This window comes from Ochotona princeps, chromosome 12 (assembly GCF_030435755.1).
Source record: "Ochotona princeps isolate mOchPri1 chromosome 12, mOchPri1.hap1, whole genome shotgun sequence".
Lineage (NCBI taxonomy): Eukaryota > Metazoa > Chordata > Mammalia > Lagomorpha > Ochotonidae > Ochotona > Ochotona princeps.
The window spans coordinates 80,549-150,626 of NC_080843.1; the positions used below are offsets into that span (position 1 = coordinate 80,549).

The following is a 70,078-nucleotide window of genomic DNA, read 5'->3' on the forward strand; positions in this document are numbered from 1 at the left end:
AAAAAAATACGGACAGAGTTAAATTTGAAAGAATAAAACTGTACTCAGGTTTTGTAATTTGGTGGAATGTTTTTATCACAAATAAATGTTTGCTTTATTTAACAAAAAAAAAAAAAAAAAAAAAAAAAAACTGTACTCTCTATTCAATTCCTTTCTAGCATATCAAGATCAAACACAGCAGAATTTAGCAAGACCTTGAAAAGCCGGCATAACAGGCCAAAACTCACAAAAAGGGGGTTCATCAAACATTCAGAATCCAGTTTAGATTCCATTTGTGGGAGTAATGCTGACATCTCCGGAGTCCCCCGTGTTCCATTTCCAATCCAGCATCACCTGGGAAAGTGGTGGCCACAGCTCAAGCATGAGGACCCCCCGATACCCATGTGGGAGATTCCGATGGGGTGCAAACCCTGGTGCAGCCTGGCCCAGCCCCAGCCAATTTGAAGAACCAGCAGATAGAAAATTTCTGTCTCTCCATCTGTCATTCTGCCTTTCAAATAAATAAAATAAATCTTGGAAAGAGGTTTCATTTGGAATGTCCACATTCCATTTCATTGTGCCTGGGTCCATGTCGCACTCTACTTCTGCCCCAGCTTCCCCCTGATGCCCATCCTGGAAGGCTTGAGCAGCTGGGTCCCCACCACCACCAGGAAACCCCAACTCCCAGTTCCTACTGCAGCCCAGCCCCCTCTGCCTGCTGTGGGCATTAGGGTAATGAACAAATGAATGGGAGACCTTTTTGTTGCTCCACTTTTCATTTTTATAACTTTTAAAATGTAGATGTGGAATAATGTCAGTATCTTGAGTTACTTTAAATCTTTCATTATGGTTGTTTCTTAATTTCTATCTTTTTATAGTTTTTAGCAAGTTCAATATAGTTTGTAAGTACAGTTCCGGGAATCTAATGATTTTCCCTTTCTCCCACTTCACCTTTCAAATAAATGAAAACGTATTAAAAAAATATAACAAAGGTGGCAGGCAATCTTTAAAAACATTTAACTGCAAAGGGGGAAGAATTACAGTGATTACCTATACTCCACTACAAGTGACAAGCAGAAACCAGACAGACAGACTAGCCTATCACGAACTAGCCTGGCTGCCTGTCAGCCCACAGCCAGCAGCAGTGACCACAGAAACCCCCTAACAGACAGACCCGGGTTCCAGCTGAGATCTTGGTTCTAGCCTGAGCTGCCCCACACCTGGCTCCTGGTCCCTGAAGTTGGCAGGTTGCAATGAGTGCATCTTCTGCCCTAACCCGATCCCCACCCTGTCCAGGATGATAAAGCTGTCCCCTTCTGCTCTATCCCCCAGGAGGACATGGGGTGCAGCCTGTCCATCGCACAGCACTCTCCACGCAAGCTCCTCTGGTGCCAGCCTGTCATTTCCCATCGGATATCTTTTTTTTTTTAAAGATTTATTTATTTTTATTGTAAAAGTAGATTTACAGAGAGAAGGATCTTGCATTCACTGGTTCACTCCTCAAGTGGCTGGCAATGGCCGGAGCGGAGTCGATCTGAAGCCAGGAGCCTCCTCTGGGTCTCCCGTGGGTCTCCCGTGTGGGTGCAGGGTCCCAAGGCTTTGGGCTGTCCTCTGCTGCCCTCCCAGGCCACAAGCAGGGAGCTGGATGTGAAGTGGAGCAGCTGGGACGCGAACAGGCGTCCATATGGAATCCTGGCACTAGCAAGGTGAGGACTTTAGCCACTAAGCTACCGCGCTGGGGCCCTCGAGTTCATCTTGTAAAGGGTATTTTCACATTCAAGTTTTTCAATCAAAATTCAACATGTACCACAGAGAGTTTTGTCTAAGCACATACTAACACTCTGCTTCACCCCAGCTTCTAAGAAACACTTGTTTCCCAAGCCGTTCTGCCTGAAGGCAATTTTACAGAAAAGAATGAAATCGAGGAGTCCCGTCCCCACACTGCCTCCGTCTCCCAGTGTCCAAGCCTGGAGGCGGCCATGAGCCGCGGGCTCCCCGGGCGACACAAGGCCAGCTGCCCACGCTCTCGGCCGCCCCCCGACCCCGGAGCCACGGAAGCCCCCGACCCCACCTCAGCCGCCCCCGACCCCAGAGCCCAACGACCCCACCTCGGCCGCCCCCGACCACGGAGCCACGGGAGCCCGCCGACCCCACCTCGGCCGCCCCCGACCCCGGAGCCCGCCTCGGCCGTCCGCCCCGCCGGCCACGGGAACTACCTCGTCCGCCGGGGTCGCGCTGTCTGGCCGCCGCTCCTCCTGAGTGCCGGGCCAGGTCCCACGCGGACACAGGAGGGCCACGGCTCAAGCGCCTCGCACAACGGCGCCTCCCGCCGCCCGCCCTCACGCTCCCGCGGCGTCCGGGGGCGAGGCCGGGGAGGCCGGCTAGGGGCCTGCGGGCGCGGCTCCCAATGGCGCCGGACGCGGGGCGGGGCGTGCGCGTGCCCGCGGCGTGCGCGAAAACGCGGGCGGCTCAGCCAATCGGGTCGCCGGCCACGAGGCGGGCCCCCGGAAGTACCTGCCGCGCCGGCGCGGATGAGGCCCGAGCCCAGGCAGGCTCGGTGCTCGTCCAGTTCCTTTGTCTCTTGCAAACCTCCGACAGCATCCCTCCTGTCCTTGGCTGCTGCTGGGAGCACCTTTTATCACCTTTAAAAACAGTTCTGTGTGTATGGTTTTTAAAAAATTGTTAAGATGCATCTTCCATCTGCTGGTTCACATTAGCTAGGCCTGCACCAAGCAGCCAAGTGCCTGGAACGTCAACTAGGCCATCTAGGGCTCCTTGCACCTTCACCGGCCTCCCTTGAGCGTCAGCTGGGACGAGACCCAACACCAGCATGGGCCACGGGCATTCCAAGTGAAGTGTTAGGGTTGAATCCTGTGATTCTCTACATTTTTAGTGAAGGTTTCCTTCCCATGTCTTTTTTTTTCTTAAAGATTTATTCATTTTATTACAAAGTCAGATATACAGAGAGGAGAAGAGACAGAGAGGAAGATCTTCCATCTGATGCTTCACTCCCCAAGTGAGCGCAACAGCCGGTGCGCGCCGATCCGAAGCCGGGAACCTGGAACCTCTTCCAGGTCTCCCATGCTGGTGCAGGGTCCCAATGCATTGGGCCGTCCTCCACTGCTTTCCCAGGCCACAAGCAGGGAGCTGGATGGGAAGTGGAGCTGCCGGGATTAGAACGGGCGCCCATATGGGATCCCGGGGCGTTCAAGGCGAGGACTTTAGCTGCTAGGCCAAGCCGCTGGGCCCCCCATGTCCTTTTTTTTTTTTAAGATTTATTCATTTTATTACAGTCAGATATACAGAGAGGAGGAGAGACAGAGAGGAAGATCTTCCGTCCGATGATTCACTCCCCAACTGAGCCGCAACGGGCCGGTGCGCGCCGATCCGAAGCCGGGAACCTGGAACCTCTTCCAGGTCTCCCATGCGGGTGCAGGGTGCCGTCCTACACTGCTTTCCCAGGCCACAAGCAGGGAGCTGCATGGGAAGTGGAGCTGCCGGGACTAGAACCGGCGCCCATGTGGGATCCCGGGGCGTTCAAGGTGAGGACTTTAGCCGATAGGCCATGCCGCCGGGCCCCCCATGTCCTTTTATACAGGTACTTACGTAGATGTAGTTTGTCTCTTTCTCTTCTTGGTTAACTTTGGGAATTACATTTAACACCCTAAAGCTGTAATACTCTCTCTTGCATTTGTAACAGCTTAGCTTTAACCTATAAGCGGACATAGGAACTGGCTTGAGTCTTAGCGATCCTTTTCTGATCCAGCTTCCTGCTAACAGCCTAGGCAAAGCGGCAGGAGTGCGTCTGCTGTGCCCGGAAGCAGCTCCTGGCTCTGGCCTGGCTCACCCTGGTCATGGCAGCTATAACGGTGTGAACAACCGATGGAACAGCTCTCTTTTTCCGCCTTTCCCTGTAGCTCTTTCAAACAAGTAACTTTCAAATAATTTACATGAACACTCTGTTCATTTAAGGTTCACTGTACCCTTTCTGATTTCCTAAAATGACATCTATTGAATGCCCTAAAGCATAAACTATCAATTCTTCCAAAAAAAAAATATTAGCCTCCTAAGTTATGCGAAAACACACAAAATTACAAAGTTGAAATAATACCAGATTTCAGACTAAAAACTTTTTTTAAAAAAGCTTTGTTTATTTGGGGCCGGTGGCGTGGCCTAGCAGCTAAAGTCCTCACCTTGCTCGCGCCAGGATCCCATATGGGCGCCGGTTCTAATACCGGCAGCTCCACTTCCCATCCAGCTCCCTGCTTGTGGCCTGGGAAAGCAGTCGAGGACGGCCCAAAGCCTTGGGACTCTGCACCAGTGTGGCAAACCTGGAACAAGTTCCTGGCTCCTGGCTTTGGATTAGCATAGCATCGGCCATTGTACTCACATGGGGAATGAATCATAGGACAGAAGATCTTTCCCTCTGTCTCTCCTCCTCTCTGTATATCTGACTTTCCAATAAAAACAAATAAATCTTTAAAAAAAAAAAAAAGCTTTGTTTATTTGAAAGACACAGACTCTGAGCCATCTTCTGCTGTTTCTCCAGGCAGATCAGCAGGCAGCTAATTGGAGGTAAAGCAGCTGGGACTCAAATCTGCACCCATATGGCAGCTTCACTTGCTATGCCACAGAAATGCCCCCAAGATAACAATTACTTTGTTTTAAATTTATTTGAAAGGAACAGTTAGAGAGAGAAACCTTCCATCTGCTGCCTCATTCCCTAGATGGCCACAAAAGCCAAAGCCAGGAGCCAGGAGCTTCTTCCAGGTCTCCTATGTGGACGCAGATGTGCAAGCACTCACCTGTACTGCTTTTTCCTGGCCATTAGCACAGAACTGGATGGAAGTGGAGCAGTTGCGAGTCAAACCAGTGCCCATACGCGATGGCCTTATCAAAGGTGGCCACTACACCAATTTCTTACATAGTATAGAAATAAAATGTAGATCCATTAACCAGTTACAAAAATCCCATTTTTTTTAAGGTTTATTTATTTTTATTACAAAGTCAGATATACAGAGAAGAGAAACAGAGGAATTTCTTCCGTCCGATGATTCACTCCCCAACTGAGCGCAACAGCTGGTGCTGCGCTGATCCGAAACCGGGAACCAGGAGCCAGGAACCTCTTCCAGGTCTCCCACGCGGTGCAGGTCCCAAGGCTTTGGCCGTCCTATACTGCTTTCCCAGGCCACAAGCAGGGAGCTGGATGGGAAGTGGAGCTGCCAGGATTAGAACCGGCGCCCACATGGGATCCCGGCACATTCAAGGTGAGGACTTTAGCTGCTAGGCCACGCCACCGGGCCCAAAAATCCCATTTTTATAATTGCCTGTTCCAATGTCCCTTCATTCCTCCACGCAGGCTCCCTTGAGCATTCCCAAGGAGAATGAACTCCTCAGCTCCTGTTTGCTCAGGAATGTTCCCTCACTTTTGAGGAAAGCTGAATACTGAACACTTCACTTAATGCAATTTTCCATTCTAGTACTTATTCTTGTTTCTTTTCCAGGTTTTTCTATCTTTAAGAATGTTGCTGTTTTGTTTCTTGACACAATAACCTCCACCGGAGTATCTTCAAGATGGTGATTTCAGTCTGTCTAATCTCCATCGGGTCTTTTTCTAGGACGATTTCTGGAGTAATACACAATTGCTTACTTAAAAGTCAGTTACAAGGAGAGAGGAAGAGAGAGAAGGAGAGAGAGAGAGGAGAAAGTGGAGTGTCTTCCATTAGCTGGCTTACTTCCCAACAGGGCACAAGGGCCATGGCTGGGCTGGGCTGAAGCCACAAATCTGGAGCTTCTTCTGGTCTCTGACATGGACGTGGGATGTAAGCGCTTAGATCATCTTCAGCTGCTTTCCCAAGTGCATTAGAAGGGAGACAGAGTGGAAGTGGAGCAACCGGAACTCAAACCAGTGCCCAGCCCAGCTTCATCACTGGTGGACTTTACTGGCTACGCTACCTTAGGATCTTTAAAATCTGTGTTGTCTGAACTTGAACTGTGGTTATGCAACAAGGTGGAGGAATCCACCATGGTGGGAGGGTTTGGGGAGGGGTGGGGAGAATCCAAGTACCTATGAAACTGTGTCACATAATACAATGTGATTATGAATCAAAAATAATAAATAAATAATTTTTAAAAATCTGTGTTGTCTACTGTTGAACACGAACGATGTGGTAAATTTAGAATTAAACTCTTTCCCCTTCCTCCAGGCAGGACTGTTGTTTCTGGATTGATAACAGCTATTTCTGTACCAGGGATAATCCTGAAGTACAAACCCATGCTTTTCCCTGTGCCTGCACCCTTGCTTTCTAATTTTTGTCATATTTCCCACGTTCAAAACATCCCAGTCTCCAATGTCTGGCCCTCAAGAGAGGAGAGAAATGAGGCACCATCTCTCTCTCTCTCTTTTTTAATATTTATTTTTATTGGAAAGTCAGATCTTCCGTCCACTGATTCACTTCCCAAGTGGCCGCAACAACCGAAGCTGAGCTGATCCGAAGCCAGGAGCCAGGATTCACTTCTGGATGTCCCACATGGGCACATGTTCCCAAGGCTTTGGGCTGTCCTCAACTGCTTTCCCAGACCACAGGCAGGGAGATGGATGGGAAGCGGAGCCGCCGGGATTAGAACCAGCGCCCATAGGGGATCCTGGCATGTTAAGACTTCAGCTGCTGGGCCACCGCACAAGGCCTGAGACACCATCTCTTTAGGTCACTTCAGCTAGGCAGAGAGGACATACACAGGAACCAGTGTAGCCAGCACACAGCTCTGAGAGGCTGGGAAGGCAGTGCCCTGGCTGCCTACCCTGGCTGTTCCAGGGACACACAGGCTTAGGGCAGGACACTTACTGTGACTCAGCTAAGAGCAGAAATGCACCATCCACGCCTCCTCTGAAACCTGTGAGTCTTACAGAGTCTAGCCCCCAAACCACTGTATCAGGTGCTAGGTGCTTCTGCTTGCCGGAACCCTTCCTCTCTGGTGGGCTGCTTTCCAGTGAGGGCCCTGTGCCTCCCGCACTGCTGCTCGAGCGGATAGCACAGGTCTATCCTCTGTGCCCCAAGAAATGAGATCCTCCGTAGCACTCCTGCTCCAGGCATCCCAGCACGCTCACGGCTGGGCAGGACATCGCTTGGCTGGCCCTGGAACAGGTGCCTCCAGCCCACTTCCTTCCTTTCATGCCAAGTTCAGGGTCTTAACTTCTCTGATTTCTGGAAAAATGCTGATTTCTGAGACACAGATATTAACTGGGAAGCATTTTAGGGTGTTTTCTCACCTGCTTTTGCAATGGATATTGATTCTTTAAATTTAATAGTTTTCTTTTTAAAAACTATTCATCTAATTACCTCTGAAAGTACAAACGCAAACATTTTTGTAAGTTCTGTGAATTTGGAAATTAAACGTGGAAATGGGAAGATCTTTTGTTTTGTAAGGAAGTTTCCAGATTATGACCTTTAATAAGGAACAAAGTTCACTTTGGCTGACCATTAGAGGACCTCAAAAAGCTTGTGTGGAACTTATAAAAACACACACCGTATTTGACCCATTTCTAAGTGATGGTGCTGCTGTCTGGCCCAGCCCTAAATGGCTGGTGGTCCCGGGGATGGCATTTTTACATGAACGGAAGCAGCAGTGCCATATCAAAACAGAAACATAAAGTCAGAAGGAAGCCAGCCTTGGTGTTGTAATTTTTAACAATAAAAAGGGATGCCAAGACCAAAACATCAGCATTTTCTAAAGAACTGCAGGCACCAGGCAATAAGAAAGAGCCAAGATGTCTCCGACATGAGAGGCACCAGTCCTAGAGTCTTCAGATCAGACAACGTGCCATGAGGCAGCACCTTTGGTCCATGCTCTGGCTTATACACAATGTTTTACTGGCACACAGCCATTCACTCACATACTACAGAAATGGCAGAGCCAAGTGGCTATGGCACACACATGGCCTGCAAGGCCTGCTACATGCCAAAGCCCAGCCCTTCTTGGCCGGGGCCTTGCTCTCCTCTCCCCCCAGGTTCTCATGCCCTAGAAGCACAGACAAGAGCCCACTGCGCAGGACAGACCCCACGTCCAGCAGTCACAGGTCTTCAGTTGACAGAGGGATTCTCAGTGTTTTGATGCAGAAATGTTTCATAATTAATCACTAATAAGAAATGGGTAAAATCAGCAAATGATACAGATGATTGAAGCCACATCTTAAAAAGCAGTATTTCATATAAAATTCCATATAGAAAAAGTACCATAACCTCAGGACTTAAAATCCATAGCCCTGAACACTTTAATAAACAGTTCAAAGCACAGAGTAAAAAACATAAATTTTTTAAAAAACGAAAAAACACTGTACAATACCAATTTTACAAAGTTTCATTAAGCTATGAAAGTGTAAGTGCTGAAGACCCAGAAAACAGGCTGCAGTAGCTAACGCAGGCTCTCCCTCCCTGATGCAACATTTCCACTTCTCCACAGACCTAAGCACCCTGATGCTTACAGTCAGGTGCACGCCCGGGACAAGGCTGGGAAGCCGTAAGGGTTAGTTAGGTGCACGCCCGGGACAAGGCTGGGAAGCCATCTTATCAGGTCACACCAGACCCAACAGACAGATTACAAAGGAACAGGAGCTGTTCTTTCTTCAGCACTATAGCTGACATGGCTGACAAGAAGCACCAGGCACGTATTTTGACAGCTCACATGTTTAACAATTCATGAGACCTAAAGTGGACACTATATTCTTATAACCCTAAGTGCTTCAGAATTAATACCACCACGGTAGTTATTTTCTTCCCTCTTTTATTATTATCTTTTCTACTTTATAGTAAGTCATTTCCTGTTCTGGCTTAGTAGTACATATTAGTTCATACTAGAAGTATTAAAAATCTTTAAATGTATGTCCAATTTTTAAATGTGCACTCCTTTAGGAATGGCTTCCAGATGTTTCCATGCCCCCTCTTTGTCTGCGGCATGCAACTTCCTTCCTAAAGTCAGGTTACCTTCGGGGTAGTCAGAGACCCAGGACGCTCTTCTCCTCCAAGGAGGCTGAGGCCATCACAAATAGGTATCATGAAGCACACAAGACTCACTCTGCCTCTTCATTCTTCTCGGGAGCAGCCCCTGCTGAGTCTTCTGCCTCCCTGCTAATCCCACCACAGCCCTCCTTGGAGGGTCTTCGGCCACACTCATGGACTCGCAGGCGAGTTCCTGGCTGATGCAGCTGCACAGCTGGCTGGTCCTGCTACGGCAGAAGGACAAGGTCACTCCCAAAGGCCAACACCACACAGGGCCAACTCCATTTTCAGGCCCAGAAGCCAGACGGGATGCCAAGAAAGAATGGGGAAACAACTATGAAGAGTAAGACAGTTAATACTGAAACTGACTCTGAAGTGAAAGCAGGCATTTATATCTGGGAGAAAGTTGTTCAAAACCAAAATGCTCTGCAGGGAAACATCATTTGGGGCATCCGGCCTGTGAGATGCAAACAAGCAAGTTTGCGCCTCTGTCCCTCAGGGCATACAAGGGCTAGCCACCAGACAGTGAACTACAACTGTCAATGAGAAGTTACACGGTAACAAGCCATTTCCACGTGTATCACAGTCAGCTTCCCTACCCACAGAGATTCAACTACCACCAATCCCATGTCTGACTATTCATGAACAACCAGAATATCTTAATAACATAAAAGAAACCCACATGAACTGTCATTAGTATTTTTCCTTACTTACAGGTAAACTGTATTATTTATTTACTTCAAAAAGAGAGACAGACAGACAGAACTACTATCTGCAGGTTTGCTCCCCAAATGCCCACAACAGCCAGGGCTGGGCCAACCCAAGCCAGGAGCATGAATTTACTCCACGTGCATGGCAGAACTTGCATCCTGAGCCATCACTTGCTGCCTCCCAGGGTGTGTATTAGCAGCAAGTTCAATACAGGAATCAAGCTGGGATTCACACCCAGGCATTCCAGTGTGGAACGGCTTCACAACCATACTCTTCCTAACCCTAATCCTCAAACAATGTCACAAATGTGCCAGCTTCACAGCAGACACAACTCTATTTTTTCCCAGTGAAAAGTGACTGGATTCTCTGAGAACACGATGGCTGATTGCTTTCCTGTTCTGACTTCCAGGGCGTGCTGTGCATCAGGTGAACCGTAACAGCTGCCCCAGGCTGTGAATGCTGCAAGACACCCTAACATGAATCCCAAACCCAACACACCCAGCCACATTTTTTCCTTACTGGCTCAATGAGTCTTTGCTTGGAAAGAGCAGCTGTGACTGTGACATACCACATGTCCTCACAACACAGAGCTGGGCGAAGACCCCAAATGAGTTAGGAACCACATTCCTGGCCTCTTAAAGCCTTCACAGGGACATTCCAGTCCGGGCTCTCTTCTCAGCTCATCTCTGTTCCTTCTGGAAGGCTGCCCACACTCACAGTGAGCCCTGGGATTCTTGCTATCATCTGTGGGCCATCTTTGTATTTCAACTTCTTTTTCTTTTTTTTTTAAAGATTTATTCATTTTATTACAATCAGATATACAGAGAGGAGGAGAGACAGAGAGGAAGATCTTCCATCCGATGATTCACTCCCCAAGTGAGCCGCAACGGGCCGGTGCGCGCCGATCCGAAACCGGGAACCTGGAACCTCTTCCAGGTCTCCCACGCGGGTGCAGTGTCCCAATGCATTGGGCCGTCCTCCACTGCTTTCCTAGGCCACAAGCAGGGAGCTGGATGGGAAGTGGAGCTGCCAGGATTAGAACCGGCGCCCATATGGGATCCTGGCACGTTCAAGGCGAGGACTTTAGCCACTAGGCTACGCCGCCGGGCCCTCAACTTATTTTTCTCAAGACCTCTTTTCCCTGGTCAGGCTGTGACTTGCAACTCAACACAAAGGGTCAATAGCCGTGATACCTGCCAGCTTGTCTACACTGTGCTGCTACTAACATCAACAGATGGAACCACAGCATCTGTCCTTGTATCTGAGTAAGACACACTGCAAGCATATTATAGCACCTCACCTTTTCCAATGTTCATTAACCCTCCAAAGTAAACACAGCCCTCCTGTTCCCTATAGAGTCAATGAGACCTGAGTGGCTTCACGGGGAGCCAGGAGCACTCAGCCTGATGCAGCCTTGGGACTTGCAGGTGATATCAGTCATGCAAGAACTTACATTATGCATCTACTAAGACCCTAACCAACAGTAAATGGACACGTGCTCATTCTTGTGATTCTGGGAAACTGGTGGTCTGCCTCCAGCCTTATCACTCACCCTCTCAGCTGAAATGTACTCTCACCAACTGCAGAACAGCCTTGGGGACCAGGTATCCAAATGTCACAACTGACAGGAGTCCTGGGTCAGGGGACATTAGTCACATAAGGCCTCAAGGCCAGGGGTGAGTCAGGGGCACATTTCTGGTCCATTGGTTACTAAGTGCTGTGTTCTTGGGGGCGATGTAATGATGTAACAGGCCAATCCCCCACCTGTGGTACCAGCACCCCATATGGGTGTCATCTCAAGTCCTGGCTGTTCCATTTCTGACCCAGCTTCCTGCAAATGCATCTGGGAAAGCAGAGGAGGGTGGCTCAAATACTTGGGCCCCTAGCTTCAGACTGGCTCACCTTTAATTGTTTCAGCCATTTGGGGAATGAACCAGAGGATGGAAGACCTAACTCTGCCTTTAAAGTAAATAAATCTTACCCCCCTCAAAGGACTATGTCCAGAGAAGCTCCCTTCAGAGCTGCACAAAAAGCATTCTTGTCCCAGCACCAGGACTCCTGCCACTCACTGCATGTGGACACCCTAGGAGGCAGACAGAGGCAAGACCTTCAAAAGGCAGGAACAAACCCATAGCTGCCAAGGAAGACAACTGACATAACCCTTCTATGGATCTACTTCTGGACAAATAGACTGTCTGTAGGGATCATGAGGCACTGCACCTCACGGCAAACTGACAAAACTCGTGAGACCCAAAGACCCAAAACACAGGGTCCCCATTCCAGGAGGAGAGAGCAGGGAAGACAGAGGAGTACCCAAGACACAGCCATGAGTTACAGCAGACTGCAGCTGGGCACCCAGGGATCTCCCCGGTTCCTCACACAACAGGCGTGTTCTTGTCCTGCAACACTGCGCATGTGGATGGACACAGGAGCACACCGCGACAGGAGCTGAGGGGCAGTAACAAGGAAAGCTTGCTCACTTCTCCCTGAGCTCCTCCAGTGAGCTCTCCAATGGCCTGGCCTTCACGACCTCTGGCTTTCCATCTCCAACACCAGTTTCCTCGCCTCTTTCTTTTGGTTTCTCTGTGGGTGGTTCCTCTCCCTTTTCTGGTTTCTTAAGAAGCTGAGAAATTATGATATTAGTGAAGTATCAACCTCAAGAGCACAGTTGTAAAGTAGTTGCTAAGTAAAAATATATGCTATTATTAAGCCCAAATGTTTGAATAACAAAAGAAAGCTGAAAGTCAAAAAACCCTGGGTTGGTTTAATACATAGTGGCATCTTCAGTCACTGAAACATCTCACAGCCATGAAACATGGTGGGGCATAGCTGACTCCTTGAATTACAGAACAACACAAGCAGAGGTTCCCAACTTTCCAATCCCGATGTAGAAGTTAACGTACCACAGTCAGCCACCACTCAAAATTCTGGATGCGTGTCCTTCAGCAGTCATACTGTGCAAACACCACAAACAGTGTTTGCACAGACAGAGCTGGCGGGCAATCTCCCAGGTCAGCGCTGCACACACCTATTGCCCATGGGGCATCAGGGTCCAAAGTGGCTGTGACTGGTCTGCGCACATGGAGGGAATTGTCTGAAACGTTCACACACACAGTGGACACAGGGACCACTTCCACTTTCTGCCTTCTTTCTGTTGTTGATAGGTTCTACTTTGTCTAACAAGTAAATTTGTTATAATAAAGGGAGACAATAACTTTTTTTCCAAAGGTTGCTTTAGGCAGATGGCTTTAGAATGGTTGACAGTTTTGAAAACTTAAGAGCCCTCTTCTAGTAGCAGATGCCTCAGGCTCCTGGGACACATCAAATTGACCGTTTCTGCATTGGGGCCTGGGCAGGTAGACTCCTTTGTACAACTGAGAACTGACCGATGCACTTCTGAGATTTCATAACAGTAAACATTATAGATTTCAGTGTAGCAAAACTACACACAGATACATATGGGTAAATTTCATCTGCAAACAAAACCGACCTAAATTAAGGAAAATACTGGAAGTGAATGACCATGTCAGCTAGTGAGTGCCCATTCAGCCTGTGTGGCATCCTTAAACAGGAACTTCCTCAGTAAATGGGCACTGCTTTCTGTGACATGCCTCGACCAGCCACTCATCCACTAGATAACCCCACACTTACAAGCCGCTTCATGCTGCCTGCAGCCAGCTGAGGCGTGCAAGTCAGCACTCTGATGCGGGCAAGAGGGTCTGGAAGGCCCCAGAGAAACAAGATGGAAACAGGCCAGTTTAGAGGGCAGCACAGGCTATCCCAGTGGATGGCACAGAAGCATGAGGAAAATAACAGGAGCACTCGAAACACATGAAACAAGAGGACTGCAGACAAGCCAGCACCATGCTCAGAACATGGCGTGGGCACACGTCTGGGGGCTACAGGAGACAACAGACTGACAGTCATTCATCAGCACACAACCTGGTCACACATAACCCACCTGTGCTTACGCTCGTGTGTGTGTCAGACACCCCCACAACTTCATCTATGTCTACACTATACACAGGTGGCTTGGCCATATACACCCCCACCTGTGTTTATGCTTGTGTATGCACATTAGTCACATACACACACACCTTCATCCATGTGTTCACTACATACATGTGACCTGGTCGCGTACACAAGCACATGCACACACATACTTGTTTGCACTTGTTTTCACACACTGCATATGAGCAGCCAAGCAGACACACATACTTTTTTTAAAAGCTCTGGAAAAGAAGATCACAGCATTTCCTTGATAATGTCAACTGCAGCTCACAGCTTGTGTGTTGAAGAATTTTGCTTGACTTAAGCTTGCAGTGCAGTTATGGAGGTCTCAGGGCAAGCCAACGTTGGGCTGCTCCCACAGAGGACTCACCAGGAGGATACATTCTACATTGTTGTCTTCCATCTGTCAGCAAATTTCTCCACACATTTTTTAGGTTTTTAATCATTTAAACTCTCAGGATGACTTGTTGTCAGAGATTCACAAATGGAACACAGTTGTTTATCAAAACAAAGCTTGGGGCCAGACAACCTGAAGCCCATGCCATGTCTGGCCGTCAGGCAGAGCCAAGGCTACTCATGCTCGCTGCCTGACCAACCCAGGCTTACTTGCTCAGAGCAGGACGGAACCAGCTCTTTCTCCTGCTGTGCTTACTCTGATTGTTTTTAATGCAAGGAGCCCTGAACTTTACCTGCATTTGTTTTTTTCACTGCTTTTGCTCATCTTCATTTCATAGCAATAAATATGAACACAAAATGCTATATGCTAAAAGTTCTAATTGAAATTATGGTTGGCATGGGCTACAGGCAAGGGATGCGCTACTGACAGTGACTTTGAGAATGTAAAGCTCACCCCCTGGACGGCTGCTGGGCTTCTCTGGAAAGGACATGAGATCAGATGACAAACACTCCTGCTGCCTGCACAGCAGCTGAGGGCTGCACTCACTGGTCACCTTTCGGGGGCTATTGCCTCTTTCGAGAATGTTTGTTAGGAAAAGTCTGGTCTTGGGCCTCGAGGACTTGTCCTTGCTAACATAATCATCTGTATTTCACTGTCCTGACTGGGATCCTCAATTTCAAAACCACACAGATCCTTACTCAATTCTTATCAAAGCCAACTTAAATTGCTACGGATGTTCGGACAAAGATGGTTTACCTAGTCATCCTGCACACCTTGTATCCCTGCAGCAAACCAGCTTAAGCTCAGACCCTCCTGAGTTTTGGAGATACTTTAGGATATCATGTTGCCCACAGTGCTGTTCATCAGCTACTCCAGGCTGGCCTGCACAGCGAGATGTGAGCAGCAGACATGGGGTACCTTTCAAGTCGCACAAAGACTGACAGCAGATCCTAAGATGGAGCCCCCATCAGCTGGGGTCACCAGACGATCACCACGTCATCTATACACACCAACACAGGAAGTGACCTGCAGCTGGGTTAGACTCGGAGCCTTTGACACTGGTTCCTACAGCACAGCCTGGCTGCACCTGAGTGTGTGCTTCCAGAGGGCTCTGTGAGAACCTGCCCCTGCATCACTAGTGAGTTCCAGTGGGAATTACCTTAGAACAAAACACCAAAAAAATCCTTTGCTTCCCCTGAGAAAAAGATTCCTAGAAAACAAAGTTTCCTCAAATTACCTTAATCCTTACATCTTTCTCCGTGATTTTCTTCTGCTTATCTGTCTCTTTTTTTTTGCATCTTTCTTCTTCTCTCCTTTTCTTTTTCTCTTCTTCCCGCAAGCGTTTCTTCTCTAACTCCCTTCTCCTTCGTTCTTCTCGCTTCTCCTCTCGAATTCTCTGCAGCCGTGGAAAAAGTACGAGTATGAGCTGTCTGCATGGAAACGACAGACATGGCAAGGAAGGGCACTCACCAGGCCAAAGGCTGACGTACCTGTTTTTCCAACTTTCTGCTTTTAATATATTCCAAAAGAGGTGTGGTTCTTCTAGCTAAAACAGAGCAAGTAGGTGACATTTAATTCTAAAAATAAAATTTCAAGTACTTCACTTTGACCTTTAAGTACTTAGGGGAGGGGTATCATTATTTTTAAAATCTACCCTGGCAGGCAGGTGCCAGAACACCTTTTGCACACGGCACACTCACAGGCAGGCTCCTAAGAGCCATTGGCTACCACAAACAGCAAAGGTACAGAAGCGACACTTCCTGAATGTCAACAGCGCCTCCTGTGACTTCTACAGACCCATCACTGCATCACATAACATACTACACACTCATGTATTCTGAACGTCTAAGCACAGACCTGACCCAGGAGACTACATGGCTGACCTTGTGTGACACATTGCTGTCAAAATCAGTTGTATCTAATCACATGAAATTACCTTCAAGCAGTATGTGTAGGTTGTATACAAAACACTAATGAATTTCCTATTTAGACATGAGACTCCTCCCACAGACCTTTTATGGCATATACACACATATTCCCAAACCTGGGCTGAACTGCAACACCCACCAGTTCACATGAGGGATTGGGGTGGGCCAGTCTGGGTTGGGCTATTGCACCCACCAGCAAGAGCTGGAACTGGAGGCAGGACAGGCTGAACCAGGCTGAACAACTGCTGGTGAATGCTGAAACTGGGGGTGGGACCATCCCAGACTAGGCCTCAATACCTGATGGAATGTGCAAGACCCAGGTCTGGGAGCAGGCCTGAGAGGGCAACTTCAGGGACTCTCTCACTGGGCAGCTGATTCCACTGGTGAGGATAAGAGCTGGGACTGGGGAGTGGGGAGTCTGGGAGTAGGCCAGGCTGGGGTAGGCAGCTCACCCTTTGCATACATGAGACCCAGAATGGGTGCAAGCCAGCTGGGCTAGGTCACAGCACCAACTGGCAAGTGCCAGGACTGGGTGTGAGTCATGTCTGGCTGGACTACAGCACCCCCTAGCAGGTGCAAGACCCAGATCCGGAGCAAGCCTGATAGTGGAACTGTAGCTATTCCCCTGCTTGAAAGCCACAGCTGGGTGCAGGCCAGGCTGGTCAAGGCAGAAACACTTGATGGCATATGTCTGGACCACAACTGGGGCTGGGTCAGGCTGAGCTAAATTGTAGCGTCCATGAGTGTGAACGAGACCCAGATGTGATACAGAATGGACTGGGCTAGGCTGTAGCCCATTCCAGCACATTTAAAAAACAAGGCTGGGGGGTCACCCTGATTAGGCCATAGTACCTGACAGTGTGCGTGGGTCTGTGGCGGGCTAGGTTGGGCCACAGTACTTGTTGGTTTGCCTGAGAGATGGGGCTACTGCAAAACTAACCAGGCATCTGCATCCAGTATATACACTGGCTGGTGTAGGTGACAGAACCAAACCTGACCCTGCATTAGCTGGGACACACAAGAGTCAAGTCTGAGGTCACTCCAGACAAGGTTTCTTGGGGGACCCCCCCAACTAATCGCTGCACTCAGACCCTGATCACAGGGAAAATCACAGAATGTATGGTCCAACCTTGGAGTGCAGGTATTGAGACTAGCCCTCTTTAGTTTCTGATGCTCGTGAGGCTGACAGCATGTCCAGATGTACACAGGGCACATGACCACCAGCTCATCTAGACCAGCAGAGGATGCTGACTGCCTTGTCAGAGGTTAGACAATTACCCTGACCAAGCTTTACAGCATGTTCCTGGGTCTGTGCACCAAGGTGGACTTGGTCAGCCAGCAGATGTTAGAAGAATTTTCTCAACCCTGGTGCAATGAAACTGACAACATCTCAGAAATAACAAAACCACTCAAGTAACACCTTTGGAACATTCTGTGTCACAGCGGGATCTCTAAGGTGTCATCCTTGGTGCTGATACAGTTGACAGCAAGAAATGGCCCCCTCCCCTTACCCCCCTGAGGACCTAGGAGGAAAAAGCCACAGAAACATGTGTCCCACCCACCTACCTCCACACCTCAACCCTCCCCACCATAATTGGAAAGCCACATGGGCAGGTATTCCTAGCAACTATGTAAACAATATTAGAAATCTACACAAACAAAAAGTAAACTCCATGCCCTGAAGTCAGATCCTGCACAAGAGAACAGGACACAAGAAGGGCAGGAAGGAGTCTGAAACTCCTGTCTATACTTTCAACAAGTCTACAATGAAATCACACTCCCTGCCTTGTCAGTGTTGGTGCCAGAGCCCCAAGCTCCAGGAATCCTTTGCACATCTACCCCATCAAGCTGTGTGGTCTACTCCCTTTCTCCTTGACCAGGGCAGAGACCCTGCCTCTTCTCAGGAATGGGAATATGGGCCACACTGTCATCCATCACACATGCATCCTGCTGCCTGTGTGGACGCGGGATTCAGTCCCCAGTTCCTGCCCTGCCTTCCTCCTCTTCCACCATTTGGCAGAGCTCACAGCAAACTTTCTGCTGAGTAACTTCACTATTGAAAGTAAATCAGGAATTTAAGGCCCTGGCCACCGGGCATGCATGCCCACTCCTGTCACTGCCATAAGAAGGTGTCACAAAGAAGGAGGCTTCATGCGTGATGTCCACCACTCTGTCCCTTGCCAGAGCTGGGATCCCCAGCACACGAGGACATCTGCCTAAGCTTCACTTGGCACACACAATCATGAAAATAAGCAGAATGCTCACAAACATGCATCCCCAGAGGAGGAGATGGAGTAAAGCAGACCTGTGAGCTCCCTTGCCCTTGCCTCCAGCTCTCCCAGCAGGATTTCTGGGCTGGCACTGGTTTTTTCCTCTTCTACAGAGTAAGTTTCTAAAAACTTCTTGTATTCAGGATCTACAAAGCAAAAAAGAAAAAAACGTAAATCCAAAACCATCCAGCCTGGGACAAGAGCCATCTGTATAAATATGTGACAGGGCTCACCATCTTCGATGCTTCCCGTCTTGGCATCTTTCTTCTTCAGCTTCTTCTTGGCCACCTTCTGGAATGGAGCAAACTCAACCACAGCCGGGTACTCCAGGCCTATAACCAGAAACAGGGCCAGAGCACACTCAGGCTGTCACCACCACCTGGAAGGTACCTTGCTCCGGCCAGGGCTGAGACCAGGGGTTGCAGCACACAGCAGAGCTCATACCTTTGCTTCGCTATGTTCCCAAGCATCTGCCAAACTCCACAATTATTCTGTAACCTTTCATAGCGCGAAAGATCATAGTCCAGAATGAAACACATTTACCACCTGTTGGCTTCACAACACTGACCACAGGTAACTTATATTAGCTTATATTCCTTATATTAAAAGATTAATTTATTCTGTTAAAGAAGGCCAAAGAAATTGCTTTGCTTAAAAGAGACACCTGGGAGGCCGGGGAGATGGCGCTGGCAGAGGCACAGGGACCTGGGGAGCTCACACCCAAACAAACTGAGCCTGGGGACTTCCACACGCCCTTGATCTCAGGTGGGGTGTGTGGCAGGGACAGCCCTAGGCCAGCCTGATGATGTGGTGTGCTGGTGGACTGGGCTTGGAGAACTGTGAATCTGTGAATCTGTGGATCTTAGATAGGAGGAGGGATAGGGTTCCGGGCCAGCACACATGCCAGGAGTTTGGGTCCCTAATGGGCAAGCAGAGCTCCAAGCCAGCACACCACCCATCAGAAGACTGGGTTTGAGAGAACCACGCTGCGGAATGGGATGCTTAGGGGTATGGGAATGTGTGGGAGAGAGGACCACTGAGGGAACTTCAGGTGAGGAATGACTTGTAGGGGACTTCCACTGACAAGCCCACTGTACTTGCAGGTAAGCAAGGGGGCTAAGACCGAGCAGTTTGGAGGAGGGAAGCTGGAGGAACCTTCTGGGTCAGACCGACACACCCACCCACATTGGAGACCTGAGCTGAGCTAGTTAGGATCAATGACTGCTGACCACCACCAACTGGCACACGCTAAAGCTAGGGCTGGCCTATCTGGTAGGGTTGGATCACAGCACCACCAGTGAGTATCAGAACAGGGGACAGGTAACATTAGGCTGGGTCATAACACTAACTGGCACATGAGAAAATCAGGTCTAGGGGCAGATTCTGTGGGAGATATGTAGGCTCACCCCTTTGGAATTGCAATATCTGCTAGTCTGTTCAAGAGCTAGCATAGTGATGGGCTAAGCTAGGCATGACCATGGAACCCCAAGACACTCATGAGTACTGGGGTTGAGAACAGGCTGGGCTGTTCCAGGATGCAGCACCCATAGGTGCATCCAAGAATAGGGTGTGGGGCAGGATGGGCCAGCACACAAAAAGGCAGAGACAGAGGGGGCAGACTATGCTCTACAAGGCCTAGCACCCACTGGCACATGTGAGATCTGGGTCTGGGAGTGGGTCTGGTGGGTGACCTTGGAGAACTCCCCTGGTGGGTTGTAGCTCCCGCTGCTGAGCATATGGTTCAAACGTGGATGTTGGTCAGGCCAGGCAAGGTTACTCCACTTGTCAGCAAGTTTGCGGGTTGGTTCTGCAGGGGCAGACTGGGCAGGACCAGGCCAAACTACAGCACACTGGCATGTGCAGGAACCATGATGGAGTGCAGGCCATGCCAGGCTAGATTATCACACCTACCAGTTTGCATGAAAGTCAGGGATGGGGGCAGGCTGGGCAGGGTTAGGTTGTAGCACCCCACCAGTGATTTGGGAATGGGGGTGGGCTGGAACAGGTCAGGCTGTAGCATCAAATGGTAAAGGCCAAGCTGTGTGATGGGCTATACCAGGCTGGGTCAGAACAACCACTGGCATGCACAAGATCTGTGGCTGGGAGCGAGCCTGGTTAGGGAGCTAAGGCAATGCCCTGACTGGGTTAGGGTTGCACTGGGAGTGCAAGAGCTGGAATTGGGGGGTGACAACCTGGGCTGGACATGGCTAAAGTATTGCATGGCAGGGGTGTGGACTGGGTCTAGGGCATGCCAGACAGGGTCAGACTCTAGCACCCACTGGTGCTTGTGAGAGTCAGGGTGTGTGTAAGCAAGGCTGAGCTTCGTCTCAACACCTGCTCAACTATATGAGAGCTGGGTCTGAAGGTGGACCACGTAGGGCAGGGCTGCAGCACCCAACAATAAGAGGCAAAATGGATGTGGGTCAGTTGAGCAAGGCAAATGTACCTGCTAGGACAGGAGGTGGGCCAAGTCCCCACCAGTGTGGGTGAGATCTGCCACTGGGAGGTGATTTGACAGAGCAGCTTGGGAAACTCCTCTGTCAGGATGGAGTCCTTGCAGGTGAGAACAAGAACCAAGGCAGGGAACAGCCCAGATCAGGCCAGGTTACAGCACCCGCTGACATGCCTATGGGTCAGGTCTGGTGGTGTGCCAAGCTGGGCCAGTTCATAACACCCATTGGCAGATCTGAGAACCAGGACATGTTGCAGAATAGGCCATGTCGGGCCACAACACCAGCCAGTTTACATTAGGGCAGGGACTAAGGGCAGTCAAGGTTGGGCTATTCTGAGCACCTGCCAGCATGAGCTGGAAGTGGGGCAGACGGGGTTGAGCCAGGCTACAGCACCTGCTGGCAAATGCTGAGGCGAGGCAAACCATGTCAGCCTAGGCCACAGCTCTCACCAACACATGTAAGACCGAGAGCTGGGGGTGAGCTTGGTAGGGGGCAGCCAGGACTCCACTGCTAAGTGACTGCTCCCACTAGCAAACATGAGAACTAAGACGAGGGGCAGACCAGGCTAGCAAGGCTATAGCACCCATTGGCCTGCATGTGAGCTGTGTTAGGGGGAGAGCCAGGCTGGGCTGACTTTCCACTGGTGCATGCATGAGCCAGAGCAAGTCCAGGCTGGTTAGGCCTTGCTGCAGCATCAGCTGGCAAGTGCTGGGAATCAAGGCAAGTCCTGTGAAGCTAGACCACAGAACCACCCGGAAAATACAAGATCCAGAGTTGGGAGTGGGCCTAGTAGGGAAATTGTGGGCACCTCTCTGATGGGCTGCAGCTAGCACAAGTAAGCAAGAGAACCAGGACTTCGATGGACCTGGCTGGACCTGGTTGGACAGGCAATAGCAGCCACCAGCGTAAGTATGAGCTGGATAGTGGGGCTGACTGGGTTGAGACTGGACTGGTCTGCTAAACACACCATCAACAGGAGGAACCAGGGCTGGGGGCAGGTCTGGTGGGGGTTACTAGGGGTCACTTTGACTAAGCTCTGGTTCCCACTGGTATATATGAGGGCAAAGTGTGTGTAGGCAGGGTTTGGCTGGGCTGCAGCATCCATTAGTTTACATAACAGATGGGGCTAGAGACAGAACTGATCCAGCAACTGCAACCACCACTATGCACGTAGGCTAATGTGGATGAGATGAGCTGGATCCCATACTGGCTAACACACACTGGAGTCTGGGGTCACCTCAGAAGAGGGTTCTTTTGGGACCCTCTCCCACCCCCCAACTGGATCACTAGATTCAGAACTCCAACCATGGGGAGAATCGCGGGATCTGTGGTCTGACTGTGCAATGCATATGTCAGAACTGGGCCTCCTCAGCTGCTCCTCACAAGATGATGCAGTGGACAGCAGGCCCAGATGTACACAGAGGATATGGCAGTCCACCGGGGCCTATAGAAGACACCTAGTACCATAACAGAGGATGAAGGGCAGAACAAACTGGACAGCTCTCCCAGCTAAGTGTTCACAGCAAGTATCTGAACAAATGGAGACGCTGAGGTGGACTATGTCAGCCAATGGACCTTGGAAGAATTTTTTCAACCTTGGAGCAACAAAATCAACAGTATTTCACAACTATAAAAATCACTTGGGGCCCAGCACAGTAACTCAATGGCTAAAGTCCTCGCCTTGAACGTGCTGGGATTACATATGGGCGCCGGTTCTAATCCAGGCAGCCTCTCTTCCCATCCAGCTCCCTGCTCGTGGCCTGGGAAGGCAGTTGAGGACAGTCCAAGGCCTTGAGACCCTGCACCCGTGTGGGAGACCTGGAGGAAGTTCCTGGCTCCTGGCTTTGGATTGGCACAGCACCAGCCATTGTGGTCACTTGGGAAATGAATCATCATATGGAAGATCTTCCTCTCTGTATATCTGACTTTACAATAAAAATATAATAAATTAAAACATACACATACACACACACAAAACACATTTGGAACAGAATCCTCAGAGCATGCTTCACACTTTCGGGACCCAGGGATGACACTGAGTGGCTGTCCCCCATCCTCAGGAACTGATGTAATTAGAATGCTGGGTGCAGCTTCTCCCCTTCTCTCCCCCTTCACCCAGGTCCAGGAAGAAAGAGACACTGGGCTGGCAGTGTAACACAGCATACTGAACTGCTATGTGCAGCACCAAGATCACATATGAACACTGGTTTAAGTCCAGGCTGCTCTGCCTGTGATCCAGTTCCCTGCTAATGTGCCTGTGGAAGCAGCAGAAGACGGTAGGACCCAAGTGGGAGACCCGGAAGAAGCTCCTGACTCTCAGCTTTGGATAAGCTCAGCTCTGGCTGTTGTGGCCATTTGGGGAGTGAACCAACAGATGGAAGATCTCCCTGTCTTTCCTTTCCTCTGTAACTCTTTTAAATAAAAATAAATCTTTACAAGGCATATGTGTGGGCCAAGCGCAATAGCATAGTGGTTAAAGTCCTCGCCTTGCACGTGCCGGGATCCCGTATGATCGCCGGCTCCAGTCCCGGTGACCCTGCTTCCCATCCAGCTCCCTGCTTGTAGCCTGGGACAGCAGCTGAGGACGGCCCAAATCCTTGGGACCCTGCACCCGCATGGGAGACCCAGAAGAGCTTCTGGTTCCTGGCTTCAGATTGGCTTGGCTCCAGCCGTTGTGGTCACTTGGGGAGTGAATCATCAGACGGAGGATCTTCCTCTGTGTCTCTCCTCCTCTTTGTATATCCGCCTTTCCAATAAAAATAAATAAATATTTAAAAAAAAGGCATATGTGTAAAAGATGATTATCGATGCTAGAATGGGATCTGCGTTCTAATTAGGAAACAGTTGTAGTCTCCCGTGGCACTAGTGTGGACTGGGATTGGATACACCAGGCCAGCCCAGACTCCAACACCGTCTGGTGTTCTGGAGAACCAGGATGGATGTGGGACTGACTGGGCTAGGTCTCAACCCCCTACTGAGCAATGTGTGAGCTGTATGTGGGTATGGACGAGCCATGGCTGGGCTGAAATATCGAACACAAGAACCAGAATGGGTTGAAAGCCAGCCAAGAAAAGCCACTATTCCTGCTAGGACAGGAGGTGAACTGAGTAGGGCTGGCTCATGGACCCCCTGGTATGCGCCAAATCTGGCATTGGGAGGGGTTCTGATGGAGGAGCCTGGGCAACTCCTCTGGCAGGACACAATCCCTGCAAGTAAGCGCAAGAAGCATGATAGGAAACAGCCCAGAATAGGCCATGGAAAGTTTCCCACTGGCATACATTCGGCATGGGTCGGGGGCAGACCAGGCAGAATCAGTACATGTCATCCATCCACTGGCAAATCCGGACACCAGAACAGAGTGTGGGTCGAGCCAGGTTTGGTCGCGACAAAACCCAGTGCACAATGTGGAATGCCAGGGTGAGATTGCCTGTACTGGATGTGACCGCAGCACCCAACCAGCACGCGTGAGAACCAGGAAGGGAGGGGGCAGAGCCGGCGGGGGGATTAAGGGGTTGGTCCCCTCGCCGGACAGCTACTCCCACTGGAGAGCGTGGGCTGGGATGGGGACAGACCAGACTAAGCAGGGCTACAACACCTGTGCGCCGCATGTGGACTAGATCAGGGAAAAGCCAGGCTGTGCTGATTATTCCTGCTGGGGCAAGCATAAATCAGAGTGGGTGAAGGTTGTTTGGGCTTAGCCGCAGACAGCTGGCAGAAGCTGGCACTGGGGGCTAATTCTGCCAAGTCAAATCACAGAACCACCCGAAGAGTGCATAAACCGGGACTGAGAGAGACCTGGGAGGGAAATAGTGGGTTCCCCCCTCTTGGGTTACTTCTCCCACGGAAGGGCATGAAAACTAGGATGGGGGCTGGGGTGGCTAGACAGAGAGGCACTCAACAACATCCGTGAGGGCTGGATAGTTGAGCTGGTTAGATGGAACTAAGCTTTAATACCCATTGACAAGTATGAGAGCCAAATGGGATGTGGGACAGATTGGACTAGTCTGCTACACATACTGGCAAACCAGGGTAGGGGGCGGGCCGGGTGGGGGTTATTGTGGGTCGCTCCGACTAGGCTGCAGCTCCCACTGGTTGATGTGAGGGCCAAGTACGTGCTGGGCAGAACCAGGCTGGACTGCAACACCCATTGGTTCCAGTGCAAGTCAGGACTGAGAGCAGAACCAACACAGCAATTGCAACCACCAGCTGATCGTGGCAATGGACTGTGCTGGGCCCTGTGTTTGCTAGAACATACAAGAATCTGGTCTGGGGATACCTCAAAGTTTCTGTGGGGATCTCCCCAATCGAAATACTGAACTCAGAACCCTAGTCAAGAAAAGACAGAAGAAAAACCAAGTCAATCAACCACCTCAGCTATATGTTGGCAGCGAAATACTGGGCAAATGAAGACTCTAACAATCAGTGGATTCTTCAACGACCTCACCGAGCTGGGACTGGTGAAAATGGCAGCGATTCATAACTGGTGAACTATTAAAACCACTGGAGCAAGGATATCAGAGCATGCCCCACATCCGGGACTTGGGGTGGGAAACTGGGTGGGGCTTCTCCCTCAATATCCCCCTTTACCTCAGATACGAGAAGGAAACAATATGGACATAATAGTCTTACCCACTTCCCTATAGCCCTGAACCTTTTTACCGTAACTATGTAAAGATTGTCAACAATATAAATAAAAAATTAAAAAAAAAAAAAGATGATTATCGAAGGGCATCACATACCATGCAAGCTCTGCTTCAAGCTGGAGGTTGAGAAAGCTACTAGACCCTAATCCTGTTTCTATTGGCAAGCTGCAGGCCACAGATATTCAAGGAATGTTCACCAAAGGGAACCTGCTCCTGCCGCATCCTCATAGTATAAGATGGTGTTCTGTCAACACTTAAACACATGTATTTTTAGTTATTTGAAAGGTAGAGTAATGGGGACAGGAGAAGTAGGGGTGAGGCAGAAAGGGAGAGAGAGAAATGTGACATCTGGTAGGTTCCCCAAATGTCCATCACAGCCAGGCTGAGCAAGAAGCCTGGAATGCCCACCTGATCTCCACATCGGACCAACAGGAGCAGGTGCATCAGCACAGCGCTGGATCGAAATCAGGACTAGAGCCAGCGCTCTACTATAACACACAGAGTCAAGTGCATCACAGGTCCTACCCCAGCAAGCAACCAGAGGGCAGGGAGGAATGGACACTCAAGGTGCAACTGGGGCGGGGCACTGAGGCGGGGGCGGGGTACAATCGGGGCGGAGGCATTGAGGTACGATGAAGGAGGGGGGAGGGGACACCCATGGTGTAACCACAGAAGTGAGGCACTAAGGCAGGGTTGGGGGGAGGCGGAGACACTCAAGATGCAACCAGGAACGTGGGGCACTGGGCCCAGGCAGAACAGGGTGAATTTTGCCATCTGTGCAGGGTGACAGGGGTGAGGGACAGACAGTGGCCTTGGGTGCACTACTGACTAGCAACACAGAACGAAACAAGGGTGAGTCAGCTCACTGGTCCAGGAAGCCCTCGTCCTGTCAGCTAAGCTGTCGAGTCTCACAGCATTTCTAACACTCTCATGGTTTCAACTGTGCGGAGCAGCACACAACAAGCACAGTAACACACTCACAATGTATGCTCTTACTTTAAATCAGTCCCACACAAATCCCACCCAACCCCACACACCCTAAGAGACTGTAAGATTGAAAACAGTGACTCAACCTTTGTTGTCAGTGAAGATAAATCCATCAAAACGATCTCTGAAGAGAAGGACGTCATCTGGATCCCTGAAGTTGATGTACGCTCTCGAGTAGAGGTGAGGGTAAAGACTGAAACAAGACAGAGTGGGGAGAAGACACCACTTCTCACCTCAGGTGGCAAGGCCGGCCCACAGCTCTGCCTCCCTGCTCCCTCACGCCGAAAACCATGTGGGTGCTCTTAACTGGGACCCTCTGAACAGCTCTCTGCAACGCCTCGAGGCTGGCGCTGTGGCACCCACATGCAGCCAGGTGTGCCGCCCTGTTTTCTGCTCCACCCAGCTCCCTGCTGGCAGCCTGGGAGGGCGGCGGAGCAGGGCCCAGGTGCTCCCGGATCCCCAGCCCGGCCACTGCAATGAACAACGAGCAGGAGGCACTCTCTGTCCCTTCCTGTAACTCTACCTTTCAAAAAAGTGAACCACCAGAACTGGAATGGAGGCAAGAAATAGGGTCCACAAGGCCCCAGCCTCCCTGCACCGCCCCCAGGAGGCGTGGGCACTTCTCACCTGAGGTCCGCGGGGAAGAGCTCGAAGTAGTCATGTGCGGGCAGCGGACGCAGCTGCTCCTCCAGCTGCCGCTTGGTGAGGCCGGGCGGGAGCCGCCGGACGACCACCTGGGGCCACGTCGGTAGTCAGGGGCGAGGGGAGCGCAGGACCCGGACCGGAACCGGACCCTATCCCACCTCCACACGGCGCCGACCACGCCCCCGGAAGCCACGTCCCGAAGTAACCGTCCCGCGCCGAAGCCCCGCTCAGGCCCCGCCCCGTCCCGTGCGGAAGCCCCGCCCAGGCCCTGAGGCCCCGCCCCGGCCGCTCCGCCCCATCGGCCCCGCCCCCACCTTGCTCAGGGCTGTCCGCTTCTCCTCGCGAGGTTTGCCGCTCCCGCCACCGGAGGACGGGGCCGGCGGCGTCCCGAGCTCTCGTCGGAACTGAACCTCCATGGTTCTCGTCGCGATGTCTCTTTCGCACTCGCATCCGGCGCACCAACCGCCGCCCTCAAGCCTCCGCTCCCTTCGCGCGCCTGCCGTATTCAAGGGGCCGTCGCCGCGCGCCCGCACAGAAACCTCGCGAGATGTCGGCCGCCGCGGCCTGGGGGCGGGGCGCCCAGTTCTGCGGCTGCGCGGAAGTGGAGTCGGGAGCCGCGGGGGATGCTGGGCGCACTGTGCCCCTGAGGGCTCGGTGCTCCGTGAGGGGCTCGGTGCTCGGTACTCTGTACTCCATGAGGGGATTGGTCCTTCCTGAGGAGCTTGATCCTCGGTGCTCCGTGAGGGACTCGGTGCTCCGTGAGGGGCTTGGTCCTTACTGAGGAGCTCGGTGCTCAGTACTCGGTGCTCAGTGCTCTGTGAGGGGCTTGGCCCTCCCTGAGGAGCTCGGTGCTCGTGTGAGAGGCTTGGTGCTCAGCGGGGGCCGTGACAAGGGCCCTGAGGTGGGGGGACAAAGTGAGGGAATACTAAGGTAGGGTGCTTGCCTCAGGATACTCAGTACAGTACTACAGTAGTGTAGAATACTGCAGTGAAAATATTTAGTATGACCACACAGAGATGCTGCTACTTGGTGTTCGCAGCCGAGAATGGCTGCGGAAGAGCTGGCGGGGCCACAGAACCAGTGCAGAACCCTCGTGACACACAGAACTTGACTCCTGGTCGCATACCCAAAGAAGATGAAACCCGTGGCTCCATGCCCACCAGTGTCAGTCTACTTGGATGAAAATGGGGGGGGAGGGGAGAGCCTCTGAGTTTAGGCCTTAAAAAGAAATGCCTTCTGACAAATGCTACATGGACACATTCTGAAACATTATTCTAAGTCACACTAACTCCAACGCAAAGTGGCAGAGTGCACTCGCCTCCTTATTAAAGAATGCTAGAGCCCACCTCCACCTCAGAGCCAGCTTCTTGCCATGCACACCCTGGGAAGCGGCTGGTGGCAGCTCCAGGCTCACTCCGGCCACCCACATGAGAGACATGGATTGAACGCCCAGCTCCCAAATTTGGCCTGGCCAGCTACTCTGCTCCCAACCCAGCTTCCTGTTAACTTCCACCCTGGAGGCATCGTGGGTGGCTCAGGTAGTTAGGCCCACGTGGGAGACCTGGGCCGAAGTACCAGCTCCTAGCTTTGACATGGCTCTGCCCCAGCTGTTGCAGGCATTTGGAAATGAACCAGAGGATGGAAGAGTCAGTCTGCCTTTGAAGTAAATTTTAAAATACATTAAAAAAAAAAAAAAAAAGATTTGTTTGATTTTTATTGGAAAGGCAGATATGCAACAGAGAGAAAGAGCTTCCATTCACAGGCTCATTCCCCAATGGCCAGAGCTGAGCTGATCTGAAGCCAGGATCCCGGAGCTTTTTCCAGGTCTCCTACACAGATTCAAGGGCCCAAGGCTTTGGGCCATCCTTTACTGCTTTTCCAAAGGCCACAAGCAACACGGCCTGGATGAGAAGTGGAGCAGCCAGGATACAAACTGGCACCCATATGGGATCTTGGTGAATGCGAGGTAAGGATTTAGCTACTAGGCTATCATGTTGAGCCCTAAAATGCATTTTTTAAGTCTTATTTATTTTTATTGAGAAGTCAGATAAACAGAGAGGAGAGACAAATTAGATCTTCTGTCCACTGATTCACTCCCCAAGCGACTGCAACAGAGTTGAGCCGATCCAAAGCCAGGAGCCTGGAACCCCCTCCAGCTCTCCCATTTGGGTGCAGGGTCCCAAGGCTTTGCGCCATCCTCAGTTACTTTCCCAGACCACAAGCAGGCAGCTGGATGGGAAGCAGGGTCGCCAGGACTCGAACCAGCACCCATATGAGATCCTGGCGCATGCAAGGCAAGGACTTCAGCCGCTGAGCTACCACGCCAGGCCCTAAAATACATTTTCTTAAGATTTCTTTTTTTTTTTTTTTTTTTTAATTGGAAAGTTAGATATACAGAGAAGAGACAGAAAGATCTTCCACCCAATGATTCACTCCCCCAAGCAACCACAATGGCTGGAGCTGCAGTAATCTGAAGCCAGGAGCTGCTTCTGAGTCTACCATGCAGGTGCAGGGTCCCAAGGCTTTAGGCCATCCCTGACTGCTCTCCCAGGCCACAAGCAGGGAGCTGGATGGGAAGCAGGGCTGCCGGGATTAGAACCCACGCCACATGTGATTTTGACATGTGCAAGGCAAGGACTTTAGCCACTAGGCTATTGTGCTGGGCCCCCTAAAATACACTTTTTAAAACATTTGTTAATTTGAAAGGCAGCGTTAGAGAGGAGACAGGAATCTTCCATCCACTGATTCACTCACCAAACAGCCCTGATGGCCGGGGCTGGGCCAGGCTGAAGCTTTGTCCAGGTCTCCCACGTGGGTGCAGGGGTCCAAGCACCTGGGCTATCCTCCACTGCTTTTCCAGGACATTAGCAGAGAGCTGGAATGGAGGCAGAGCAGCAGGTACTTGAGCTGGTGCTCCTATGAGATGCTGGCATCACAGGTAGTGGGTGGTTTTACCCGCTATGCCACAATGCTGGTGCCAAAATATTCCAAAAATTAAGCTAGCCACAAAAGAAATCCACTTTTAGGAAATCCTATAGAGGTAGGTGTGACAAAGTGGATTAAACTGCTGCTTGTGATGCCTGCATCCTGTATCTGAGTGACAGTTTCCTGGGAGCCAGTGCATGGCTCAATAGTGCAGGGCCCTGCCCCCTACATGGGAGGCCCAGCCCTGGAACTGGCAATCATTTAGGGAGTGAACCAGTGTCAGAATTATCTCTCCGTTTGTCTCCTGCTTTTCAAACACATGATTTTTTGAAAAAGAAAAAAGTCTAGACCAGACAGATTTACAAAGATCTGATGCTCTCCTAGGGTGGGTATTGGTTCCCGTTTCTCTCTGGGATGATGAACTGTTGGACACAGTGGATGGATGGACAGGGAACATCATTAATGTCACTAAGCTGCGACTTCTTAAGCAGCAGGTGATATTGCATGTCTACGTGTTTCTCTTTGATCAATAAACTTAGTTCGTGGAGCAGTCTGGATGGAAACAGTTTCTACATGCCCCCTTCCTCCCTCAGCATTCTACCTTGGTGTGCTTACACTTGAAGAAACAATACTGACAGTTTATGTGTGTTTTCCTACAATAAAGGAAAAATAAAAGCACAAACCAAATAGATGGGGGTGTGCCACAGGGACAAGGGTGCCAAGCTGAAACTCCAATGGCTCAAGTGGAAATAATTTAAGTCACAAAGTAAACTGCAAGAAAGTTCATGGAAAACAGCATTAAAAGTAATTTTATTCTGGTGCAAAAACGTGGTAATCTGAGGTGATAATGATGCAGACCAAGGGGGACACAAGGTCCGTAGTACAATTTGTCAGTAAGTCTAAAGAAAAAGACATAACAGACGGATTACCTTCTTTATCCCACTACATACATACAACTACTGTGTAGGTTCAGCGTCAGAAAGCTTCGACGGCAGAGCTGCTCTCCAGTCTCCAGACAGGCCTCTGGCCCTGAACGGAGAGGCAAAGTGGGCTGGTGTGAGGAGGTGGGCCGTGTGGGACTCGGCGAGGACAGGAGGGTTACTGACCTATGCTAACACACTCAAGTACAGGACCACGGCCACAGTCACGCACTGTGGTCTGACATGGATGTCTCCAACATCATGTCACTCTCATTCATCTCAATCTCAAAGGTCTCTTCCAAGGAAGGCCTGGAATCTGGAGTCTTTCTTGAGGAATCCGGTGGAGCAAGCCCCGTGTCTTCTGCAGCCTGCTTTTCTACTTCAAATTCCCGGAAATCCCATGGAGGTGAAATAATGTTTTTTAGTGTCTTCAGTGTATGCACATCAAAGTCGTAACATTTTAGTTTGTCTTTAATGTCTGCTCCTAAAAAGAAACACCACAATTAGAAATTCCAACACACATGTCATCCCATCGCCACATAACCCTGCCCATCCTCACCAGACTGTGCAAGAACACAAGTGTAGGTCAGAAGGAAAAAGTGACTTTTTTTCACCATCTCCTAGTCGAGTCCCCTAGGACACTACCACCCCTGTGGGCAATTTCTTTCTCAGGGAGAGGCACAAGGGCTGGGGACAGTAGGACAATCACTACATTACACACACAATCCACTATGAAATGAAACACATTTTCAGTATTTCAAAACCCTCCAGATTAACATATATGGGAACGCCCATTTCACACCATTCTAATTAATAGCACTCCATATCATGCATGCGCCAGCAGTGATAGGCACACCTTCTGAAAACGGAATGCTAAAATCCCAAGATCATCCCCAAGAGGGCAGCAGAGGTGCCCACTTCACTCTTCCTCCACCGGGGAAATAGGCCCAGACCTGGTCTCAGCCTGACTCCTCAAGGTGCTGAAGCTGAGGCTGTTCTTCACCTGGGTAACACCAAGCAGGCCACCCGACATACCCCTTTGGCTCCCAGCAGACAGTCTCAGGCCACGCCTGACCCCTGCAGACAGACGTGATCATGCCCAGTGGCGGCTGCAGCCCTCATCACTGCATTTTATGCCACCCCCCCTTGTGCTTGTTAGTCATCTTGCAAATGGAAGTCATCAGCACATACTCTTTATGTCAAAATCTAATTCATCCATGTTACTGCACGGTTGAGTCATGTTTAGCTGTGACACATCCCATCACATGACACCAGTTAATCCATGTTCTGTTAATCTAGTTAATCTAGTTCTGTGGGGTCAGTTGCTGCCCTAACACTCCCAGTGAATCCTAAGTCCCAACATCCTTGCCCGTGGACAACTCCTTCACAGACTTGCTTTGATGAACGGCCCAAGATGGGAGTGATGGTGTGCAACTTCCACCCGTCAGAGGTCCTGCAGCTTACACTCTAAGATGAAAGCCATGGAAGGGACCAGCTGTGCACACTGAGGTTTCCCGGAGCCGACTCACACGGTGCTGGAAAGATGTCACTGGGGAGGGAAGGTTTTGAGGCACAGCAGACAGCTGAGGGGACAGGCCTGGCTTCACAGTATGGGATGCATCCCCCAGTGGTCACCACCTTCAGATGCCATCGGTGGCTGACACTTTGGGGTGTGCAGTGGCAAGCCTGGTGTGTGCACCACGTGCTTTATCCCATTCTGCTGACAGGTGATGCTGCTGAGCCTTCTCTGCCTGTTTTGGATCCCTGTTTGTTTTCCTACTGACTTGTAGGATGCATGCCAGACAAGAAATCTTCAATGAGACAATGTACCGTGAGTCGCTTCTCCCATATCCTTCACTCTTAATCCAATGAGTGCCACGTTCCCAATTCTACAAATACTCCAACATTTGCTTCAAAGTTACTATCACTGGTGTATGCACTACTTACAGTCCACAGATATCCGATACACAGGGCAATAGGACACAATGGGTTAGTGCTAATTTTGAAGTTTTTTATCAATTGTTCGTGTTTTTATATCTTGGTTTATCCCAAAGTCCATCTGTCAAGATTGAAACTCAAGTACTGCCTCAGCTTGTGATGACTGTAGCCAGTGGGTGCCCACGTGTCCTGACCCCTATGTATCCCTAGAGGGATGAGGCACCATTATGTGGAAGAAAGGTCTCAGCGTGCCAGTGGAACATGAAGGTTGAGTCCACTATCCCTGCACCACGGAGGTCGAGTCCCTTCCTTTGCTGACTTTTCCATGACACGCATTGTGACCGTACCCAGCCTGAACAGGTACTTTCTTGCTGACCATTTCCTCAGCATTATTCCAACACAGTACAGTTTGCTACTATTAGTGTATCTAAAATGGTTCCAGATATACTTGTAAATGAGACTCAGAGAAACATCAAGAGACACACACCACCTACAACGAAACAGAGTGCATGTGATCTTACCGATATAAGCTTCAGAGTCACCAATGTACATCTCAATGCAATGACCAAGCATAGTAACAGAAAATGTGTCATCTCGCCTAAGACCGAGAGCCTGCAAAAGGAAGGTTCAGTGCAGTTAACACAGGAAGAGTTCTTGTGTTTCTAAGTATTTCTGCATTGATGAAGGCCAAAGAGTACGCATGTAGAGCAGCAGTGAGATGCGCACAGGGATGCCTGGCTCAGTCAAGGTTCTGCCTGAATCCATGCTCCTGCTGACGTGCACGCTGGAGGCAGAGGTCAGGGTCCGTCACACAGGGAGGGGACGTGGGCTCAGCCCTGGCTGCTGTGGGGATTTGAGGAGTGAACCAACAGAGGGGAGACCCCTGTCTGTCCTGTCTCTTTTTTATTATTATTGGAGAGGCAGAGCTACACAGAGGAGAGACAGAGAAAGATCTTTCATCTGCTGGTCCACTCCCCAAGTGGCCACAATGGCCAGAGCTGAACTAACCTGAGGCCAGGAGCCAGAAGCTTCTTCCAGGCCTCCCATGTGGGTACAGGATCTCAAGGCTTTGGCCCATCTTCTGATGCTTTTTCCCCAGCTATAAACAGGGTGCTGGATGGGAAGCAGAGCAACTGGAAAACAAAACGGTGCCCATATGGGATCCCTGTACTGGAAGAGGGAAAATTAATCAATCAAGCTATTGTACTTGTCTCTGTCTTTCAAATAAAATGAAAATAAATTTAGGGACTGATGCAATGGCTTAACAGGTTGATCTATCTTCAAGTGCTGCCATCCCACATGGGTACCAGCTCATGTCCCACTGCTCCACTTCGCATCCAGCTCCCTGATTATAGCCTGGGAAAGCAGTAAAGGATGGCCCAAAGCCTTGGGACCCTGCATACCACGTGCAGACTCAGATGAAGTTCCTGGCTCCTGATTGGCTCAGCTCTGGCCACTGTGACCATTTGAAGAGTGAACCAGCAGATGGTAGATCTTTCTGCCTCTCCTCTCTGTAAATCTGCCTTTATAATAATAAATAAATATTTTTTAAAAAGAAGATAATTATCATGAATGGGAAAAAAAAAGACAGCAAGAATCCTAGGACTGTTAGGAGAGATACAGTGACAGGTCACAAGGCTACTCATTAAACTCTAGTGGCTAAATCCTCGCCTTGCAAGTGATGGCATCCCATATGAGTGCTGGTTTGTGTTTCAGCTGCTCCACTTCCTGTCCAGCTCCCTGCTTATGGCTGGGGAAAGCAGTAGAGGATGGCCCAAGACCTTGGGACCCTGCACCTTCGTGGGAGACCTGGAGGAAGCTTCTAGCTCCTGGCTTCAGATCGACTCAGCTCTAGCTGTTACAGCCATTTGGGGAGTGAACTAGTGGATGGAAGAGCTTTCTCTCTGTATCTCCTTTTCTCTGTGTTTCTGCCTTTTCAAAAAACAAAATAAAACAAAATAAAATAAATCTTTAAAACAGCAAAGACAATTAAAAAAAACACTATCTTCTTAGGATTAAAATCCAGCACCCATTCAAGAAAGAAAACTACCTTAGAGCAACCCACTGAGGCCTGCGTGCAGAGGAGACACATGTGGGTTAGGGATTCTTTTTGTGACAAGCTCCCACACTGCTCTGGGAATGGGTGCGGGGAGTCCTCAGGGCTGTCGCTGGGAGCCCCTGCCGACACTAGATCCAGCTGAGTGTGCCTCTAGCCCATGAAGCACCCTCTCACATTTGCTGCCAATCTGATGAATACGGGGCACATACACATGCTTCTTCCATGAGGCTGCCAGAAGAATTTTAAAATAGATACAATGTCTTCCATGAAAGACGTGATCAATGCTAACTAGAATCTCAGTCGGCCACAAACAAGATGTACCGTGTGGAAATAGTCCACAGCATTTTCAAAGTTGCCCATCAGACTGTGGATGTATCCGATGGCGGAGTAAGTGGAGGCATTCTGAGGGATCAGCACCAAGGCCTGCCGGTGGTAATCCAGAGCTTCTGCGTACTTCCTGGCAAGAGAAGGGGAGGGTGAAGACAGGGAACATCTCACATATGCAACAAAAGATGAGCACCTCTCCCCCCACGTAGCCAGCGCTCACAGCACGCTGTGTAACCAGAGCTCACTGTCTGCCGAATGACCATCTGCACCCGCAGACTACTGTGGGACAGTGGTCCACCTCCACTCCCTGGCGTGCTGCCCCACTGATGCTCTGATGTGCAGTGTCACTCTGGTCAGAACCCCAGAACCAGATCCCCAACTCAGCCTCTTCCTTACCACACCCTTTCTTTTCTTTTTTTTCTGGATATCTTGCCATTTATTTGATTTATGTGTGTGTGTGTGTGTGTGTGTGTGTACATGTCTTGCTTTTTTCTTTTTTAAAATTTAAGAATTCTATTTTATTTTTAATATAGTTTACATAGTTGAGAGATGTGGGTTTCTGAATAGGGTGCGGAGGCTCAAGGTGTGGAGGAAGATGGGTGGGACAAATGTTTTTCCTTCTGTGTCTTTAGAAAGGGTGCTTGCTGTCAAACTACAGCAGCACCCAGGGACGGGGAACAGTCATAAGACTCCTCAGAGACCCTGTCGTAGGGAAGAATGTTCACACAGTTTTACCTTCTGCGTGAAGGAAACCCCTCACCAGGGCAGCCAAGCAGCCAAAAACCTTGAGTCTAATAGTTACCATGGCAAACCCAAGGCTCTTGGAAATACTTGTTCTAGGACATATTTGGTGAAAAGGTTTTATGTTTAACTGAAGTGTGGGAAATGCTACAGCCCGTAATGTAAACCATAGAGACATCCAGTAACCCATCTGCTCCTCAGAGCTTCCTAGACCAGCCTGAGGCCACCTGAGGTCACATCCACTGTGACCCCAAGACAAAAATCTCTCATGTAAGAGTATGAAGTTTTAACGAGACTCTACCATCCTAATTCTTCTCAAGCAATCTTGAACACCAAAAACTAAATATAAAAAATTACTATCATCCTCTCTATATTGTGAGAATTATATATATGAAAAAAACTGATGCTGGTGCCTGGTGCACCTGAGCTGCCAAGCACAAGCAGCTAGAGGTCACACAAAGCAGACAGTGAAAAGGCTTAAAACCAACAGAGCTGGGCCGGGTGTGATAGCCTAGCAGCTAAAGCCCTTGCCTTGCAAACACCAGGATCCCATACAGCAGCTGGTTTGTATCCCGGCAACCCCACTTCCCATCCAGCTCCCTGCTTGTGGCCTCGGAAAGCAGTCAAGGACAGCCCAAAGCCTTGGGTCCTTGCACCCATGTAGGAGACCTGGAAGAGGATCTGGGCTCCTGGCTTCGGATTGGTACAGCTCCGGCCATTGCGGCCACTTGGGGAGTGAGTCAGCAAATAGAAGATATTCCTCTGTCTCTCCTCCTCTCTGTATATTTGACTTTCCATTAAAAATAAATAAATCTTAAAAAAACAAAAACAAAAACAGAGCTTCATCCGCTGCCAACCTCTCCTCCACTTACTTCAGTTTCCTGCAGACATGACCCAAGTTGTTCAGCAAAGGTTCCCATTTGTCAACTGTGACCTAAAATACAGAATCAAGCCCATGTTAGACATCTGTGCTCTGGGCAAGATGGCTGCCTCCTGGGGGCACCTCAACCCCAACACCAAGGCAGGCGTGTGCCGTGTCATCACTTTCCTTTCGGCCCAGAGCAGACTTCCTGAAAACTCCAAGATTTTGTCTAAAAGTACACCCACACTGACCAACTTCCCATCATGTACCTTAGGCTATGGCAACTGAGAGCCATGTGCTGGCTCAGCAGTTCTGTCCTAGCAGGCCACAAGCACTTGCGACTCACCTAGTCTGCCCCAGCCACTCCCTGCTCCTCGCTCTGACCCTGCGGCAAGTGTCCTTGGAGTCAGTCAGGGACACCCAGGTCACCCCAACACTTTCAGGCACACCAGGGGTTCTTCACTGTACCTGCTGGCAAACTCCAAATCCATCTGATCTTCACTTTCCCCACTAACCCTGACTTGTTTGTTCAATGCTACTTAAAAAGGGAGAGAGGCGCAGGCACATGAAGACCTGCTATCTACTGTTTCACAATGACAATGCCCGTCACACCCAGGGCAGAGCCGGGCCAGAGCAGGAATTCCAAACTATCCAGGTGTCCCATATGAACGGCAACGTCCCAAGCAGCGGGGTGGGCCAGGACAGGGAATGTGGCCTCCCAAATTGGCATCCTAAACGCTGCACCCAAGGCCTCTCACCTTCCCGGTCACACAATCCGACCACACTGTCCCTTTCATGAGCCCACTCTGTGTCCCACTGTCCTCAGTTAAGTGCAATCCTTCAACATCATTTTACCGCCCTTCACAATGCACACTTAGATTTTGCCAACTTCAAAATTCAGGGCTATACTAAACAAACTCCACTCTAGGCAGACACCAGCCCCTACACCTAAAATACCTGTCTCCCTCAGTTCTGCCTAGCCTTCACCCAAACACCATCAGGACCAAAGGTTTACTGATCAGCCCCTGGCCTCTATTTCCTCAGCCACATTTTCCTGTTACTGGCACTCACTCACTTGAATTTGCCAATGAGTCTGAGGAGCATGATATGGAATAGCCACAAACCCCTGCATGGCTCACAGTCCGGACATAGCTAATGCCCATTAATTACATGTCAACCCAATGGATGGGCAGACCCAGCCATACCTTCTAACCCCGAGCCCCACCCTGGGAAGTGCAGCCTGTGGAGCTGAGGAACAAGCAACCAAAACCCCTTCGAAAGAAGAGTTTTCCTTGGCTAATCTGACCTAAACAGCACCTGCCCTGCCCTTTCACTCCACCAACCTTCAGGAACGGCCTCAGCTCTTGGCCATTCTAAGGCGTCTCCCACTAGACACCATGGTGCCCTTCACAGAAGAGTCTTCAAACACCTCACAGAGAAGGCATGTTACAAAAATTCTAACCATGAATTTCCAAATTTTCTGCATCAAAATAAACATCTTTTAATTCTGTTTCTGCACAAACACTTAGCAGCCCACACACCTTCTGGGTCTTCCCATGCCAGGGCCAGAGCTCCCTTCAAACACTGAAATCTACCCAAGCTCACCCACTTCCCACCGCACAGCCCCTAAACCGACCACCTGACACCCCCAGCCGCTGGGCTCTGAGTTGGGCTAGGGATTGAACCGGTCACACTCATGGAGCTCATTCACAAACACCACATAGATACCTCATTCCCAATTGCTTTAATTTTTTCCAAAGCATCAAGAAACCATTTTTCTGCTGTTTTCCACCTAAAATAGAAGGGAAAAAAAGTTGCTGATTACTCCAACTTTGCAAGTATACATAGACAAGAGAAAGTTGGTTCTTTCTAGCAGTACTAAAGTGAAATGGGAAAAGGTATGCAATGACTACTGTTGGGTTAGTCTAACCTGCGTGTCAGATGCAGACGACTTCCACAGTATCTATGAGATCACTACTTAAACCAGCCACTCCCAGGGGTGGGATTGCTGCACATGCCTGAGGACATGTTCATGAAGTGATCATGAGCCACCCTGCCTCATTTGTGTTTCTGTTTACAGATCCTTGACTTAAAATCCTGCTGATTCGTTACCTTTGAATTCACAGCCAGTAGCACTGTATGAGACTGCATGAAGGTCACCCAACACATCTAAGGCACAACACGGCAGGCAGCACCCCTCAGGGAGGGCTTTACCAGTGAATTTGCTCATAAAAACACAGGAATTGGACAAGTGTGACACTGACAGAAACATGAAAAAGACACCTGGGTTATGACTGCCGTGCAGAGCTAATTCTCAAGCATGGACTGAATGTTTCACATCCTAACACTTGTTCAAAACACACTGAAGCTGCATCATCTAATGCACAGGGGATGCGTCCCAGAGGACACCGTCCACTGACTTGGTGGACATCAGGCACCCTAACTTCCCAGAGGACACCGTCCACTGACTTGGTGGACATCAGGCACCCTAACTTCCCAGAGGACACCGTCCACTGACTTGGTGGACATCAGGCACCCTAACTTCCCAGAGGACACCGTCCACTGACTTGGTGGACATCAGGCACCCTAACTTCCCAGAGGACACCGTCCACTGACTTGGTGGACATCAGGCACCCTAACTTCCCAGAGGACACCGTCCACTGACTTGGTGGACATCAGGCACCCTAACTTCCCAGAGGACACCGTCCACTGACTTGGTGGACATCAGGCACCCTAACTTCCCAGAGGACACCGTCCACTGACTTGGTGGACATCAGGCACCCTAACTTGGCTTTCTCATTCCCAGGTGTGCCGAAGGACATGTCCAGTGAGAAAGCGACCTCCGTGCTGAGTCAGGTCACAGAGCCTGTGGCAGCCACATTCCAGATTGAGAATTTTCAAGGAAATCCTAAAAACAATTTCCATTTCCTCTGGTGCAGGGTCTAGCTCCTCCTTCAATAATGGTGCACTTGGCAGTAAACACTCATGCAGTTTCTGCCGACCCACAGAGTGAGCAGAAGGGGGAGGAACTTACTCTCCGTTCTGAAATGCAACCACTCCAACCTCGTGCATAACAAAGGGGTCTTCTGGAGCGATGCTCAGGGCTTGACCAAAGAACCTTTCAGCCAGTTTTGAGTTATTGGTCAAACCATATTCTAGTCCGATATACAGCATTGGCAAATGACACCTAAAAATATTGAAAAATGTTACATATTCAGCATCAAAAACTAGGTAATTCAGAAATTAATTTGCCAACTTCAAATTCCATCTGTGAAAAGTCAAACATAACCCAAAATATAGATTGTCTTTTTCTAAGATGACAGTCAATTGATAAATGAGCTAAATAAAACTTACAGACTAACCTCTGGACACTATTAGCATTTTTTTCATTTTCCAAAGTAAAAAAGCCTCTAAGCACAAGAGTCCCAGGGCCCCTCCTCCTGGGGGCCAGCGTCAGGCCCAGGCTCCCTGCGTCCATTCAGGAACACTGATACTGTGAGCTCTGCTAATCTCATTTCTCTTGTGACATCTGACAACTCCATCAGGACCAGCACACGATGGAGTGTCTGTTCCCATCTGAGACAGTTCTGGGCACGTGGTCAGTACTATTTACCACTTCAGGTTTTCTCTGTTCACACCACATCAGTGACTGCCGCAGAGCAAACATGGAATAACAACCCCAAACACCAACAGACACCCACTGGGTGGTTTATGTGGGTATGGGTCCTAACCTGGGTCAAGACACACAGAAAGACTGTAGCACAGTCCTTCATATTTGTCCTGAGGAAGTACTTTCAAAAGGTCAAAATTCACAAAAACTACAGGAACAGATGCAACGAGACCAGTGTGTGGCACAGCTGGTTCGAGTAGGTGTCTCTAACACCAGCATTCCCTATCTGAACGGTGGTTCAAGTCCTGGCTGCGCTACTTCCAATCCAGCTCATTGTGAATGCTCCTGGGGAGGCAGCAGACAGCCAAAGTACTTGGACTCCTGTGAGACGTGACAACTGTCACAGCCATTTGGGGAGTGAACCAGTAGATGGAAGGACCCTCAGTCTCTCTGCCTTTAAAGTAAATAAAATCTTTTTTTTAAAAGATTTACTTATTTCTGTTGGAAAGGCAGATTTACAGAGATAAAGAGAGACAGAAAGATCTTCTATCCACTAGTTTACTCTCCAAGTGGCTGCAATGGTTGGAGCTGAGCCAATCAGGAGCCAAGAGCTTCTTCCAGGTCTCCATGTAGGTATAGGGTATAGGCCTTGGGCCGTCCTCTGCTGCTTCCCCAAGCCACAAGCAGGGAGATGGATGGGAAATGGAGCAGCCGGGACATGAACTAGCGACCATATGGGATCCTGGCACATACAAGGCAAGAATTCAGCCATTAGGCTATCGCACTGGGCCCAATAAAAATCTTCAAAAAAAAAAAGTGACAAAAATTCTTTGGCACCATGAAGGCAGGCAAGGACAGATATCAAGAATGGCTGGATCCTGGTAAGAGAAACTGGGAAAGGCACCACAGCCTAGTGGCTGAAGTCCTCACCTTGCATGCGTTGGGATCCCATGTGGACACTGGTTCGTGTCCTTGCTACTCCACTTCCCATCCAGGGCCCTGCTTATGGCCTGGGAAAGGAATGGAGAATGGCCCAAGGCTTTGGGCCTCTGCACCCTACCCAGAGGAGTCTCCTGGCTTCAGACAGCCTTAGTTCTGACTGTTATAGCCATTTGGGGAGTGAACCAGTAGATGATCTTTCTCTTTGTCTCTCCTCTTTGTGGATCTGACTTTCCAATGAAAATTAATAAATCTTGGGCCCGGTGGCTTGGCCTAGCGGCTAAAGTCCTCGCCTTGAACGTACCAGGAGCTCATATGGGCGCCAGTTCTAATCCCGGCAGCTCCACTTCCCATCCAGCTCCCTGCTTGTGGCCTGGGAAAGCAGTCAAGGACGGCCCAAATCTTTGGGACCTGCACCCGCGTGGGAGACCCGGAAGAGGTTTCTGGTTCCCGGCTTCGGATCAGTGTAGCACCGGCCGTTGCACTCACTTGGGGAGTAAAGCATCAGATGGAAGATCTTCCTCTCTGTCTCTCCTCCTCTCTGTATATCTGACTTTGTAATAAAAATAAATTAAAAAAAATAAAAGAAAATGAATAAATCTTTCAAAAAAATAAATAAAAGAGCAGCCTTCATCAAGAGTTCACTCCTTCTGTTCCCATGTCTACTTCCCTAGCCTGCCATCAGCCTTGACAGGCAGCAGCCTCGCAGAACTGGAGCTCCTGGCACTACCTGACCACTGCAGCAGCTCACAGAGTTCCCCTGATGTAGAAAACTCTGTACTCAGGCCTCTTCACAACAATTAGCAGCAATAATTCAGCGTTTGGGCAAGCAAGAGCTGGCCATGACCCGAAAAGGAGTAAAGCACCCACAAAGGCTTAGGGGATACTCCTGAAGAAACAAATGGCTACCCATGAGCACAGGGCTAACAGCTTGGAAGAGCAGGGGGGGCCTCACCCGTCCCCTCCACCTGGCCTAACTGGGAGGGCCTCACCTGTCCCCTCCACCTAATGGGAGGGCCTCACCTGTCCCTTCACCTGACCTAACTGGGAGGGCCTCACCTGTCCCCTTCACCTGACCTAACTGGGAGGGCCTCACCTGTCCCCTCCACCTAATGGGAGGGCCTCACTTGTCCCCTTCACCTGACCTAACTGGGAGGGCCTCACCCATCCCCTTCACCTAACTGGGAGGGTCTCACCCGTCCCCTCCACCTAATGGGAGGGCCTCACCTGTCCCCTTCACCTAACCTAACTGGGAGGGCCTCACCTGTCCCCTCCACCTAACTGGGAAGGCCTCACCCATCGCCTCCGCCTGACCTAATTGGGAAGGCCTTACCCGTCCCCTCTGCCTGGCCTTGAGGAGAGAAGATGGTAAAGGTATAGGCAGAGCTGCCACCCCCAACACAGGCAGGTCCTTCAGTCACAGGAGGCTGTATGGTCCAAACACAAGGTCCACAAGTGGCAGGGTCTCACTGGCTTCAGGACAGAGGGTACAAACCACAGAATTCAATCTGCAAGGTCCCTAAACACACAGCACCATGAGACATCCCAGGTGGGTAGAAAAATCTGATTCCCAAAATGGCACACTACATTACTTTCAACAAGAGATTTAACAAATCTACACCAGAGACCCAGATGTTTGCCTCCTCAACACCCTAACTAAGCTAATAAACAATACTAAAGGAAATTTATGTTAACAATAAAGTATGAAAATAATCTCTTGCCAACCAGACAATAGCAATAGATAGAAACTATAAATAAAAACTAATAAATAAAAATTTAATAATAACTTAAAAATTTTAATAATAAATTTTAAAAAGAGCTCAAATTTCAGGAGTTGAGAAGCACAGCAACAGAACAAAAATTCACCAATTCACTGAAAGAATTTAAGACAGATTTGAAAATACAGAAGAATTAGTAATAATTACAACAGTTTATAACAGAGAATCTATCATGAACAGCAAGAATACAACAGGGAGTTCTTTAAACTAAAACAGGAAGCTACAGAGAGCAACTTGAGGCTAAGAGAAGATATTAAAGAATCTAGTAGAAGTTACCACAGGGGTAAACAGGAGCTTAATGTAAATATACAGTATGAATGTGGACCCGGTATGGTAAAGTCCTCACCTTGCGGGTACTGGAATCCCATGTGGACGCCGGTTCTAATCCCGGCAGCCCCACTTCCCATCCAGCTTCCTGCTGGTGGCCTGGGAAAGCAGTCGAGGACGGCCCAAAGCTTTGGGACCTGCACCCACATGAGAGACCCGGAAGAGGCTCTGGGCTCCTGGCTACAAATCGGCGAAGATCCAGCCACTGCGGCTACTTGGGGAGTGAATCATTGGACAGAAGATGTTCCTCTCTGTCTCTCCTCTCTGTATATCTGACTTTCCAATAAAAATAAAGAAATCTTTTAAAAAAAATAAATATATAGTATAAATGAATTTTTGCTTACAACTCTTGTATATGATTTATAAGATGACTAAACTAACTATAAATCTGTATTGATGGGTTTACAAGGCATAAAGTATTAACTTATAGAATAACAGTAAAAAGATGGGAAAAATAGAGATAAATTAGAGTAAACAAACATTTGATTAACTATTCATCCAAACTACATTATTTTAACAAGTTAATTATAATTCCCAGGATAACCGTTAAGTAAGTAACACAAAAGGAGTCAGAATTGTGGCACAGCAGGTAAAGCAAGCCAAGATGGGGTCCGGCGCGATAGCACAGTGGTTAAAGTCCTCACCTTGCACACGCCAGGATCCCATATAGTCACCAGTTCTAATCCCGGCGGCCCCACTTCCCATCCAGCTCCCTGCTTGTGGCCTGCAAAAGCAGTCAAGGTCGGCCCAAAGCCCTGGGACCCTGCACCCACGTGGGAGACCTGGAAGAGCTCCTGGCTCCTGGCTTCAGATTGGCACAGCTCCAGTCGTTGCGGTCACTTGGGGAATGAACCGTCGAATGGAAGATCTTTCTCTCTGTTTCTCCTCTCTGTATATTCGCCTTTCAATAAAAATAAATAAATCGGGCCCAGCGTGATAGCGTAGTGGTTAAAGTCCTTGCGTTGTACTTGCTGGGACCCCATATAGGCGCCAGTTCTAATCCTGGCAGCCACACTTCCCATCCAGCTCCCTTGTGGCCTGGGAAAGCACTTGAGAATGGCCAAAAGCCCTGGGACCCTGCACCTGCGTGGGAGACCCAAAAGAGCTCCTGGCTCCTGGCTTCGGATTGGCTCAGCTCCAGCCGTTGCAGCCGCTTGGGGAGTAAGCCATCGGATGGTAGATCTTCACCTCTGTCTCTCCTACCCTCTGTATATTCATGTTTCCAATAAAAACAAATAAATCTTAGAAAAAAATGAAAGAAAAATAATTTTTAAAATAATAATAAATAAATTTAAAAAAAAAAAGCAAGTTGAGATGTAGACATCCTATGGGCGATGGTTTGAGTCCCAGCTGCTCCACTTCTGATCCAGCTCCCTGCTGACGGCCTGGGAGAGGCAGCAGCACTTCCCATGTGGCCCTGCACCCATATGGGGGATCCCTGGTCCAGTGCCGGCCACTGTGGCCATCTGGGCAGTGAACCAGCAGATTAATTATCTCTGCCTCACCTTTTCTCTCTGTAATTATGACTTTCAAATAAAGAAATTTTATCTAGAAAGATAATATATATATACACATACATACATATGTCTGGCACCGTGCCATAACAAGTAACATCCTGCCTACGATGTCATCATACCAGATAGGCAAGTCCAAGTTGTTCCACTTCCCATCCAGTCCCTGCAAATGCACCTGGGAAAACAGCCAGGACAGCCCAACTGCATGGGCTCCTACACACATGTAGGAGACCGGGAAGAAGCTCCTGGCTCCTGCTTCAGCCTGGTCCACCTCTGACCACTGAACCAACAACTGAAGGAGCTCTCGGGGCCGGCACTATGGCAGAGAGGGTTAGCTGTCACAGGGGCACCAACTGGAGTCCCAGCTACTCTGCTGCACTTCTGGATCCAGCTCCCTGCTGACATCCCTAGGAAAATGGCAGAGGATGGCCAAGTGCTTGGGTCCCTGTATCCATGTGAGAGACCTGAAAGAAGTTCCTGGCTCTGGCCTGGCTCAGTCCTGGATGTTGGAGAATGAACCAATGGATGAAAATCTCTTTCTAACTCTGCCTTTCAAATAAAAAAGTGAATCTCTTTCTTTCAGTAGTCTGAAAGATAAGCATTAATAGTAGAGACAATGAAGGATATTTTATAATAAAAGGCTCAGGGGTTCATGTGGTGGAATAGCATACTAAATCTCCGCTTACAGCACCAGCATCCCATATGGACATAGGTTCATGTTCCAGCTGCTCCACTTCTAATCCAGCTCCCTACTTATGCTCTGAGAAGATAGCAGAGGATGGTTGAAGTGCCTGGACTCGGCACCCACGTGGGAGACCCAGCAGAAACTCCTAGCTCCTGAACAATATGACCATCTGGAGAGTGAACCGATATAGATGGGAGATTTCTCTCTCTCCTTCTCTCTATATAACTGTGCATTTCACATTAATAATGATAAAAGGGGCCCGGCGGTGTGGCCTAGTGGTTAAAGTCCTCACCTTGAATGCCCCAGGATCCCATATGGGCGCCGGTTCTAATCCTGGCAGCTCCACTTCCCATCCAGCTCCCTGCTTGTGGCCTGGGAAAGCAGTCGAGGACGGCCCAATGCATTGGGACACTGCACCCGCGTGGGAGACCTGGAAGAGGTTCCTGGTTCCTGGCTTCAGATTGGCGCAGCACCGGCCGTTGCGGCTCACTTGGGGAGTGAATCATCGGACGGAAGATCTTCCTCTCTGTCTCTCCTCCTCTCTGTATATCTGACTTTGTAATAAACTGAATAAATCTTTAAAAAAATAATAATAATGATAAAAGGCCCCATACACCAAGATGATACAATTACAAACAGAGATGCACCCAAAAAGAGACTCAGAATACATATGAAAAAAGTATGAGAACTTCAGGAAGAAACAATTAATAAGAGTTATATAAAACAATAAGAGTTACATAAAATAACTAATCATATAAAATTAATAAGATTTATATAAGTTAGACATCAGTAACAGTATGTGAAAATTAACATAGTCCAATATCCAGCAGCTCAAAGAAGTCACCAAGTAAACTTGATAACGGTGACTTGGGCACCCCAAAACAGGCAGGTCAAAAGAATATAAAGTTGTTCTGCTGGGAAAGTGAAAAGCAGAAAAAACGCTCATCACGAGACACTGACGTGAGGATTTAATAACATAAGACTGTCGGATTAGAAAACCCAACAGGTATTACAGTGTCATTAGTAATTGACTCTGACTCCTGGCTGGAAGTGAATAACTACTCTGGGTTTGTGGGCATTGAGGACATTTAACAAGAATGACCAGACCCTAGCAAAGGGTCACGGGAAACGTTCACACTGTGTTACTGGAATTTTTTCTGACAATCAGAGATTAGAACAAAGCCTCAACAAAGCAGCAGCAAAGGTCTCCCTTCCTGATGGATGGGGTGGGAAATCCTGGACCGAGTAAGAAGAGCACTTAGCCAACACTCACAACCTGGAGGGCCACTGTGAGAAGTGAGGTTCCAGCTATGGACTCAAAAGACCACTGGGAGAGAAGGCCTGTGAGGAGGCAGCGAAGGAGCCAGCAAGTTGACAAGAGGAGGAAGAAACACTTGCTCTCTCGGGCAGGTGAGCACACAGCAAGAACAGCCCCACCCACAAGCCAGAAGAGAGCCTGGGAGAACAGCTGCTGGGCTGCTTTGTCAGGACAGCTCAAGCCACGGTCAGGCAGCTGTGTCCTTCACACTGCTTCCAGGGATGACCAGTGAGACCAGAAACCCCACCTGTTAAACTCAGTACCCTACACACCTGGAGGAAAATCATATAGATGGAGAACTTGGCATCAATTGTCTGGCATCATCAGACTTTTGTGTGATCACCTGAAATCAACATTACACAAAATAATATGAACTCCTGATCCCACAGTGCAGCACTACAAGCAAGGACAATCAGCCCCGAGTGCTCTCAGCATTATCTCAGCTATTCCAGAATCATACACCAAGTTTTGCCACTAATCCTATCTTTCTTTTCTTTTTTTAAGATTTATTTATTTTTGTTGGAAATCCAGATACACAGAGAGGAGGACAGACAGAAAGGAAGATCTTCCTTCCACTGATTCACTCCCCAAGTAGCCACAACAGCCAAGATGAGTTAATCTGAAGCCAGGAGCCAGGAAGTTCTGAGTCTCCCATGTAGATGCAGGGTCCCAAGGTTTTGGGTCATCCTCAACTGCTTTCCCAGGCCACCAGCAGGGAGCTGGATGGGAAGCAGGGTTGCCAGGACACACACTGGTATCTACATGGGATCCCGGTACATGCAAGGAAGTACTTCAGCTGCTAGGCTACCATGCCGGGCCCAACTAGTCCTATGTTTCTAGAGGGCAAGCACTGCCCAAGACCACATGGTGCTACGTGGAGGAGCCAGGAAGTGAGTCCAGGCAGCAACTCCAGACCAACCCTCTGAACCTGCATGCCCTCTCTCTCCATGCAAGGACAGTCTCTGGCCGGCAGAAATTCACACAGACTGTCTGCAAAGAGCAACCAATGGAGAGCCCAAAAAGAGGCAGTAACAGCAATATGACGTTCTCCGGAGTCACACATTCCCAGGCACCTACATCCCTGCAGGACTGCCTGTGAGACAACAACCCGCACCAGAGCAATCTCGCACTACTGCGAAGGAACAGCTGCCAGTAACTGGAGCAACCATGTGATGAGGAGCATTTCTTTAACTAGTTCCTTGCTACAATGAGATAAAATGTGGTGGACCTCCTAGCTACACCACAGTCACAGGTAGTGCACAACCATCACAAGCCAACACTAATGTGCTTGCATGGCTCAGCAACCACACAGGAACATTCATCACACACATTTCGTTTCATTTAGCAGCAAAATCCCCTCCACAGCACGGCGCCCAGGCGCACGGCCCTACCCTTTCATAAGCTGTGCTGCCGTGAAGTAGGCGGCCATCGCCTGGTCGTGCTCGCTCTCCACAGCAAACGAGTGCCCGTAAGCGATCCACGCAGGCCCGTAGGTCTTCTCTAGCGTCGTGGCTTTGCTGCAACAAGAGTCACTCACGTCAACACTCTTGTTCTGACATTAATTTTACACAAGTACACCGCTTCAAACACATTCATTAGTACCATTAAACACTTGCACTCTTTGATTTGAACTGAACCAATGCATAACAGCACAAGCAAAATCTAACAGGTTGGACAAGTCCACAAATTTCCAGGTACTGAACCCATTTATGCTCCGTACAAAAGCTGCAAGAACCACTCAACACAGCTCTACAGTGTAACCCAGGAGACAAATGGGGACAGCAGTAACCTCTTACTGAGGGCCCACTTCATGCCAGGTCCCTTGCCAGCTACCTCAGATGCTCGACTTCATCCTAATAACTCGCTTCAAAAACAACTACCTCAAGGGCCAGCACAGTACCTTATCAGGCTAAACTTCCACTCGCAGTACCAGCATCCATACGGAAGCTGGTTCAAGTCCTGACTGCTCCACTTCTGATCTAGCTCCTGCTAATGGCCTGGGAAGGCAGTGCAGGATGGGCCAGGGCTTCAGTGAGACACCAAAGAAGCTCTGGCTCCCAGCTTTGAACCAGCCCAGTACTGGCCCTTGTGGCCATTTGGGGAGTAAACCAGCAGATGGAAGATCTCTTTTTCTGTAATTCCTTCATAAATGAATCTATGTAAATCTTTCATAAGTAAACAAAACCAAACAACTACACCAAGGCTTAAGAGTCAGTGATGGTCTTGAGAGATTGGCCCTGGACAAAGACGGCTATGCAGTTTCCAACCAACACACAGGGAGACGGCTCAAGCCCGCAGCTTCTCTGTAACACTGACACACACAGTGCTATCTTCCTCACAGTGCACGGCCCTTTCATACCATCTTATCAACTTCCTAACACTCCTGTGGTAGAAGCACATCATCCCCACATCTTTAAAGCATATAATTAGTTTTTCTTTATTTGAATGTGGTAATGACAAGAAAAAAAATACATCGCTCTTCCACCCACTGGCTGTGCTGTGCCAAGTCACGCCCAGGAGCCCAGAGGCCATACAGGGGTCTCCCTAAGCACGTTGACCATCCTCTGCTGCCTTCCCAGGCACGGCAGCAGGGAGCAGGACTAGAAGCGGAGTTCATTACAGGAGGACAGTCACAGAAGTTAACACTGCTAAGGTGTCTGTTGTCGAGTCACAGAACTTGGATCAGAACTCAAGTCCAACCCAGTGAGCACGCTCTCCGCGCAGGGATCAAAGGAACCCCAGTGCTTCAGCTGTTGGACATTCCCATATGACCTGTGCACCTGTCCGGGTTGGGAGGCTGCCTCTTTAGCAGATCTGCAACAAGTTCCTTCTGGAGAGCTTTGCTTTCTAACCACCTCCACTGACACCAGTGTTGGGTGAAGCTTCATGCGAGTCAGTTATGTAAGGGTAAGTCTCGAAGACAAAGGCTTAGCAGTATCTCTGTAAAGATCAGAGGCTCTCAAACGACTCTATTTAAAATGTGTCTGTGAACTACATGAGCACCGATTTATTCTTTCTTCTGCCATGATCTGCAGCTGCTGAAGGATAGAGACTCTTCCCTCACACTCAGCAGAGGTCGCTGCACAGGGGTACAGATTCACCACAGGGAGGAGACAAAACGCATACCTGAGATATCTTCTGGCATGTTCATTTTTATGACCAACCATGAGGTAATAACATCCCACCGCAAACCAAGATACCTAAAATGTTCAAAATTTACCATGACCAAAGAAAATTAACTATGAATGAGAATTCCTAACAAATTAGACCAGACAAAAATAAGACTACATTCTTACGTCACATATGCTGTTCAAGTCAGAAACATGTCAGACAATCCATGCACTACGGTCCTAGATGAACACATTAAGGACACCGCTGCTCCACAACCAGGCAGCCTTAACAGCGGGGGTGGGGGTCAGGACGGGGGCGGGAGCCCTCCTGGACACTGTTGGTCTCCTGGCTCATCCTAGCTCCCGACCTGGGTCAGACTGTTGTCCAGCTGGCTTCTCTCGCATATTTCACACTGGGCCAGGTTGCATATCTTAAGATTTGGAGCTCAATTCTGGAATGTTGTTAAGAACACAGCTCCTGAGTCCACTTCCATCTGCCTTTTCCCGTGGCATTGTCAAAAACACATGGATTCAGTCAGCAGTAAGCCAGAAAATCATCTTACACAGTCTGAGTGAACCACTGATGTTTACAAAAATTATCTGGGACCAGTGCAGTAGCCTAGCAGCTAAAGTCCTCGCCTTACATGTGCCAGGATCACACATAGACGTCAGTTCTAATCCCAGATATTCCACTTCCCATCCAGCTCCCTGCTTGTGGCCTGGGAAAGAAGTCAAGGATGGCCCAAAACCTTGGGACCCTGCACCCACATGGAAGACCCAGAAGAAGCTCCTGGCTTCAGATCAGCTAAGCTAGGCCATTGTGGCCACTCAGGGAGTGAATCAGTGGATGATGGCTTTCTCTCCATCTCTCCTCCTCTCTGTAAATCTGACTTTCCAACAACAACAACAACAAAAGAAGCCTTTTAAAAAAATTATTTGAGAAGCAGAGCACACCCATGTACACCTATCCCCTGGTTCACTGTCCAAATGCTGCAAGAGCCAGGACTGGGGAAGGCTACAGCTGGGATTCAGGAACTCAACCCAGGTCTCACACATGGCCATCACCCACTGCTTCCTGGGTCTGCACTGGCGGGAAGCTAGAAGCAGAACCTAGGGACAGAACCCAAGGACTCGGAGAGGGGTTGAGGGCATTTGCTGCCCTAGAGCTACCAACTATCCAAGAGTGAGAAATGGCTTCTGGCACAGTCAGTATTTCATGTTTCCATAGGCTAAGTATTTTAAAACAACTTTAAAAGTGTTTTAAAAAGTTAAAGTGTGTTAAGATCTAAAATCACAAAACATAAAGGTTTTAGTTGTAAGTTACTACTTCGGTCTGATGAACAAGCACCTTCATGAATTCAAAGTTAACGCTGACATTTAAATACCCCAGGCACTAGGAGTTCCAGTCCCATATTTTTAAACAAATGTTCTTCACTTAAACTTAAATGTAAGTTTGTATCTAAATACTAGTTAAGTATTTTCTTAAAGTTCAAGTAAGAAAACATAATGTTGGAAAAAAGATACTTACAGGATTACCAGGATATAAATCCACCAGCTTATGAGAAAGATAGAAAAGCTCTGCATTGGGGGGAAAAAAAACAGTATCAACTCCCCCAGTTCTAGCTCCTCACAATGACACAAACTCTGTTCTCAGCTTTCCTTCTTACCACATTCATCACCCACTGATCTAATCAGGCAGAGAAATCCCATGAGGAAACACAGCCCAAACACTTCACTAGGTACCAGGCCCAGAACGGGCACCAAGCACTTGCTGAGTGAAGGGGAACCGGACAAGGTAATGGGATAGCAGCGTGGGCACAGGTCCCCACTAGGGTCTTCTACCATTTAGCACAAGCCTGTGGCACACCGCCTTAACCACCAACACAGCTGAGCAAACTGAGGTTTGAGATAAGCTGTTTAAACCCCAGTGTCTCACACCGAGGCTTCCTACAGCAGGCCTGGGCAGCTGTGGCTCAGGGGACACAGTGCTGTGGCCCAGACCTCACCAAGCAGCAGGCTCTGTGGGTGCCTGGGCTTCCCCTGAAGCTCTCCTCACAGCCTAAAACACAACTGTTCCTGAAATGCTGAAACAGGAAACACGAGCACATAGTCCGTTCCCAACCCTAACTCTTGCCATGTCAGTTTTCTTAAAGAATTTACAAAACAAAAACCGACTCCCCACACTAACCTTAGAAGACCTGGAGCCACAAATCCCACCTCAGGAAAGGGAACAGACAGATTTCAAACACTGAGTTGGGCACCCGGGACAGAGGCCAGTCCAGTAAATACTTGAGAACTCAGCAATGCCACCCCTGCAATTCCAACTACCCAAGGGCAGACACCAAGTTTCAAGAGTTACAGAAACTATTTTCTGTTTTGAGAACTGTTTTAATAAGAAAGTAAACTCTTACCGTTTGCCTTATTCAGCTCCACAAGTGTCCCTATGTGTACAGGCAGACAATTGGCATGGAAAGGGTCTTTTTCCATTACTCTAAAAGTTAAAGCAGAAACAGTGACAGCACTTGACACCTCATCCCACAACCCTGAGGGCAGTGCAGTAAGTTAGAGATGAAAGGGAACATTTTAGTGTATTTAGAAAGAACAAAAATAAACATTATCACATATATTTAAATTTAAAAGATTATAATATGTAGGGCCCGGCGGCATGGCCTAGCGGCTAAAGTCCTCGCCTTGAATGCCCCGGGATCCCATATGGGCGCCGGTTCTAATCCTGGCAGCTCCACTTCCCATCCAGCTCCCTGCTTGTGGCCTGGGAAAGCAGTCGAGGACGGCCCAATGCATTGGGACACTGCACCCGCGTGGGAGGCCTGGAAGAGGTTCCTGGTTCCTGGCTTCGGATTGGCGCAGCACCGGCCGTTGCGGCTCACTTGGGGAGTGAATCATCGGACGGAAAATCTTCCTCTCTGTCTCTCCTCCTCTCTGTATATCTGACTTTGTAATAAAATAAATAAATCTTTGAAAAAAAAAAAAAGTGAAGTGCCTTTCTTAAAAAAAAAAAATTATAATATGTAAATACTACAATTATTTAAAAGGATCAAAACCAATAGGAAATACTAAATGAATCACAATTAAGTGTTTGTGATTTAAAGATTTCAAGCAGCTCACAAGATAAACAAAGTACAGCACATATACTTCAGCTAAGGGGTAAGTCTAATTTATGCACACTAGAACTCTGGTGTGTGAGACAGCTTAACAAGCAAGTGTGCCAGCCCAGGCACTGAGGGCATACAGGGCTATTTTAGTCCACTTGCATAAAGGAATATCTGACGAAATTATGCACCAAAACAGCTATTTTTACACCTGTCAATAATGACTAACACTGGGCAGGACAGGGGCAGTACACCCAGGTTCACATCACACAGCTGCAACATGCAGGCGTGGTCTATTAGTCGCTCTCTTAGGGACAGTACCCTGTTTGATGCTCAGCAAAGTATATCTCAGCCACCCCTCCCGGTCCCAGCAGTGGGAGCCCCATCTATCAATTATTTAGGGACTGGTTAAACCCCAAGCCCCACAAAGAAACATATGGATATACTCACACAGAAGTGAGCTTATAGCACATTTTAAAATCACAGTTGTAATAATGCCGCTCAGCTAAAGACACCACCACATCCAGGTTTTCCTGCAGGCCGCCTACAGATTCCGGAACGATAGTTTCACCAGGTTTATTATACTGAAATTGGAAATGTACATGTAAATCCAACAAGCCACCACAGACCAACAAGCAAACTCCACTTATGTTTGGCCCAAGTAGCTACAGCATTTTCACAAGCAAACACTGGTGAGCCTCTGAAAAGCACTGACTTGAACATCCCTCTCCATGTCACCACAGGACCAGGAGAGGAAGTGCTCCACCAAGCAGGGGCTCAGGCAGCACAAACAAAGCTCTCACTGGCATGCAACTCTACCCAGATATTTCACAGTTCAGTCATTTCGGATAAGGGCTCCCTGAGGGGAACAAGGGTGTATTTGGAAGCTTTTTTGGGAATCATATCATGTATTTTAAATCATCTAACTGTATTCTTACAAATTTTCTCACTTAATTTTCTTATTCTTAAAAATTTAACAAATAAAAAAGTTTCACAAACAAGAGGCCAAATTTAGTGGAGGAAACAACATATTTACATAAACCAAACAGTAATTTTTTGCTTTTCCTTACCTTTTTCAATTTATTCTCAAACAGAAAACGTAACAGTTCCTGTTCTTCGGTACAAAGCTTGTTAAGAGGTAGTGAGTCAAGAAGTTCTTTTTCTTAAAAGTGGCAAGAAAAAAGAGTTTCTCATAATGTTCAGAGAGGAAAAAAGCAATTAAATTTTCTATAGTTCTTGCTCTAAATAAACTTAAAAACAGAAAATCGGATCAGGCTCTGGACAAAGCTGAAACTGTGGTCCAGATGCTGAAGGTAAGTCAGCCAGAGGGCAGAGCCTGCAGCTGCTTCTTGCCTCAACCCATGTCTGCTGAGAGTACACCCAGCCCCATAGACTGAGACCAACCCCCAGGCCCAGCCCCGGCCCTAGCCCCACACACCAATGAGAGAGCATCCCACCCCCAGCCCTAATCCCAGACTACTGAGAGACCACCTCCAACACCAGCCCTACAGACTAGTAAGAGACCACCCCAGTCCTAACCCCACAGACTAGTAAAATGGCACCCCACATCCCACAGTGTTTACAAAACCTCTGGCCTCCAGGCACTGGATTCCAGCAGCATCCTCCCACCTCTTATCCCTAGCCCCCACTGTAACAACCAGTCTCCAGACACTGCCAGTGTCTTCAAGGACAAAAAGAGCACTGGACAGGAACCATTGCAGTATGTGGAAATGCTTGAACCCCATGTTCTGCCCCTGCCGCTCACTCACTTCGTCAAGGTGAGTACTCAGCTTTCACAGCACAGGAAGGGTCATGGGAGCCCAGAGCTGCCTGGCACAGGTCTCTAGCCTGGAGACTCAGGCTGAGCTGGTCTGGGAATGACTGACAGCCAGTCACACTGACTCCACAGGTTACAGGTGCTCTGCTTCAAACCACACCTCAAAAAGACAGCCACATCACATCACCTGCTCATGTTTGTTCACCATGGAAATTCTCACATGCACTGCAGGACCAACGCAAAAGGCAGGACACAGCACCACATCTGGCAAGCCACCTGAGGTATCAAGTCACTCCCAAATGTGGCACAACTCACACCTGACTCCAGATTTCGAGAAAAAAACAGAAAAACACCAGAGGTGGCAAACCTTCCTGAGCTGTTAACATGTGGTGTGATGTCAAGAGATCAAATGCTTCAAAGCAGTACACGTCGAGCTTCAGAGCTTCCTTGTAGCTGTAGGTGGCCAGGGTTCGGTTATCCAGGGCATCATAGATCTTCCCACGTAACAGACAGATGGAGCTCTTTATCTGTGGAAAACAGGGTCACCTCAACTTACTACTATGCCATAATCTACCTTCTACCATGACTACAAGACTGCCACCAGGTTTTTATTACACTGTAAGATTCAATTAAATCCACTTGTTAAATCACTATAAGAATACACTAAATAGGGCCCGGCGCGGTGGCCTAGCAGCTAAAATCCTTGCCTTGAACACGCCGGAATCCCATGTGGGCACCAGTTCTAGTCCTGGCGGCTCCACTTCCTATCCAGCTCCCTGCTTGTGGCCTGGGAAAGCAGTCGAGGACGGCCCAAAGCCTTGGGACCTGGCACCCACGTGGGAGACCTGGAGGAGGTTCCTGGCTCCTGGTTTCAGATCGGCACAGCCTTTGTGCTCACTTGGTGAGTGAATCATCAGATGGAAGATCTTCCTCTCTGTCTCTCCTCCTCTCTGCATATCTGACTTTGTAATACAAATAAAATAAATCTTAAAAAAAAAAAAAAGAATACACTAAATAGGCCTGACCCCAGGGTCTGCTCCCACTGTGAGTAGCCTAAATGTTCTAGAACTGACCGCAGGGCCTGCCCCGCCCTGTGAGTATGCTAAATGTTCTAGAACCAACCACAGGGGCCTGCTCCATCCTGGCAAGCCTCCTGGCTCAAGTACGCCGGGTCCCATGAATCTTTCCTGACCTCACTTACCGAGGAAGGTGACATCTCCCAGTCACTGGAGGAGTCTTTCAAGCCACTTTCATCCTTCAAGTATTTTTCAAATAATCTTTTATTTATCGGCTCCTCCATGTCAAGAATGTCCAGTGCCTGCTGGTACTCCTTCGCAGCATACTGTGCAGAGAACAGAAAGGCTGGTCATGCACACAGCTTTTCACAGTGAACACGAGTGTGTGTTCCAGAGGAAATCAAAGGAATACATTCACTGATTTTTCAATGTCTGCAACAGGTTTTTCTTCAGGCTTGCCAGTGTTCACACCCAACAGCAGTAAGGGACCCGACACTGGTGCACAAAAGAGACTAGCCAAGCACCACCACAGGAATTCTCACATGCGCATGCAGAAGGCCTAACACCATGGGACCAAAGTCATGAACAGCCACAAAACTGGGAACACTTACATGGCATCTAGCTGCGAGGTAACGGCATGCTTCATAGAGCTAGGAAAGAAAGAAAGCCGTCAAAAGTCCCTTCACTTAAAAACTATAAGGATATAGACAGCTAGCTTCATAACCGCTCCTTTCAGTTGTAACAAAGTTTCAGTCTTTTAAAATCCTGAGTTATTATTCTGGCCTCTAAGCACAAAGGGTTCAGGAAGGTCTTGAGACTGCTTGCAGAACACAGCAGAGCTTAAGCAAATGGAGACAAAGCGTCAAGCAGCTGGAGGAGGAGCCAAACAGGGACCTCTGGCCAGCAGGTATCGCATATCAGCCCCAAGAACCAGAGTGCCAGCAGGTTAGACCCAGGGCAGAGAGGGCCTGGAGGGCTCCCTGACTTTACCAAGAGGCAATGAGGACGTCGTAATCACATCTGTGCTGCAGCCAACAAGTGAATGGACACAAGGACCGTGGCCAGGCTGGTACAAGAGACCGGGCAGTGAACCCAGCAAGAGAGACAAACGGCAGGACGCCAGGTGAGACTGGGGAGGAAAGGGCCTCAGGACCGCAGGGTTACAGAGAACACACAATCTGTACAACTTAGGGTTAGAAATGTCAAATTTTTTATCACATCCAAAATACTGAATCCTTTTAAACAATCTGACATCAATGGCACATGCCCCTCAACTATTAATCCAAGCTGTGGCATCCACAGTTGCACTCACTTTGTCCAGTTTCCGGGACCGGAGTGCATGGGCTGCCCTGTGATACTGCGCGGTCAGGTAGAGGCACTGAGCCAGCCAATACACGTCCTGGGGCTCCTCTGTGGGGAGAGTCAGTGATGTCAGAGGCACTAAGGGCAGAGCTCAGAGGATAAAGCAAACAGCTGGGCACTGTCACTTACCATGAGAGAGGGAAGCTACTTTATCCGCCCAAAACAGAGCACTCTGATACTGTTGCTGAGCACAAGAAAGGAAAGCAAAGTGGTGAGTGTGCTGTGCCAGGACACCTCCCCGTAGCCCAGTGTTCCAGCTCAGCCTGCCAGGCCAGTGCTGCAGTGGGACCTGCAGGATCTCTACCTGCAGAATCCGATGAGACTTTCTTAATTATAATTCCTTTCATTTGAAAGGCAGAGGGACTGGCTCTGTGGTGTGGCAGGTAAAGCCAACACCTGCAGTGCTGGCATCCCCTTATAGGTCTTGGTTTGAGTCCCGGCTCCTCCACTACAGATCCAGTTCCCTGCTCAAGCCCTGGGAAAGCAGCAGAGATGGCCCAACTGCTGGGCCCCTTCACCCACTGGGAGACCTGGATGGAGCTCCTGGTTTCAGCCCTGCTCAACCCTGGTTATTAAGGCCATGTGGTAAATGAGGCAATGGGCTGAAAAAAATCTGTCTCTCCTCCCTACTGCGTAACTGACTTTCAAATAAATGAAAGTTTAAAAAAAGGTGGTGGTGGGGAGGCACAGATTTCCAATGGCTGTTCCTCCCCCAAACACTGACCAACAGTCATGGCTGCGTCAGCCTGAAGCCAAGATCCACCAGCTGGAGCCAACACCCGCTGGCCCTCTGCAGGGAGCTGGACGGGGAGCCACCTGGAAGGGGGTCAGCAAACTGGAGCCACCTAAGTGACTACTGCTCACTATCTAGTCCTGCACCCACGTCCGCACACGGACCCCAGGCAGAGCTGGTACTAACACACCCCCGCACCCACCGCCGGACACTGCCTGGACGTGGGCGTCACACCCTTTCCCCCCCAACCCCTCCTGATCGCCCCTGACCGCTGGTGCAGGCCGGATTTCGCCACCCGGACACTGCCTGGATGTGGGCCCCACGCCCTGACCGCCCTGATCTCCCCTGACCACCCCTGGCCGCCGGTGCAGGCCTGTCCTCGCCGCCTGGACACTGCCTGGACGTGGGCCCCACGCCCTGACCGCCCCTGATCGCCCCTGGCCGCCGGTGCAGGCCTGTCCTCGCAGCCCACAAGCGCGCGCAGGTTCCCTAGCAGCCCCGGCGGACCCGCGTCCGCCGCTCAGAACCACAGCCTGGTCGGCCACTTGCCCGGCACCGCGAGGCCGGCGATCGCGGCCCGCCGCCCACCTGGTCCAGGTACTGCCGGACGCGCTTTCGCAGCCTCTCGAGGTTCATGGCGGGAGTCGGGGCACCTCCCCCTCCGCCGCCCCGCGCCCCGCCGCCGCCCCGCGCCCCGCCGCCGCCCCGCGCCCCGCCGCCGCCCCGCGCCCCGCCGCCGCCCCGCGCCCCGCCGCCGCCCCGCGCCCCTCCGCCGCCCCGCGCCACTCGGCACTTCCGCTCCCGCACACGCCCGCCCCCGGAAGTCCCTCGCCAAAGCGTCCCGCCCGGCGGGGCTTCCGGTTCCCGCGGTCTGCACGCGGCTGGGGAGGCGGAGCTCCGGCCGCTCCGCGTCCCAGGGACCCTGGAGAGCGTTTTTGCTCCGTGTCTGGTAGAGAAGCTGAGAAAAACACTAGCCGAAACGTGAAAAACTGCTGGAAGGCGCGCTCCGAGACGCCGCCGTCTGCCCTGAGCATCCAGGCTCGGAAGTGACCCGGCCCGCACGAGGGAGACCCGTATCGGGGGACATGAAATATATTTATAGACGCGCACAGTGCACACACGGTCTCTCCCTCTGTGTCTCGAAAAGACAGACTTTGGGCCCTGGCGCGGTAGCGTAGTGGCTAGAGTCCTCACTTTGCACGCCAGGATTCCATACGGGCGCCTATTCGCGTCCCGGCTGCTCCGCTTCGCTTCCAGCTCGCTGCCTGTGTCCTGGAAGGGCAGTGGAGGACGGCTCAAGGCCTTGGAACCCTGCACCCATCCAGAGGAGCTCCTGGCTTTGGATCGGCTCAGCACCAGCCATTGCAGGCACTTGAGGTGTGAACCAGCACATGAAGGATCTTTTGGGGGCTTCTCTCTGTAAATCTGCTTTTACAATAAAAATTGCACAGATGTGAGAATGTTCTCCTAACTTGCTTAAAATACTGCTCAATGAACAAGCGCCAGTATTTAGGAAATGGCTTTCACATGAGCTTCTGTGGCACTGCAAAGTGCCCACTGCCCCAAGGTCTCCAGGGTCTCTGTGTTTCATCCCCAGATGCAGTGGCGTGTAAGACTTAAGTGTAACTGTTATCAATGTAAAAGCCTAAAAAAGTGTAGGGACTCTAGAAGACCCTGTAACTTGAGAATGCTGTCCACTCAGCAATGCCCGCCACTCCTGAAGTGACCCCTTCGTCGTCCTCACCTTGGACCCTCCCCACTCCCGGGGTCCTCCTCACCTTGGGCCCTCCCCATTACTGGAGTGACATTGTCCAGCTGTGCACATGAACTGTTCTGATGGTTTGTATTTTGTTCCTCACTGCCCAGGGACAGCCCTGATGAGATGCGTGTCCACGAGCTTACACTGATTCAGTGAGGGCCCCTAAGGGCTGTGTCGTTGAGTTTAGTCTTTTGTCAGGAAGTACCTGTGGACTCCTCCCTTTGCTAGAAGAGTCCGCAGTGTGAGGCACACAGGCAGTTCTCTTCCCATCACCCGTGGTGATCTACAAAGCCGCATCATGTCTCGCTTGGCCCTGACTGGCTGTGAGGCTGAGTAGGACCAGCGCCTTAGTCCTACCCTTGGTCAGTAACAGCACACCCCAACGTTTGGACCCCCATTTCCCTGGTCCTATGTGAGTGTGGCTGACATCGCAGGCAACAGACAGGCAGAGAGAAGTGATCTCCTGCCTGAACTGGGACATCAGGCTTTAGCTTGGTTTGAATTGGCATCCAGGGACTTCTCAGCCTCTGTGGTTACAGAAGTTGCTTTCTCATGAAAACAGGGACTTGGTCTCATCATGCTCTTAGTTTATCTCCAGAGCACCCAGCCCAGTTCCAGCCGAGGCATTTGTGTCCCTCCTGTCCTTACAGGAAGACCCTCTATTTCCTCATGGAAGCACCACTTTTATTTTGTAAGATTTATTTTTTTTAAATATTTTTTTTGTTTTTATTGGAAAGTCAGATTTATAGAGAAAAGGAGAGACAGAAAGAAAGTTCTCCCGTACACTGATTCACTCCCAAAGTGACAGCAACAGCCACAGCTGAGTCAATCTGAAGCCAGGAGCTTTTTCCAGTCTCCCATGTGGGTTCAGGGTCCCAAGGTTTTAGGCCACCCTCTGCTTCTTTCCCAGGCCACAAGCAGGGAGCTGGAAGAGAAGTGGAGCAGCCAGGACACGAACTGACGCCCATATAGGATCCTGGCACATGCAAAATGAGGATTTAGCCATTAGGCTATCACGCTGGACCCTAAAGTTTATTAATTTTTTTTAAGATTTATTTATTTTATTACAAAGTCAGTTATACAGAGAGGAGGAGAGACAGACAGGAAGATCTTCCATCTGATGTTTCACTCCCCAAGTGAGCCGCAACGGGCCAGTGTGCGCCAATCTGAAGCCAGGAACCAGGAACCTCTTCCAGGTCTCCCACGCGGGTGTAGGGTCCCAATGCATTGGGCCGTCCTCGACTGCCTTCCCAGGCCACAAGCAGGGAGCTGGATGGGAAGTGGAGCTGCCGGGATTAGAACCGGCGCCCATGTGGGATCCCGGGGCGTTCAAGGCGAGGACTTTAGCTGCTAGGCCACACCGCCGGGCCCATTAATTTTTTTTAATAGAAGACAGAGAGAGAGAGAGAGAGATCATCTGTTGACTTGCTCCAATCCTTCCCCAGCAAGGGCTGGGCCAGGTCAAAGCCAGAGCTAGGAGCTGTACCCTGGTCTTCCTCCTGAGTGACAAGAACACATGTCTGGGGGCTATCTGCTGCTGCCTCTCAGGTGCGCCTTAGCAGGCAGAGGAGGGTTTAAACCAGGACACAGGTGGTAGAGTCCCTGAGCCATGTGCCCACCCTGAAACACGATTTCATCACCCACTCATTTGTCCATGTTCGCTATAATTAGAGGGAAACAGAATATCTGGTATTCTGCAGGCCACCCAGGTATCTGGACTTGGGGTAGGGTTCAGGCACCAGCGGCCGTTGAGGTGACAAGCTGGACAGGAGGCAAATCCAATCACTGCTTATTGCTCATAGCCACCCTGGCAACATCTCTCTGGCCTCCCTGTCTCCCTCTGCCCTTTAGAAGGATCCTAGTGTGTATGCTGCCAACAGCCCAGGATACTCACCCAGTTAAGTCAGTATCCAGCCACACCTGCCAGGAGCTAGGAACATGTTCCCAGTTCATGTGTGGCCATCTGTTGGCTGTTACTTTACCCCTGCAATGCTGAGTCAACCATCCTAGGCATGCCTTTACTTCAAAATGATGAGAAGGTACAGACAGAGCAGAGGAAGTCCACCCTCATTACTGGGAAAGCACCCCAGGCAGATGTCCTCACACCATCTTGTCCTTGTGACACCACAGCCATGGCCAGGCTCTGCAGTGGGCCCCCCAAGCCTCAGCATGGTGCATTCAAACAGGCTCTGGCTGGAAATGCCCAGATGCATGATGGCAGGAGCAAGAGTCCATCAGGTAATTGGAAGCAGTTTTTGGCCACAAAAACTGCAGTGATGAGGCAGGAAAGAGAGTTCAGGGGAAACACCAAGGAATAGGAAAGCTAGGAAAAGGTTAAAACTATTTTATTTGCTTGAAAATGTCAGTTTAGAAAGCAGCTAGTTCTGGGCTGCTGCTGTGGTATAGCAGGTAAAGCTGCCGTCTGCTATGCTGGTGTCCCATGTGGATGCTGGTTTGAATCCTGGCTGCTCCACTTCCAATCCAGTTCCCTGCTAACACACCTGGAAAAGCAGCAGACAATGGCCGAAGGGCTTGGGACCCTGCACCCACATGGGAGACCCAGAAGAAATTCCTGGCGCCAGACTTTGAACTGGCCCAGCTCCAGCTGTTGCAACCATCTAGGGAGTGCACTGATGGATGAAAGATCTCTCTCTCTCTCTGTAACTATCTTTCATATAAGTAAATCTTTCAGAGAAGAAAAGAAAGCAGCCAGCTCAGAGACAGCCTACCTAAGTGCATGAGACAAACGTCACCCCAGGCTGTGAGCAGCTACGGCTGATCTTGAGAAATGGGTCATTGTGTAGGAAAACCCCAAGATAGTTCCTAACCCAGGACAGCAGCGCCACACAGGCCAGGGTCTCCCGAATGTCTCTGCCTTGGCAACGACTCCTCAGGCCTCTGAAAACTAGCAGTTCAGAGAGCACCTGGCCTCCTCCGGGCTCTGGGTGCACCTGAGCCAATACCCCAAGTGCTTTCCTTGCTCCAGTAAATCATTGTTGTCTCTATTTGTTGTCCCCATGAGTCTGCTTTAATTGTCTGAGGCTTAAGGACCTCGTCGTTGAAGAACTGCAGGAACATTGGACTTGGGTTGGACAAGCAGTAGCTGGCCTGGTACACTTTGTCTCTCAGGGAGAATTAACCTCTATAGCTGTGTCTTTGGCAAGAGTGGTCATCCAGCCACCATGTGTGACAGCATCCAGTCACTGTGTGTGACACCGTGCAGTCAACATGCATGACACCATCCGGTCACCATGTGTGACACCATCCAGTCACTGTGTGTGACACTGTCCAGTCACCATGCGAGACACTGCTTAGTTGCCATGTGTGACACCGTCAAGCCACCATGTGTGATTGTCCAGCCAGTATGCTTGACACCATTTAGTCATCATGTGTGACACCATCCAGTTATTGTGTCTGATACCGTCTAATCAACATGCATGACACCATCCAGTCATAATGTGTGACATCATCCAGTCACCATGTGTCACACTGTCCAGTCACTGTGTGTGACACTATCCACTCGTCATGTGTGACATCATCCAATCACCATGTGTGACACTGTCTAGTGAACATGCATGACAGTGTCCAGTCACCATGTTCAGTTATCTAGCAGGACACCTGACCCTGACCACTTCCTGATTTCATTTAATTTTGTTGGGGTGGACACAAGTGACCACCTTGATTCTAGAGACATAATCCCCAGATATTCTCTCATCTTTGAGGCCAGATGACCCTGCTTCCTGCTGCCTCTGGCCTGTGAGCTCAGTGTTTGCTTTAGTAAAGCTTCCATGTGCACTGGGAGTTGTAGGATTTAGCCTGGGGGCTTGGCATGTGCATCCAGTTACCCACACCTGCTGTTCTAAAACATTCCGATGCTTTGGCCTTGCTGTTGTGGGCGCACCAGGCCACTCACAGCCCTCGGAACCTTTTGAGTCACCCTTGACCAATTTGGCAGCAGCAGATGGCTGAATGACATTACTGTCCCATGCGGGAGACCAGAGCATGAAAGGACATAAGCCACCCATTCTGGGGAGGCTTTCTCCCCACTGTGGCTGCAGGAGCCATCCGGCAGGCTTCACAAACTGTTGGTTGTCAGGAAGTGCTAGGAAAAGAAAGGGATGTCCTTTGATCACACAGAAGTGTTTCAAGCTCACAGGCTAAGACCAGGGGCATCAAATGAGGCCAGGCACAGGTGGGCACAAGAGGACACAGTAAGCTGCTATGGACAGCAGGGGAGCTGACACAAGGCTTGTCAACCATTGACACACCTGCTGCTGTGAGCTGACTGCACCAGATGGGCACAGATCTATACCGCTGGTGAGGGTGCTGGCCATGTTGGGGTCTCCAGCAGACAGAGGGTTTAGGTCATGAAGTGAGCATTTTGGCCAAGGCTGCAGCATGAAGAGCTTGTTCTCTGCCTGACCCCTCTACCTTCCTGGAGACGAGTTCCAGCTTAACCTCCTGTATATGTGATGTTGGAGAATCTGCTCCAAGTCACTTCGTGAAGCAGCAGAAAAGCCAAACATCGCCCATCTGGCTTAAAGATTCAACAATGGGGTGCATGTATCAGGACTGGGCCTCCCATGTGCTGATACCTGTATAGTGAACAGCATGCGCAGATGCACACATGGAGGACATGACGGCCAGCCCATCTAGGACAACAGAGGATGTCAAGTACCTAGTCAGGGGGTGGAAAGCAGAACAGGTTGGACAATTCTGCTGGCCAGCCTTGCAGCAAATGTTTGGATCTGTGGATGCACTGAGCCAATAGACCTAGCACGGGTGTTTCTTGAGTGGTTTGATCATCTTGAAGCTGTCAGCTTTGTTGCATCATGGTTGGGAAAAGATCTAGCGCAGTGTGGAAACAAGTACCTGAGCGAGACCCACAACCTACCCTCAGGGACATCATTGGGGTTCAGCAAGCAGTGATATCTCCAGACTTTGTTCTGCCCGCTCGACCATGGGAGTTACATAGCAGAGAGTATAGATTCCACAACACCATTGGCCCATACCCTCCTGCAGCTTCAAATCTTGGGCACACACAAAGATCTGTGGGGAATGAGTGGTTGGAAGTGGCCAGCACACCTGGACTCAGTTTGGATGCAGTAGCTATGGGTCAAATGCTCAATGTGGAGTCCTATGGGATGGCAAGGTGGTAGACGGGTCCTGGCTCCCAGAGGGCCCTTCCTTCTCTCGCTGAGACTGCCCCTTTCCATCTTCGGTTGTGATGCTGGCATAAGATCATCACCTATCTTATGGAAGAATCTAATATGACTTTTTCAAAAGATGTTTGTTGGGGTCAGTGTCATAGCATAGTGCATTAAGCCTCCACCTGCTACACCAGCATCCCACACAGACACCGGTTCCTGTCCTGGCTGTTCTATGTCAAGTCCACTCCTTGCTGAGGCATCTGGGAAAGCAGAGGAAGATGGGTGCTCCTTCCTAAACCCACCTTTCTTAAACAAACGGATCTGTTTTCCTTCTAAAGGGGGAGACTCCCTCTGAAATCCATCACGTTCTCCTCACTTCCTCACTACAACACTGGGAGGCGCTGCAGGGCCAGCTGTCCGTCCTGACATGGCCCCAGTGAAGGAGACTGGTTCAGAGGTGTCCCCTCCTCCCTCACAGAGTCACAGGAAGAGTCCCAAGTCCCTCAGGCAGTGAGGAATGTCTGTTGAGTGGACTGCAGCCAGGGACAGCAATCTGGCAGCTGTGCCCTGAGCTCGATGCTTTCCGTTTCTGCCTTTTCACAAAGGGGCCTGGCTGGATAGAGGCCGGGCATGCGTGTCCTCAGAGAGGCCTGTGTGGGGCCAGGCCTGTGGCCAGATGGCACACCAGGGCCTGTCCAGCCTCCCCCTTCTCTCTGGGTCTTCTGCTTCCCGTGTCTTTGTTCAGCATCTCACACTCCATCCCTTGATGTAGGGCTTCCTCTGTTTCCTGTTAACAAAGAGGGAGAGGCCAGGGCTAGATCCCAGTTTCCAACCATCTTCTGCACATTTGCAAAGAAAAGCCCGACACCAAGAGGCGGAAAGCAAGGAAACAACAGCACACAGGGAGCCAGCACTTCACCCATCCCTGACTAGAGACAACACAGAGTTGGGCGAGGGTTCAGCGGAGACCAGGCTTATAAGCAGAACTACAATCTGCCTGTCAGAGGCAACCTACAGCAAAATGGGTTTAAAAATAAACAAAATAGAGCGAATTTGCAACGTGGCCCAGGCACATGCATCAGGAGGCAGCTTTCCAAAAAAGCCACAGGAATCAGTGAGATCCTCATGGAGCAGGGACTCAGACACGAACCCTCATCCAGCAGGGAGAGGCACTATGCTAGCCACTGAGGAGCCCAGAGGAGCTGCTTGGGTGTGGAGCTGTCAGGAAATAATGGAGACAGTGCCAGAATGTGTGAATGTATGTAAGAATATCTGAGAGTATGTGTGAATGTGTGGGTGAGTGTGAATGTAAGAATATAGGCGTGTGTGAATGTGTGAGCATGTGGATAGCGTGGTAGCCTAGCAGCTAAAGTCCTCACCTTGCAAGTGCTGGGATCCCATATGGGCACTGGTTCTAATCCCAGCGGTTCCACTTTCCATCCAGCTCTCTGCTTGTGGCCTGGGAAAGCAGTTGAGGATGGCCCAAGACCTTGGGACCCTGCACCCACGTGGGAGACCCAGAAGAGGCTCCAGGCTCCTGGCTAAAGATCAGCTCAGTTCTGGCCATTGCAGCCACTCATCCTCTTTGTATATTTGACTTTCCAATTAAAATTATTTAACATAAAATTTTAAAAAAGAATATAGGAGTGTGTGTAAATGTGTGAATTTGTGGATGAGTTTAAGAATAGGTGTGAATGGGCCCGGTGACGTGGCCTAGCAGCTAAAGTCCTCGCCTTGAACGCCCCGGGATCCCATATGGGCGCCGGTTCTAATCCCGGCAGCTCCACTTCCCATCCAGCTCCCTGCTTGTGGCCTGGGAAGGCAGTCGAGGATGGCCCAATGCATTGGGACCCTGCACCCACGTGGGAGACCTGGAAGAGGTTCCTGGTTTCCGGCATCGGATCGGCGTGCACCGGCCCGTTGCGGCTCACTTGGGGAGTGAAACATCGGATGGAAGATCTTCCTGTCTGTCTCTCCTCCTCTCTGTATATCCAGCTTTCCAATAATAATCAAATCTTAAAAAAAAAAAAAAAGAATAGGTGTGAATGTGTCAGTGCATGTAAGAGTATGATTACATGCATGTGTTAGTGTGTGATTGAATGTATATGTGTGAATGAGTGTGTCAGTGCATGTGTGAAAACGTGTGGCTGTGACTCTGGAGAGCAATTTATGTGAAGTATGAAGAATAGTGAAGGCTGTTGAATTGGTAATTAGCCTGGAAAAAATAAAATTTGATCTCTAATTTGTTTTTTTTTTTTTTTAAAGATTTATTTATTTTATTACAAAGTCAGAAATACAGAGAGGAGCAGAGACAGAGAGGAAGATCTTCCATCTGATGTTTCACTCCCCAAGTGAGCGCAACAGCCGGTGCGCGCCAATCCGGAGCCGGGAACCTGGAACCTCTTCCGGGTCTCTCACACGGGCGGGTGCAGAGTCCTAAGGCATTGGGCCGTCCTCGACTGCCTTCCTAGGCCACAAGCAGGAAGCTGGATGGGAAGTGAAGCTGCCAGGATTAGAACCGGCACCCATATGGGATCCCGGGGCGTTCAAGGCAAGGACTTTAGCTGCTAGGCCACGCCACCGGGCCCTGATCTCTAATTTGTATAACATACAGAAACTCCATAGTTACTGAATTATTTTACAGACTGATATCTAATCCAAGAAGCAGCACATGTGCCCCCACCTCCTTCCAGCTGCCCATCAGTGTGCTCCACAGAAGGCAGCAAGTAATGCTCCAAGTTAGACGCCTTGGGCTGAGTCCTGGATGTTGGAGGCACTCAGCTCTCTCTCTTACCTTTTCAATAAGTTTTAAAAACAAAGAAAAAGATCTTGTTTCCACAGAGGAAAGTGCAAACAGTTTTATTAAAAATAAATTCAGGTGAAATGATGAGCAGAGCAGAAGACACACCCGTCAGCGATAAATCACACTTTGGCCACACAGTCACGGCCGCCACCTTCTGGGAAACAAGCACCAAGCAGAACCCTGACCAGAAGACACGGCCAGTGCGGGGAGCAAGAACAAAAGCAACTCCGGGGACATGAAAGTACCATTCAGTGCTGGCAAAGGGAAGGAATTGAACACAGCTCCTCAGTGAGGGCTGAGAAATTGACTGTAATCATGTGTGCCTTGTGTTACAGGTACATGTATGAACAGAAGTTGCAGTTGTGGGACAGCCAATGGGATGGCTGAGTCAGTGGTAATATGATATGGTCAGTGACAGCTGAATCAGGATGGACACACAGTGCGGCCAATGGGAGGGCTGACTGGGGGTGGGCTCACAATACAGCCAAGTCTCTATTTGCACCAAATCTTTCAGCTGAGCTCCTTGGGTCTGGGAGGATCCCATCCGTGCAGCCTTTGTCCTGTGCCTTGTACTATGAGGGCATGGTCATGGATGCTGGCCCTCCGACTCAGGAAAGAGACCTGCATCCATCAAGGGTGTGTGTCCCAGGTCCAGTCGCCACCAAGATTGGCCCAGTAGCCACCAAGATTGTCACTGCTGCTGTCACTGCATCAGTGACTCCTAAAAGACCAGGGTCGCCAGGACCCACGCCAGGGCATAGTGGCCTAGTGGACAGGCACACAGCAAGTCCATGGGAGGTAATGGTTGAAGATTAGGCACCTTCTTAGGCCTCATGTCCCCCCACACCCCTGCCAGTGGATTACAGACCTCCCCTGGGTGGGATCTCAGGGACCTGGATCTGGGCATGGGGTAGGGACACCCTCCTTGGAGGGACACCCACAACTTCACATTCCAGGATGCGTAGGGACGTGGGTCCTCCCAGTGTGATCTCTGCCACGGGAGCCAGGCCTGCAGTTAGGTATGGACCATTGGGTGGCAGGGGCCCATGACCTGACATACGTGGGGGCCATGTATGCTGGGCAGGCTCCCCAAGACCTGGTCATGTCTCCGGCCAAGCTCCCCTTGGTCCTCAGGATCCGGGCAACCCTCTCCAGGAGCAGGCGGTTCTCCCTGTCGATGGCGTGCAGCCGCTCCTCTTCCAGCTGCAGACAGATTGGGGCGGTGGAGGACGAGGCCATCCCCATGCTTGGATCCTCCTGTCCCCCTGCCCACCCTGCTCTCCAGACCGACTGCAAGGTTCAACCTGGATGGCTTGTCCAGGTTTGGAATTCCAGTCACTGTTGGATCCACCCACCCTGGCGGAAGGACAGCCAGGAAAGGAGCCAGGGTTGCTGACGCTGGCTGCTGACAAGGAATGACGCTGGTGGGAGACTGAGCCAGGAGAGTCTCCCACTGATCAGAAGACCCAAGCCTACATCGGGGGTGTTTGCAGGCTATCTGCAGCTGACAGCTCAGGCCCTTCCCTGCAGGCCACATGGTTCCCCCTCTCACTTTGGGGCCTGGCGCTGGGAAAGTTTATTCTGAGGGAACTGAAAGCAAAAGGCAACAGGATGTTGACCAACACAGCAGACCACACTGTGTGACTCGTCACTGAGCACCTGTCACTGGGTGGGGAACCTCAGGGCCCCTCACCTGTGTGCTTTCACCGATGCCCTGTGTGCCCCTCACCTGTGCCCTGTGTGCCATCACTGATGCCCTGTGTGCCTTTACCAATGCCCTGTGTGCCCCTTGCTGTGCCTGCTGCTGCACCTCCCTGGGCATGTGGCTGCACTGGGCATTACCTGTATACCTACCTTCAGCCTCTTGACCTTCAGGCGCAGGTGGCAGAAGGTGGTCGGGGCCTGCGTGTCCACCAGTGGCCGGGCGGTTAGCACCTGTGGCACAGCCAGGCAGAGGCTCAGGCTCTGGGTCCTGCAGTGGGGACACTCACAGAGTTTTGCTCTCAGCACCAAGGATTCCAATGGTGCAAGGTTCTGATTGGTTAAGGAGCTATACCCAGAGAGGGGCCATCCCTGTCATGGTCAGGCAGAGTGGACACTGGGCTGGGGTCATCAATTTCTGACCTCAGGGCAACCTTGTACCCTACTGCTCAGCCCTGCTAAGCACCTTGGCACAGTCAATAACCCCACCACTGTCTGCAGCACATTCCCCACATGGGTTCCTGGGTTGTCAGTTGACAAGGAATGACAGCTGGTGCAATGCCACCCAGAACATAAGTGACATCACACCCACCC

At 50.0% G+C, this 70,078-nt stretch overlaps 3 protein-coding genes across 9 annotated transcripts in view; all 3 read right to left on the reverse strand.

Moving 5' to 3' along the window:
* Window positions 1-8,743: 8,743 nt before the first annotated feature.
* Window positions 8,744-27,563, reverse strand: UPF3A (UPF3A regulator of nonsense mediated mRNA decay). Of its 6 annotated transcripts, XM_058670533.1 has the most exons (10): window positions 27,335-27,563; window positions 27,003-27,109; window positions 26,462-26,568; window positions 18,526-18,624; window positions 18,328-18,438; window positions 15,585-15,640; window positions 15,332-15,490; window positions 12,167-12,309; window positions 10,803-11,769; window positions 10,183-10,454 (listed from the first exon to the last, which is right to left on the reverse strand). In XM_058670533.1, exons 1-9 carry the CDS (start codon window positions 27,434-27,436, stop codon window positions 11,673-11,675), a joined length of 981 nt encoding a protein of 326 aa, XP_058526516.1. In that variant the 5' UTR covers window positions 27,437-27,563; the 3' UTR covers window positions 10,183-10,454; window positions 10,803-11,672. The 6 variants fall into 6 exon arrangements, with proteins under 6 accessions (XP_058526515.1, XP_058526514.1, XP_058526517.1 ...); XM_058670532.1 differs by lacking the exons at window positions 10,183-10,454; window positions 10,803-11,769 and adding an exon at window positions 8,744-9,199; XM_058670531.1 differs by lacking the exons at window positions 10,183-10,454; window positions 10,803-11,769 and adding an exon at window positions 8,744-9,202.
* A 3,307-nt stretch (window positions 27,564-30,870) lies between these two features.
* Window positions 30,871-58,761, reverse strand: CDC16 (cell division cycle 16). 2 transcript variants are annotated; one of them, XM_058670509.1, is made up of 18 exons: window positions 58,660-58,761; window positions 57,468-57,522; window positions 57,289-57,386; window positions 56,588-56,626; window positions 56,162-56,302; window positions 55,328-55,487; window positions 54,254-54,345; window positions 53,634-53,767; window positions 52,485-52,564; window positions 51,602-51,651; window positions 50,090-50,163; window positions 48,355-48,480; window positions 39,827-39,979; window positions 38,521-38,584; window positions 36,803-36,864; window positions 35,184-35,319; window positions 33,325-33,415; window positions 30,871-31,349 (listed from the first exon to the last, which is right to left on the reverse strand). In XM_058670509.1, exons 1-18 carry the CDS (start codon window positions 58,705-58,707, stop codon window positions 31,090-31,092), a joined length of 1,863 nt encoding a protein of 620 aa, XP_058526492.1. In that variant the 5' UTR covers window positions 58,708-58,761; the 3' UTR covers window positions 30,871-31,089. The 2 variants fall into 2 exon arrangements, with proteins under 2 accessions (XP_058526492.1, XP_058526493.1); XM_058670510.1 differs by lacking the exon at window positions 48,355-48,480.
* Window positions 58,762-68,494: 9,733 nt separating this feature from the next.
* CFAP97D2 (CFAP97 domain containing 2) overlaps window positions 68,495-70,078 on the reverse strand; it is a 2,921-nt gene continuing 1,337 nt past the window's right edge. The window contains exons 2-4 of the mRNA XM_058670919.1: window positions 69,638-69,718; window positions 68,844-68,986; window positions 68,495-68,504 (exon numbers count right to left, since the gene is read on the reverse strand). Of these exons, the coding sequence (XP_058526902.1) occupies window positions 68,495-68,504; window positions 68,844-68,986; window positions 69,638-69,718 (234 nt within the window). The remainder of the gene's footprint in view (window positions 68,505-68,843; window positions 68,987-69,637; window positions 69,719-70,078) is intronic.

What these genes read in the sequence shown, in the direction of transcription:
- UPF3A (XM_058670531.1), bottom strand. Translation starts at nt 27,436, where the DNA reads ATGGAGGTTCAGTTCCGACGAGAGCTCGGGACGCCGCCGGCCCCGTCC. An exon ending in CTCTTCCCCGCGGACCTCAG is followed by an intron (nt 26,569 to 27,002) that starts GTGAGAAGTGCC and finishes GTCTTGTTTCAG; the next exon opens with TCTTTACCCTCACCTCTACT. An exon ending in AAGGGCAAGGGAGCTCACAG is followed by an intron (nt 15,641 to 18,327) that starts GTCTGCTTTACT and finishes GCTCTGTTTTAG; the next exon opens with CTAGAAGAACCACACCTCTT.
- CDC16 (XM_058670509.1), bottom strand. Translation starts at nt 58,707, where the DNA reads ATGAACCTCGAGAGGCTGCGAAAGCGCGTCCGGCAGTACCTGGACCAG. An exon ending in AGTAGCTTCCCTCTCTCATG is followed by an intron (nt 57,387 to 57,467) that starts GTAAGTGACAGT and finishes CTCTCCCCACAG; the next exon opens with AGGAGCCCCAGGACGTGTAT. An exon ending in CATGTTAACAGCTCAGGAAG is followed by an intron (nt 54,346 to 55,327) that starts GTTTGCCACCTC and finishes GCCACTTTTAAG; the next exon opens with AAAAAGAACTTCTTGACTCA.